Here is a 60,948-nt window from a genome sequence, read left to right as displayed (position 1 = left end):
CTTAAAAATAAAAAATAAATAAAGCTTGGACGGGTTTTCCTGTGTAATAATAGAAATAGAAGCTGTCATGGTTTGACAGGAAGGTGATGAGGGAGCCTCGCCTCATGTCCTTCACGCTACACTTCTTAGAGGAACAATAGGGTGGGGCAGGGTTCGCAAAGTGGCTCACGGGTCAAAAATAGAAGGGAAACTTTGACACACTTCCAGTTTTAAGTGGGTGCAAGTCTTATTCCTAGTTCTGCTTTCCTTACACCCAACAAATAATCTTTGATTTTGGCAGCGGTATCTACATCATCAACATCATTATTTTAGGGATGCTTTTAATATTTGTTTAGGGAAGCTTTTAATATTTGATGAATGATTGTATTTTAATATTTTGTTGGAAGCCGCCCAGAGTGGCTGGGGAAACCCAGCCAGATGGGCGGGGTAGAAATAATAAATTATTATTATTATTATTATTATTATTATTATTATTATTATTATTATTTGTATGCCACCCTATACCCGAAGGTATCAGGGTGATTCACAACACAATATAAAAGCACAAAATACATAATTAAAATAATTAACGATACTAATGTATACAAACTAATTAAAAATACACTCCCCAATAAAGGCCCCTAAACAGCCCACAGATACAAATGCAAACATCCAAATTAACATTTAACATTGAAAAACAATTTAAGGCAACCGCACCCCCAAATTTATATAGGCACTTCAGAAATACAGTCTGTGCAGGTACACTGTCCAATACTGGGATGAGGAGAAATGCTACCTGTTGCTCTTATGTAGTGGGAAGATGGTTTTAAAAGACAAAGCTGTCAGGGGTGGCAGGCCATTTCTAGCTGCTTGGTGGGCTGGAACTTTCCTGGGGGCCACAGGCCATCGACTCTTTTTGTACAGAAAATAAACATTTACTCATTTCCATTCCCTCTCTCTCTCTTTCTCTCTCTGCCCCAGCCACTCTGGGTAGATTTCAACATACAGTGGTACCTCGGGTTACATACGCTTCAGGTTACAGACTCTGCTAACTCAGAAATAGTACCTCGGGTTAAAAACTTTGTTTCAGGATGAGAACAGAAATCATGTAGCGGCGCCGCGGCAGCAACAGGAGGCCCCATTAGCTAAAATGGTGCTTCAGGTTAAGAACAGTTTCAGGTTAAGAAGGGACCTACAGAATGAATTAAGTTCTTAACCCGAGGTACCACTGTATATAAAAACATAATAAAACATTAAACATTAAACATCTTCCCTATACAGGGCTGCCTTCAGAGGTCTTCTGAATGTTGTTTAGTTACTTATCTCCTTAGCTTGGGGATCACATAAAGCAGATAGATAGTAAGAAGTAAAATGTTCCAGTTGTCACAGATCGCGCAGTATCCAAGTTGAGACACAGCAGGAGAAAGAATAAGGAAAGCCTAGAAAATGAGGATGTATGCAGGTAAATACATACTTGCATCAATACAAATTTCATACAGAGCTTTTCTATAGTTAATATTTTCTGTATTATCTACTTCGGGTTTTGTTTTTTTTAATGAACAGACAGTAGAAGAGGAAAATGGGTTGTAATGAGAAAAGGGGATAGAGAAGGTGTATTTAGTGGTCCAAGCGGGCCAGATCAATGGGACTTTTTGCTCCTCTTTTCCTATCAGTGGTACTGTATAGACTTTTGTTTACAGAATCTTATGCTTCAAGTAGCCAGTTCTTGTCTTACCAGCAGAGGGAGCCACAACCCTTCTTTCCTTTGCAAAGGCAGGAGGAGCAGGCTAGAAAATGGCTACTTTTGGCACAGAACTCCTTTGGAAGAACTCCTTTGAAATGGCTCCAGGAATCAATTTAAGTGTGAGAAGTGGAAAAGAATAAGGCAGCCCTTCCCCGCCAGAGCTTCACTTGCCCGGAAAGAGGAGGAGGGAACAGAACGGGGAGACGAGAGTACAAGTAGATGCGGAGCCGGGTGGACCCACAATACGGGGTCACTCTTGGCCTGCGTCTACATTCCTTGGCTGCTGCAGCTGAAGTTCTTGACAGGAAATCCATGACAAAACAGAGCAAGAGTCGCTGTTTCCACCCTTTCTCATATCCCGCTCACTGCTCCCTTTGGGTCATCGGTGCAGTGATGGGGGATGGGGGGGGAGGAGGATGATTTCGCTGAGCTTTCTTGGAGCAAGGAGCCAAGTGGGAAGAAGCAAATTGGAACCAGGCAGTTGTGTGAAGGAGGAGTGTGCAGGAGTGCAAGACCGAGACCCACAGCCTGGCTCCACTTAGGAGGCGTTTTGAACTCCATTTAGACTCGCAGGCTCCAGTTTCGGGAAACGGGGCTCGCTTCCCGCTGCACGCCTCTTATTAAGCATTTCAGGCTGCAGTCCTCTTTGCCCTGATTTCACAGCCCTCCTTCATCATCACAGATCAAGTTGGAGATCAGACCCCCACCTGAACTCCACTCAATTTCCAAGTGATGCTTGGTTTCCTTCCAGTGGCTGTTCCATAAAATACAGCTTAGCTCAGTAGAAACAGATGGAAACCTGCTGTCAAGAAAATATAAGTGCCTTGCACGGCATTCCTATGTATAGCCAGAGGTGCTAACTAGAATAAAATATTGGGGTGGTGGTGGTTGGAGGTAAGCCCTGCTCCACGTAATCGCTCACATGACATGGCACCCCCCCCCACTTGAATGGCAATGCCCATTAAGTTGGTGTGTGTGTGCTCCTTTCTGATTTCTCCTTTCTTCCATTGCTTATACAGAGGTACCTCGGGTTACATACGCTTCAGGTTACAGACTCCGCTAATCCAGAAATATTACCTCAGGTTAAGAACTTTGCTTCAGGATGATGACAGTTTCAGGTTAAGAACAGACCTCCAGAAGGAATTAAGTTCTTAACCTGAGGTACCACTGTACATTCATTTCTTACATCTCAGCTCATCTGTAAGCTGCTTATGTGGCCACTCTGGTTTCTTTAGATGCCTCCCACTTTAATTTCTTGTCAGGTGTGTCTGCCTTTGTGCCCTCTACATTCCACCCTTAAGAAACTTCCATCCATCTTGGACTCCCTTCTCTTTGAGTATTTTAGACCATGGGATCTCACCCAGTAGTTCCTTAAGCTTTTTGAAATCAGCCTCCTGAATGTCCAGTGTGCATGTCAGACTACACTCAGCTTTTCCTTGCCTCTGTGTGATGAAACCCAAGAGGACATGATCACTTCCTCCCAGGTTTCCCAGTACTTCCAGTTTGTTGATCAGTTCCTCCCTGTTGGTGAGAACCAGGTCCAAGATAGTTCATCCCCTTGTCACTTCTTCCACCTTCTGGGAAATGAAATCCTCAGCGAGGCAATGGAGGTATTTGTTGGACCTTGCATTATTGGCAGAGTTTCAGTTCCAGCACACATCCAGATAGTTGAAGTCTCCCATCACTACTATATCTCTCCTTTTTGAATGTTTGGTAATTGCTCTAGGAAGGCATCGTTCAGGCCTTCAGTCTGACTTTGAGGTCTATAACAGACACCCACAGTACGGTTCCTGTTGCTTCCCTCTCTTACCATTTTTACCCCCTTACAACCCCTGGTGGCCTTTTGGGGGAGTGTGATGGTAATCCTGTCTACATATGCAAGGCAGGCATGCCCAGATGTTCTCTGCAATAATTTCCCTCCTCCAATCACTGGAGGGATCGAATCGTGGCATATTCTTGAATAGCAGACAAGCTTTAGAATGTGGTCTGTCAGTATATCCCCAGTGAGTTGAAACAGCTGCAAGGATCAAAGGCAGCCTCAGGATGGAGCCTCTTACTCAAGCAAGGCCAATTGAAGAAGCAGGAGGAGGAGGAGGAGGAAACAGTGGTGGAACATTTCACTTGACTTATTTTGAATCTTATGCTGTTTTCTGGGAAGAGCTATAATGTACATGTTTAAAGGATGGGGAACCTGTGCTTCGTCAATATAGTAGGAGATCACTCAGCCAGTAGAGCATGAGACTCTTAATTTCAGGGCTGGGGGTTTGAGTCCCTTGTTGGACAAAAGATTCCTGCATCGCAGGGGGTTGGATTAGATTACCCCTGTGGTCCCTTCCAACTTTGCAGTTCTGTGCTTCTGTGAAATGTTCTAGTCCTAGCTACCAGGACTAGTGTTCAAGGATGATGGGAACTGCACTGCAAGAACACCTCCTCCCATGATATATTCATTATTGCCCAGCTGCCTAAGTATTTAGCCCTTGCCTTTTAGGAAGGGGCTGTAAGTTAGTGGTAAAGCACCTGCCTTGTTTTCAGGAGGTCCCAGGGTGCATGCCTAGCAACTCCTCTCAGCCTCAAGCAAGCATAGCCAATGCTCAGGAGTGAAAGGAGTTGTAGTTTAACAACCTCTGGAGGGCCCTGTGGAGGGCCACAGATTACACACACAGAGAGAGACACACAATGTAGACAATCTTGAGCTCAATGGGCTTATAGTGTGGCATTGGATAAGGCAGCTTCCTAAGGCTGCACAACTTCTGGATTATGCCAGATTGGTGTGGTCATTGCTTTCTGTTTGGCATTAGGTTTCAAAGTTGCTAGCAGCATTTCTCATCAATGACACATCCTTTGGCTGAAGAAATCCAGCATCTCCTCTGCAGGCAGCAACCCGGCAAAAGGGATTGTGTACATTTTTTTGTAAAAGAGCAAGGTGGTGGTTCTTCTCCAGCAGCCAGCCCTCCTCTCTTTCTGTTTGGGGAACCACAAAAGCCACACAAAAGCCCTTCTAGCCATGTGAACTCTCTGGCATTCCAGATGTAAACAGAGCTGATCAGCTATCTCCGACCTTCCACATGTGTTTTGCAGCCATTTCCTATGAATGGCGCACTTACGAGGACAGCCGGGTCTCAAGAGCCACATAACTCTAGTGGTGCTTTTTACACATGCGAACCTTCCAGCGGATTCCTTTTCGCCTACATCTCTTTGCAGATGAATGTCAAATCTACACTGGCCGGAATGTTCATCTGAATGACCAGTGTCTTCCAGTCTGACAGCACAACCCTACATAAGGAATGTGTGAGAGAAGTTCGATGGCTATTTTAAAGTCCATGCATGGAAACTTTGAGGGCTGAATATTAGATTCCTGGGACTTCTGTCTTGTTTCAGTGCCCTAACGAAACCAGTGACACCATCTCTGTGTCAATACATTCAATTCAAGAAGAGGTACCACCCAGCAGTTGCCTTGAGGCCCTGAAGAGCAGAGAATTGCAACTTGGAAACTGCTCAGCAAAAGATCTGGACAAGCGAAAGAGATGCTTGACTGCTGCTCCTTGGCTAGCCATGGTGGTGCTTGGAGATGGCTAAGGAGGAAGGTATTTTTATACCAGCCATTATTTATCAAGATAAACTCTTTAAATACATTTCCACTGCAGAGGTGAATCATGCTTCCTGGAGATGAGCTTATCTCATCCTCTCCAGGAACAAAAATCCTGGAGGCCTTGCAAAGTGCGAACTTTGCCTTTCCCAGAGAGCACATACCAGTCCTTCTGGTTTCCTCACTGAGTTTCCTGATTCTCAGACTCTGTCACACAAATCCTAGGCGCACACATGGGGACACAGCTAGCTGCTGTCATCATATGTGATGGAAGTCCAGCAAGTCCTCCCAGCCTTGAACACTCATTTGGAAACAGTGTTGTCAAGAGAATTCTTTTCATAAACAAACAGAAATTGGAAAAGCTTCAGGAATGAAATCATGCGATCATCATGCTAGTGCTTAAACTGGACCAACATGGGTCCCAAAGATGACACAGGGAGAATGATCCCAAAGCTTAACAGCTCTGCTGCCTGCTCTCTAAATCCCCTTTGTCTGACTCTGTGTATATTATCTCCCAAGCCCCAGTGCCAATGTCTAGCAGAGAGGGCACCCAGCACCAAAAGGAAAGGATTCTCTCTCCATTCTTTGGTTCTTGACTAGATGGTTTCCAAAGCTAAAACTGTTTTTATATGTAATCTGCCCAAGTTGTGAGTGGTTATTTCAATTCATGCCATGCCAAATTGTTTTGCCGGTGAACAGTTTTGGTGCAAAAAGGGGACCTGGAGAGCAAAATACGTTTCCTTTTATTTTGGTGCCAGCTTACGCCCTTTTTACTTCCACAGGTAGCATATGCTTTGGGGGCATATCTTTAAAAAGAATTCATCCTGATGCCCACATGATCCTAGCCAACCAGTGCTACCTTCTGGAACCATCCCTGGAGTTATGACCAGAACCACTTCAGAACTCTACTAGCTGACATTGGGCCTACCTAGTGAGCAGGGCTATTCAATCACTTCCTGGCAAATCCAGGCTGTGCAATTAGGTTTGACCCACTTCTCAAGAGGATCAGACCTTTTATGATAAGGAAACTGATGGGGAAATGTGCTGGAAAGTGTGGGATAACATTGGTTCTGAAGCAATGTCATCTAACCTCTTTGAAAACAAATCAGGATGAATGCTCCAAAACCAGGTCATCTTGAAGAGCTCAACTATTCATTTGAAGAAGAAAAATGCTCATCTAGTTTAGCCCTCAGCTGAGGGAAGCAATAAAGTGGGTTGAGCCTGCAAAGAAGAAACTGTTAACTAACATTGCTGGGGAACTTTGCTGAATGGAGTTTGCTGAGTAAGCATTATATGAGGATATTTTACTATGGGAAAGGGTCATTGCTGGATAATATGGCTATAAGTTAAGGCTGCATATTCTGCTCCTGTTTTCCTGAGAGGAAGCACCATTGAATTCAATAGGACATATTTCTGAGTCTTCTTACATAGGCGAGTCTGTGTGACCTCTTTTAATTTTGCTTCATCCAGGTAAGAAGAAGGACTCTAGCATGGAAACAGCCCAACTCTCCATGCAGCTAGACCTCTTGCTGCTAAATTCATCATATGATTCTCCTTTATAACTTGTAGCGATATGTGTGTTGCTTGATCCAGCTCCCTTTGAGAGACAAACTATTAACTGAATAATCTGGGTTAAACTGCTCACTGTGTTTGCACATCAAACAGCATGTCCAAAATTTAGTAGGTTTCTCCATCTTCCACCCCATTCCATCTGAGCTATTACGCTTTTCTTTTGCTCTGTTACTCAACTGGTGTTGTATTGTTCTATATTTATTTAAGCAAGCAAATTCTCTTCTTTCTCTTAAGTCACCCCCTGGCTGCATTAAGTAACAGGGGGCTGACCAGTTCCCTGACTGCTGCAGTATTTCAGAGCACCACTTGGATGGCTGAAGGTTGCATTCATTCACACTCAGGTGGCAAGCGCAGCTAGTTAGAAAGACATGTCCCTGCTCTGCTGGCCTCCAGTGTTGATTGGCAAGCTAGCTGAGCAGGAAATACTATTCCTGCCCTGCTCCAACCTTGCCTTCCTCGTCCACCACCTTTCAGCATCAGTCAATGAAAAAGAGCCCCCTTCTGCCTGATTGTACTGAACATTGCATTAGGGGAAGGGTGTGTGAAAATGCTTATAGTGTGAGCTCATGGAAAGAGAAGCGCTGGCAAGAATCTAGATTGCAGAGCAAATGCCAGAGGAATCTCAGAGCCCCAGCATAAAGTGCATCATTGCTTTTAGTGAGTGCTGACTTGCTGCTAATGCTGATGTGCTGGTTGGAGTGAGGGATTATCAGGGAATGCAATAAAATTGACATCATGCTTCGGAGCTGAGGCAAGGTTGCATCTGTCAACAGCACGACCCTCTTCTTTGCTCACAATTCTAAAAATATATCTGTATTGAATGAAGGACTTCATCGACTTCATCTGTGGCCGAGAGAGAGGCTTCCTACAAATGCAGACAGGAATTGTGCATCCCTAGAGTAGCTTTCCAGACATCATTGATACTCACGGGAGACATGGTGGCCCAGCTTTTCATAGTGGGAGAGGTTGTTTTTTTAAAAAAAATGCAATTATCCCATTAATTTTTAAACTTACATATACACAGAATATTATTCCCTTCCCTCAAAATAAGCAGCTTTTCCTTTTTACGTAATGTGGACACTCTGTGTGTACCAATCGGGCCTAGAGTCAGTGGGTGGGGGAATCTGTTTTTGCAGACCCTGTACCCATTTTTCCTACTGGAAGGTCCGCAACACGGCCACACAATATATTTAAAGCACATGGTTTCTCTCAAAGAATCCTGGGAACAGAACTGGGAACAGAACTACAATTCCCAGCCACCTTAACAAACTACAGCCAGTTGGGTAGGGTATAAATAATAAAATTATCATCATCAACATCACCACCAGGAGTCTGGTGTTTTTTTTTGGGGGGGGGGAGGTGAAGATGTGACCATAGTCCTTACTTCCTGTCTGACACCTAGACTCTTTCGCAGAAGCTTCTTACACATCCTGAAAAAACAGGGAGGGTGGTCCTTCTGTACCAAGCGTGAGTGATCCCAAATTGAGAAAAACTAACATTTAGGGCTGGGTGATATATCATCCAAAATTGGTTTGAAGTCCACATCATGGTAACAGTTTCATAATATTTGGCATGGCGATATATTGCAAATCACGATGTATGTGTGTGTGTGCTATGTAAAAAATCATGACGTGGGGGGGGAATCATGATTCTCTCATGATTCCTGCCATCTCTGTTGCTCTATACTATAAAATAACAGTTGGAACAATATGTTAAATGTAAGTAAAAATATCTCTGTTTTAGACTCCTGAGTAGTAGCAGTTGTCAGGACATTGCCCCATTCGCTTCCACACAGTTCCATCCTGATTTCAGACATTGTCATATATTGGTATATTGTGATGTTTAGCTGGTGATATATCATGATGTTGAAAACCGGACATCACTTAGCCCTAACACCCTTATGGATCGCAGGATCTAGAATCAGTGGTGGAGCAAGCTGATTGGGCACCTGGGGATGTGTGCATAGCCTGTGCCCAGGGGTGGGGCCAACCACCCACAGGATGGGGCAAGCCAGGGCAGGATGCTCTGGGGGCCTCTGAAGAGTCTGCCCTACAGCTGAGGGGGAGGCAGTGGGCGGACCGTTTGGGGCAGTGTGGACCCTGTGGGCGCCAAGCCACCGCTTCACTCCCAGGAGAAACACGTGGCTCGGGCACGCAGCAGGCCCCATGGTGAATGCCGCCCAGCATTTTATCACCCCCCTCAGTAGTGACACCCAGGGTGGCCCGCCCCCACCACACCCCCTTCCTCCACCCCTGTCTAGAATCAATCTAGATGGAAAACAGCATGTTCAGCATGAATGATTCCTGACTGAGGAAAAACTACATTTTCCGTGCAACCAACAGGTTTGTGCATAACCAACCTTAGTGTCATGATGTCGGAATCAACCCAACTGCAACATGTTGTCTTCTTACCTTGTCACAGAGGAAATTGCAGAAACCTGAGGTTGCCCTGTTAACAGTTGGGTTCAATTCATATGATGGCTCTTTGGCTTAGGTTGGCTGTTCCTTTCCTGAAAGTGTAAAGTTCAATTTTCAAATATCCAGGATGGAGCTTAGATCATGAGTACAAATCTTCACCGGGAATTCAAACGATGGCCTTCTCCTCTGTTGACAGAGTATCACATTACTGCCTAAGCTTGATGCCTTATTCCAAAACTTCAGCCACAGCGACAATTCCTTATGGAGCCTTTGGTGGGAGGGATGACTAAAACACACCAGGTAAGCAGTCACGGTCTAGTTGCTTATGTCTCCTATCAAGCCAAAGCTTTCCCCAGTGGGATTATACAAAGCTGTTTATACTGGATTCAGTTATGACTGAGCTTGCATTCCACTGGAGTTCACGTATGTTCAGGGAATAACATGTCAACTCATCGTTTTGTAGTTGCATTTGCTGTTTACTTTCAAGCTACCTGTTTTTGGCAATTGGCATTGCCACTCCATTGTGTAAGTGCATGTATATTTGCAAGTATACACATGTATGTATCGAATCTTCATCTTCACAGATATCCTCAGAGGTCAGTGGCTACATAGCAGATAATAGTTATGGCCGTACAATCTGCATCACAAACACATTATGGAGATTAAATGGCTATTCAGGGTTGTATATTGCCAGTGGATTCTACTCTGTCCACATTTCCCACCAACAAATTGGACTACAGCTGAACTGGGGTGGGGAGGGTCAAATGGGATGAGCTCCCAGTTTTGAAAATTCAGATTCTGATGGTGTGTGGATTCAAAAGGTCTTTGTAAGACAAAAATCTGATGCTTTGATAGAACTAGAGACCTTCTTAATTACTTATGCCATTTATGTCTCACCACCAAGAAGCTCAAGATAGCATAAATGGTTCTCCACCCCGATTTAATCCTCACAGCATCCCTGTGAGGTAGGCTTGGCTATTTATACCCTGACTGACTGACCTTCTGTGTATCAGAGTAGGCACCATCAATGGCAAAGACCTCTGTATAGATATCCAAAACAATCAAAGTGGAATGTGGAAAGAAACAAGCCTCAGATGTCCCTATTGGTATGGTATAAAAAAATATTTTCCTAAGTACGTAGATTAAATTATTTTTTTGGCACAGCCAAGACTACCACAAACCTGATTCCCACAAACTCTGATTACCATGATACCCAAAGCAACAAAGACACCTTCCTCTTCCACACACCCACAAACACGCCTCCTCCTCTATTTTGGAACTGACTGCGGGCAGAGCCTCAAAATGCTCTTCTGCCTCTTGTATTTTTGGCCCAGTCTCCACTTTGAAATGTGACCAAGGTGACATTTGGATGATTAGCGTAACCAGTGGTTATCAGCTTTCCTGGCTGCTTAGGACCTTCTCACAGCCTTGCCATTCCTCAAACGCTGTAGATGCTTCGTGTGAAAAAGAACACCCCTTTTCTGGTTAGTCGCAAGAAGATGACTGTGAGAGAACCGGGACTATCCCTCAAATTAGCACCTGCACATCAGAGCCAGTCCCAGATGCTGAACAATAATTATGGCGAAAACAGTTCATTGTGCAGCAAATACCTTCTTTGGGCAACTTTCAATAGTCACTGGGAGGAACTCAGCATTGCATTAAGTTGCTCGTTCTGACAGCTCAAGCATTTCACCTTACAGGGAAATCTTCTCTAAGCTTTAACACTTTGTTTTGGGGGTTCTCCTGACCTGCCCAGAGCCAATATCAGTGGGTACATGGGGTGTAGAAAAGGGTACAAGTCTCATTGCATGAGAAGGAGTCAGGTGAACCCCACATACTGATTCCTACTGTGACAGAAAAAGATAATAAACTTTCAGAAATTTTAGCCAGATTTTAATTGCTGGCTTACATGTGTGCACATTTGTACAACTAGTTTTACATATTGGACAGTATTACATATTTTAAAATACTGATTAAGATTATATGGTGAATCCATTTGTTCTATTTTCACCTTTTTAATGGAGGGGTGGTGGTGGGGAATCTCAGATATTTAGGGCATGTCCGGTAGGCCACTTTCCAAGTTTCTACTCTGGCCAAAGCACTCAAGAATGCAGGAAGCATCTTAAGGTAGTCTGACATCCTTGATCCTGGGAAATCCGGGTCTTTAATGGTCCTTGTCAACTAATAGCCTGCAGTCTCCAACCACCTCAAGATATCTGCAATCACCTTAAAGAAAATTCTCATTTTTATATCCACATTTACTCCAGTCTTTTCCCATCCTCATGTATGTAACTGGATCAAAATTCTGCAAAACTTGAAATCCTGCTTCCCTAATGCAAGCTGGTCTTCAAGCAGAGGCTGGACAGTCATCTGTTGGAGAGGATCCAGTTCTGTATCAAGCAGGGAGATGAACTTGGTGGCCTACAAGGCCCCCTTCTGACTCTATGGTCACCTCCACATCATACTTTTAACTCATGGTTCTGTGTTCTTTTGCGAACCGGGGACCAATTTGTGGGACGGTGCTGCTAGCTCCAATTGCAAGGGGCCCTCCTGGTCTTTTGTGTGATCTCACAAGGCCTTGCCCTGCACTTGTGTGGCCTTGTGGGTAGAATGCTGGCCTTTTCAAAAGGGCTCGTCATGGTCTTTCCCTTCATCAAGCTTCCCCAGCTCACCCTCTCTCAGTTTAGAGTCTCTTCACTGAAGCTTCAAATGGCGGCTGGTTTTCTGGGCCAAAGGAGAATTTTACTCTCAGTCACCATTGTCTATTGGTTGTGAGGTGGGGTTTCTTTTGTGGCTTTTTTCTCAGTAAAAAAAGAAGAAGCCATTTTTGTTAGGTGTTTGTCATAACTTGGGTGAAAATAGGATTGGCTTAACATGGCAGGTGCTCTGGGATACTTTCCCATAGTCCATTCCAAACCCCACAGGATCACCCTGAGTCAGACATCCCCCCTGTGCTCCACATTGAGGAATTTCCTTTGGAAGAGCTCAAGGTCTGAACATGGGGGTGTCTGATTCATGAGGTAACTGCTGCTTGTCAATGACATACAGCCTGGAGGCATTTGGGTTGAGAGGAAGGGAGACTGCCCAGGGAAGGAAGGAAGAAGAGGCAAGGCTCCAGGGCTGTACGGCCAACCAGTCACGCCTGTGTGTACAGACAGAAATCCTGGCTGTGTAGGTGGTGATCTCAGAACAAATCATTTACTAGCATATCCTTCAAAGATACAAACGGGGCTTTGCCAAATATCCCTTCCTTGGAACAGTAGTCAAACGCACATGTACTGGTTGTATCTCCGCCCAGTGGTTCATAGCAACGTGCTGTTGCATTGTCTCCTGCTAGTTCCCCCCCTTAACCCAGAACAAAGGAAAGAACAAATGTCTTTGCGGCTCACAATGGCAGTAAAGAGAAGGAAAAACTTATTCACTTCCAGGAATGCTGGAAGTCAAGGGAGCACTTGGCAGCACTTCAGTTGATGACACTGCCTCTCTCTATGAGACCATGCGCTTCACATCCCAACGAATAGATGGGGGAGCAATGTTGCTTTATTTACAGCGGGCGGATGCTTCAGATGGTTCTGTTCCCAGAAATAATCAGTACCCTTTGACTAAGTTAATCCCTGATACAAAATCCTCTAAATGAGGGGTGGGGAGACTTCTTCAGCCTGAGGACTGCATTCCTGCCATACGTTACCTTCCAGAGTTGACATGCCAACAGAGGGTGGGGCCAAAGCTCCATATACCTTCCATTCACACATATATATACCTTTCATTCACACTCATCCCTTCATCCATCCACATGCTCCTGACCCACCCTCACTCTGTGCTCATCCTCATCTATGCATCAGCAGCACATGGTTCCTCTTGGGTTTTTCCCCGAAGATGAAAGTTACAGCTTGCCTGATGTTAAATAGAGAATTGTGAAATTGCTAGTTGTAGCCTGATTAAATAATGGTCATTATGATCTGAGCCAAGGCTGGTCCAATACATTTGGGCACCTGAGGTGAGACACAAAATGACACCCCCTTTCCCTGCCAGGAACGGGGGGGGGGGAGAGATAAAGACATCAGGTTCTGCTGCCCCTGTGGGTCCTGCCACCTGAGGTGGTCATCGTGACTAGTGTCACCTGCAAACCCCATAGTCTTTCACTGCGTGGTTGGATTTCATGCCATATAAGCAAAGCTAAACACTTTACTTGACATGGTGACATTAAGTGATTGACATGTGGTGGCCCCGCCCACCTGTCAAAATAGCCCACGGGACTTGCGGGAGGTTGAGCTCTGGCTCACCAGCTAGATCCAATTCCCACCCCTGCCTTAAAGCAGCATCTGGACACCTAGGATCGGAATGTTAATAGCTCAGGGTATTCAGGTGGTGTGTCTCCATGGGAGATAATTGTTAGATGATTGCTTCTTAATACAAGACCACCTTGCATTGTTCTGAAAGGGAAATACCTGGAAGGTCATGAAAAGTGACATTTATTTCTTTTCCTGACAGAAGCTGTGGTTGGAGTCGGGAAGAAGAAAGGCTGAGAGAACCAAGAGGGCAGAGAGGTGAGTTTGGGTTCTGTAAGCAGCTTTGGGACGTACCTCTTTGGAGATCTGAAATGGACAACGGTTTGGCTATCTGCTGTCATGTGCAAACTGGGGCTCCAACTCTACTCAATCTATGTATCTGCAAATAAATTATACAAAGTGCTAGCAAGACTCCAGTGACCACCTTCCAAAGGGAACCAAACTTGCATAACTGCTTTGCCTCAGGAGCTTCCTACCATGTGGAGAAGTCACAATACTTCAACAATATTAGTAGCAGTGGTGCAGGTAATGGCTAGCAGGTAACAAAGAACCAGTGCCTGTGTCTCTGGGTTGCACCATGCCCATGAAACGGATGCAGAGAGGAAATGGAAGTGAGGAAGAGGCTGCAGGAAAACAAAGGAGAGAGGATGTTGTTACAGAGTGTCCAGCCACTTGGAGTGGCAGCCTTCCAATGGACTCCTGACACAAGGAGGGATGTTGACTTGGAGCCTTGGATTTCAAGCCAATCCAAGTAGTCCTGGCCTTTGTGGTTTCTTGCATTGTCTTTTCCCTAGTTGACTCCCTGCCAGTTGTTTGTGACTCCCACACTGTACAGCGTCACATGCACAGTTCTGGTGTGAGCTGTGAGCCTGCCAAGAGGATGACTTAATCTAGATCTACAAGAGGCATCTCTCTCTCTCTCTCTCTCTCTCTTCTCTCTCTCTCTCTCTCTCTCTCTTTCTTCTGAGGATGCCAGAAAAGTGCATCATTGTTTGCTTTGACAGCCTTGATTTCACCTCAGGGAAGCTTCCCACACAGTGACTCTTCCAGTATTCCTGTTAGAAAACCATTTATCTCGGATTGCTTCCAACCTGGCAGCAACAGGAACAGAAATATCTCCTGCAGAAACATACCATTTACAATGCTCAGTCCAACAGGGGTTTGAGGAGGATTTATAGTAGCATTGAAATGTTAGTGAGGTTAGAGTACTGTCATGGGCATCTGTGGGTTAGGAGATAAAGTGGGCAGGTGCTCCTTGCCCATGACCCATAATCCCCAGATTCCTATCATTTTACCAAAAAGAAGTAAGTTTCTAACATTTTTAGAACCTCAGATATGAAGCAAAATGTACAGGCCGTATTCTCCTATCTTTTTGTGTGTGTGAAACTAACCTGCTTCTGCCCTTTCAGTGTTTTACCTCTCTGGGATAATTCCTGCAGAGGCTCATGGGTACCACCACCTTGATAGGGAGTAGCACTTTGGGACTACCCACTTCACAATGTCCCCTGTGGGCTATAACAACACTCTAAGGCCAGGTTACCAATTCAACAAATAAGTTTGCTGGAATTTGTGGTACAGTTGGGCTACACTCTTCTATAAGCCCCTGTTGGACAACCCCAACACTAGGTATAAATCTTTCTTGGTCAAGGCCTCTGGTGGGCCCCACAGAACCTCTTGCCATATAGGTTGCCATGCTTAGTCACAGACTGCCTTCTTGTTCCATCATCCTGGCCACCTGGGAACTTACTTCTCTGTTCCTGCTTCCTTCCGTTCTTTTAGCTCTCAACCTTTTGTCCTTTGCCTCCCCCACCTTTTCATAGAGCTTTGTCCATTTTCTTCAGGGAGAGGGCCATAACTCTGCGGTGTGCCATAAAAAAACATATCCTCTGTATGAAAAAGGTCCCAAGTTGAATGCTCAGGATCTCCAGATAAAGCTGGGAGAGGCCCCTGTCTGAAACCCTGGAGAGCCACTGACTGCCGGAATAGAGTCAATATTGAACTGGATGGACTAGTGGCTTGACTGGGTATGCACCAGCTTTCTCCCACTGTCCTCTTGCCTGTTTTTGGCACTCTCTCTTCACCTGCTTTTGCCTGCTCCTCTGGCGCTCTTCATCAGCAATTTCCCACCACACCATCTGTTTAATTCTTATCCACCTAATCTCCCTTTCACTGCTCTGTGCCTCCTGCCCATCTCTGTTCCTCTCCTGTTCCTCCTCATCTTCACTTTCTGCCAATGCCAACCAAACTTGGAAGAAATTGTCAGCTGTTTTACATAAATCATAGTGTTATTGAGTTTTTGTTGAGCTCATAGGGCTGGACCCCCCCACCACCTCAATCTGCAAAACAACAGGGCTGATTCCCATTCATCAACCCGAGTGAAAGGGGACATTTGCAGCATCTGCATTGATGGAATTCTGCTAAATCTTCTCAACAGGGTATGATTGTTCAAATGATGCTTTGTACACTTTAACTTACCACAGACTGACAGTGCAGGAAGCTTCCATGCAGGCACATCCTTAGAAAGCATAATCAAACTCTCACTTAGGCTCCTATGTGCCCAACTCTTCCATGTATCTGCCCTGCAGTTGCCTGGTAGCTGACACAACATGTTCTCAGTTGTAAATCTTTTAATTCCACCAAGGCTTGAAGGCAACTTAGCTAGCAGAGCTGCAGGATGCAAGATCCCTAAAATGGAGGAATAATATAACTGGATTACTGTGCCAACTATGTCATAATCCCAGCTCCTAGCAATAATCTACAATGCTATGTTGGAGAGTGGTATGAGGATGCCACAATGATTTACACCAAGGGAGCCTCAAGGAGCAGGGCAGAACAACAGCTGCATGAGTATTGATTCCTAATTCTATTTGCAGGAGAAAACCACTCCTACTAGCACGATAACACATGAGAGGGTTTCTTCCAGAGGGACTTGAACTTCCCATTGCACCTGATAGTCAGGAAAGAAGAGAGAGCCTTCCTTAGGTACCATATATTCATGACACCAGGAAGGGTTGTAGCTCAGTGGTAGAACACATGATTTGCATGCAGAAGGTTCCAGGTTCAAGCCTTGAAATATCTAAGCAGGGCTGGGAAAGGCCTCTGCCTCAAACTTTGGAAATCCAGTGTCAGTCCATGTAGACCAGGGTTTCCCAAACTTGGATCTCCAGTTGTTGTTGGACTACAACTCCCATCATCCCTAGCTATCAGGATGATGGGAATTATAGTCCAAAAAACAGCTGGAGACCCAAGTTTGGGAAACCCTGGTGTTGACAGTACTGAGCCAGATGACACTAGCAGTCGATGATGATGATGATGATAATTTATTATTTATACCCCACCCACCTGGCTGGGTTTCCCCAGCCACTCTGGGCGGCTCCCAACAGAACATTAAAAACATGATAAAACATCAGGCATTAAAAACTTCCCTAAACAGGGCTGCCTGTCTTCTAAACGTCAGATAGTTGTTTATTTCCTTGACATCTGATGGGAGGGCATTCCACAGGGCGGGCGCCACTACCAAGAAGGCTCTCTGCCTGGCCAAGGGCTTCATGCTATATTGCTCTGTTTTGCTCAGTCTTAATATGCATTGCTCCATTAGCCAACATGGGAACTGAACTGAAAAGAGGTGGTAAATGGCATGGAAAAAGAGACACGGGGAAGGTAAAGAACAGTCTGTTTAGTACTGGTCCATGAGTAACGCCGAAAAAGCATTGGTCCTCAAAGGGCAGCTTGATTAATTATGGCAAAGTGCATAAACTTTCATTCTGGAATCATAGTTTTGCATGAGGCATTGTCTACAACTGTTAATAGAAAAGACGCTCAAGGTTATCGCACTGCCTTGTGTTGTGTGAAATGAACTTTTGCACCAAAGTGCCTCATAACTATGGAAGTGAATGATAAAACGCCTCTTCATTTTAGATGGTCTGTGAACCTAGCAATGTCCCTCGTGAGCCTTTATTTCCTTGAGCAGGACTTCAATATAGCAGCTCTATGGCAACCGCCCTGTTTACTGGCAGGCATTTGCAACTTTCTAAACTGCACCTAGCTTCTGGGAGAGCAAAAGAAACAGAAATGCATCCTGTTTGCTGTGTGCCAACCTGTATCTTATTAAGCCTGACAAATGGATATTTTCTTAAAGGATCTCTTAGAGCCTTCTCAGAGGGACATCTTCAATCACTTGACACGGACAAAAACAACCATGGCAGTCCCTTTTAAGAGCGCACTGAAAGGTAAGGCATTCTGGGTTGACTTGCTACATCACCATCAGAGAGCCAATCATCTGTTGTGGCCAAATCCCAATCTGAACAAAATTACTGAAGGGTTGGGATATTGTCCTCTATTTTGTTAGGAAAGCTTAAAAGGGACCCCTAACCATTAGGTCTAGTTGTGGACAACTCTGGGGTTGCAGCGCTCCTCTCGCTTTACTGGCCAAGGGAGCTGGCGTACAGCTTCCGGGTCATGTGGCCAGCATGACTAAGCTGCTTCTGGTGAACCAGAGCAGTGCACGGAAACGCCATTTACCTTCCCACCGGAGCGTACCTATTTATTACTTGCACTTTGTGCTTTTGAACTGCTAGGTTGGCAGGAACAGGGACTGAACAACGGGAGCTCACCCCATCGCGGGGATTTGAACCACCGACCTTCTGATCAGCAAGCCCTAGGCTCTGTGGTTTAACCCACAGCGCCACTGCTTAATCAAAAAACATCCAAGTGGTGTTATATTACTAGTATTGATGATACATCTTCATTGAATTACATGTTTAAAGTTTTCTTGGTACATGCTGAATTTGCACAGTTGCAGCCCTGAATATTCAAATATATTGGATGAAGTGTTGCTATTATTTTTTAAAGGTGGGTTTGGGGAAGAGAGTGATCTTTGAAATGGGACTATATAGCACCTGTGTTTAGCTTATGCCAAAATAAATTAATAGAAGTTACCATATTGTTGGAGGCAGGGGGGCGGTCATGGATGCAAAGGCATAAATTCACTTTCATTGAAAGACTTTCATACTGAAGAAGGAATAGAACTACGGCCAGGAAGATGGCTCCTATCCAAACTAAACAAAAATGTTTTGCACCTATTTTTTATGGAGTTCAAGAAAACAAGAAAGTGGAGAATGACCACTGAATGACCATAGAATGTATAGTGCATGCAACCCCACTTCCTTGCATGATTACACTCAGCAGATCACATGAGAAATTGCCATAGACATTTGTCCCAATTCAGCAGTAAATAGCAGGTTTTCCCAGGGGAAAGTGGTGGGACATGTGGACGTGTGGGTGAGCCACAGGTGGAAATATGCATTGTGAAATATGGAGAGCACAAATTTTGAAGCGCTGCTGTGTTTCAGTTCATGTATTGTTTTGGAAAGTGCAGATTATGTTGGTTCCTCTTCAAATGCAAACTGAATTTAATTTTCTCCCAGTTCCTTGGCCCCACCACTGGGCATGAGAATTTTGAAGCAAAATCCAATAATTTGCAGGCTCTGTGTTGACAGTTCCAACCTGATAATCTGGCAACCCTGGTTTGTATTCCTTAATCAACCACTATCCTTGCAGCCAGAATTAATTTCCGTCTTTCTTTACATATTGGAAAGCACAATGGTTTGTTTTAGAAGAGAAAGTTCACTGTTATTACTGCAAAAGTTGCTGAAGCACAAAAGCAAACCCTTCCACATGTTAGAGCAATGTTTTCCTTTTCACTGAGGTCTGAAGGACAAAACCAGAAGAAAGCTCAGTGTGTTTTTTGGATAAGGTTTCTGGCAATGCTTTCACTTGAAGTAGAGGTTTGGGGTAACTCATATTACTTTTGATGTTTATTTATTTCTGTCTCAGTGGTTTCTAAGTGTTACATTTTGGTTCAAGTAGGCAATGAAAATGTTCAGAATTTCAGCCCAATTGATAGTTAAAAAGGTAAAGGGACCCCTGACCATTAGGCCCAGTGACCGACTCCGGGGTTGCGGCACTCATCTCGCTTTATTGGCCGAGGGAGCCGGTGTACAGCTTCCGGGTCATGTGGCCAGCATGACTAAGCTGCTTCTGGCAAACCAGAGCAGCGCACGGAAACGCCGTTTACCTTCCCGCCGGAACAGTACCTATTTATCTACTTGCACTTTGATGTGCTTTCGAACTGTTAGGTTGGCAGGAGCAGGGACCGAGCAACGGGAGCTCACCCCATTGCGGGGATTCGAACCTCCGAACTTCTGATCGCCAAGTCCTAGGCTCTGTGGTTTAGACCACAGTGCCACCCACATCCCAGTGATTGATTGTTACCTGGGTGCCAGATAGGAGAGTCCACCCCACTGGCAGAGGAAGAGGGGAGCGGGGGGAGCACACTACCCCCAGCACCACGATCCTGGTGGGGTGCCATCGTGACTGCCCCCCGCCTGTGTGGGTGCCACGCTTCTGCCGGTGGCACGCCATGCCCCTACCTGCTCTCTGCCCCCCAGTGCTGGAGCATGAAGCTCCACCACTGGTCCACCCCATCCTCAGCAGGCTTGCTTCTTAGGGATGTGTAGCTCTCTTTGAGTGGCTTCAGAAGCCTCCTGTGGAAACTGCCCAGAGAAATTGGTGTTATGGGACCAGAGTCATCCAAGCCTCCTCCTCCAAAAACATGAAATAAACCCATGGTTCTTCATGACTTAACCAGGTCTGTGGCTCCATAATGTTAACTCTCTCCATTAGCCTCCTTACCCAGCACAGTGAGTGATGGCTAACGTGCAAGGGCCATGGGGAGGGAATGTAACCAGGATTCACTGATATTCTTCTCACCTTTGTCTGCCTTAACATAAGAGAGTTCTGCTGGATCAGACCAAAGGCTTACCTACTCCAGCATCCTGTTCTCACAGTGGCCAGCCAGATGTCTTACTGAGGGACTTAAAGGATCCATTAGAGGTGCATCACTTCTGCCACTCTCCTCTTTCGCACAAGCAACCTTTAAGTTTCTCTGCTTTCACTTGGCTTCTGCATTATTTGCTTCCCCAAAAAATACCTAGGCTTGGGCCTTAGTGTGTTGTAGTAATGAAGGTTGCCATTGTATGTGACCTAGCTACCCTGGATTGGTTCACTGATAGCAGCTTCAGAAAGGAAGCTGTTCCCAGTCATGGAGAGAAAGCCACTAGAACAGTCATGAGGAACCTGTGGCCCTCTCAGGTGTTGTTGGACTCCAGCTCCCTATCGTCCCTGACATTTTCCCATGCTGAATGGCACTGATCAAACTTTTGAGTCCAATTATATGTGGCAGGCCATTGGTTCTGCATATCTGCACTAGACCCACCAGCCGAGATGGGTAAGGGTGGAGCTGATGACAGGCTGCAAGCTCTCAGATTCCTCCTGATGGTATATAAGCATCAGACAGAACCATGGAAAAGAGGGAGAGAACCATCCTGAAATGGCCTTCTGAGGGAGGAACTGGTGGGGACTGGCAAACTGTGCTATCTATTCCCCACTTCCCAGGATGAACCCAGCTTCTCTGATCTGAAGCAAGTGAGGTGCTTCAAACAGGCTTCAAACAGGTGCTTCAAACAGTCCTGAGTCCCAAGGGATTTGGGACCCAGAAAATGTGACACCTGCCTTTAAAACAGGGCTGGGGAACCTGTGCCCCACATCATCCCTGATCATTGACCATGCTGCTGTGAGTCGTAGTCCACAACCTCTAGAGGGTGCCACATTGGCCGGAAGAACTTCTAGGCCAGGGCTAGGACCAGAAATCTGTGTCTAGCTGCCCCACATTGTAACCTATGAGAAGTACACTTCCTGGCAGCAAAGTAGGCTATGGATTGGGCTCCACCCCATTGGGTCATCTTGGATTGGCTCCACCCCATTGTGTCATCTTGGACAGGAAGACCTATAAAAGGCTTGCCATTTGGGCTGGGATCCTGCCTGAGTAGCAAAGCCTTCCTGGCTTGATTCCTCAGCTCTGACTCAACTCCTGGCTCACCTTGCTCAGCTGCCGACAGCTGTCAGACAGCATCCGGATGAAGGGAGCTGATTCCAGAGCCTGTGCCTAGTGGAATGAAAGAGACTACTTCTTCCATGACTGACATAGCTGTGGGTGCGCGAACTTCTTTCGAGGTGAAACCTGGAACTTCTTTAAAGTTCTAGGAGCAGATAGCTAGGAAATCTGAATTGCATTTTCAGTTCTTCTCTCCCTCCTCCTCTTAGCAGCTGACTGAGCTGGAGAACAGGAGGGTCAAGCTCTGCTTTAGTTCATCCAGGCAGCAGATGTGCTGGTTGCCACCCAGGTGGTGGGGGTTACGAAAACACTGTCTGCAGCAATTGGGCTTGGCGGCTGTGGGCTGCGGAAGCACCGCCTCTGCCTCGGGGAGAGAATGCTCTTCGAGCCAGAAAGATCATTAGCTTTCGCTCAGAGCAGCCTCCTTTTCATGAGCCTTCTTGCGAGGGGCTCCTTCGAAAGCGGGCAGGGCAGGATGGCGCTGGTGGCAGATGCTGCTGCTTGCAGGGTCCCCACATGGAGCTGTTGCCATCTGAGAGCTTCAGCGGGCCAATAAGACATCCCGGGCACAGATGGGTCTATGAGGCTGCATATTGTTAGAAGCTTGGCGCCCTGCCCAAGAAGACACAGAAAACAGATGTTGCTCCGATGGCGATCCAATGGATAAGCTGTATGCACGCATGCTGCCAGCTCTGATGTCAGCTTCCTTCTCACTCCTCAAGGTCTGAGGCATTTGGCTCTCAGCCTGCAGTGGAGGCTGCGAAAGCTAAGCAGCTCCCACTTGCTCTGGGAAGGACTGTGTTGGAGCATCTGCTTTGCATGCAGAAGGTCCCAGATTCCATCATCCATCCATCCCCAGCATCTCCAGTTTGGACTGGGAACGGCTCCTGTTGGAAACCCCCAAAGAGCCACTTTCAGTCAGCATAGATTTCAGACCAGGCAAAAGTGTGTATGGCAGAGTATGCTCAGCAAAACCCTGTTTGTTTGTTTGTTTGTTTGTTTGTTTGTTTGTTTGTTTGGAGCAAGACAAACCATGAGACCAGGTTTGCACATAATGCTAAGCCAAACCTAATAATAATAATAATAATAATAATAATAATAATAATAATAATAATAATTCCCCACCCATCTGGCTGGGTTTCCCCAGCCACTCTGGGTGACTTACAGATTATATAAAACATAGTTTTGCTCAGTGCTTTTTTCTAAAAAAATGTTTAGGGGTACTCTCATTTTGACTCAGGAACATCACCATTTTATAGTCCAAATAAGGAAAAATAAATACAGTAAATGGACAAAAGTACAAAGATTCACAAAATGTTTAGGGGTGTGCATCCCCCCAGAAAAAAGCACTGGTTTTGCTGTTGGTAATGTGGTAGCAGCAAGGCCAGGTTTTTGCTCTGCATTGCCACATGCTTGCTCATTCACACTAATCCATAGGTTGTCTTAGCATTATGTCTGAATCAGGCCACTATTTCAGACATCAGTCTTCTCCTCCCAATATGCTTCAGGCAGCAAATCGCCCTCATATATCTTTAATAGAGTCTCACACAAAAGTTTGTGCACTTATCCATTCATTGCCAATTAAAAGAAGGAAACTTGCTTTTAAAAACTGCAGAATTGTATGAGCGGGAGGTTTCTGGGTGATATCATGGGAAACTGGGGCAGGGTGGAATTCTCCTTTGAACTCAGTACCTGGGCTCCTGCTTTGAACTGACAGGCACATTTCTCTCCAAGGGCTTGAGAAAGGCGCATTTGGACTGGATTCGGCGAGAGTGCCTCTAGAGCTGCCCTACTGCTCTCACAATATTTAATAATGATGATAATGGCATGTGTTCCTTCACCATAATGTAAAGTACAAGCCAGGCGCTCAATAAACAGGTTATTTGGCATAGCTCACAGCTAAGGGTGTGAGCCCATAGAACCGGTTGCTGTCATTCCCAGTAAACAAGCACCTGTTTCTAATTAGCCTGGAAGGGAGAGAAAATCTTACAAAAGCCACCCCTCAAGCATGCTGGCTGGAGGCTGCTGGTCCTTTGCCTCAGAGGAAACACAGATAGGAACAATCTTGGAGGAAAGAGTGTCCCTCTGTCATGGCAAGCAGACAGCTTTTCTGTATGATAGAGTGGCAGTGGTGAAACAAACTCTGAAACATGGTCCCTCCATTTAGTCATCCCTGATGCAGGCCTGAAGAGGAATCTGGGCCACACACACCCATCTCAGCAAGAGTTGCTGAGTTCAAGGCCATGCTGGATTAGCATTCCTGGGTGATGAATGAGGGGTTGAAGTGTTTACTTTGAACACTGTGATCTGTGTCTGAATCTACTAGGCATTAAAATCTTTCGGATTTCTGAATCCGTGCTGCAGTTGCAGAAGGGGGAGGTGGCAGCCCTTGTATTTCGTAAATTAGACTGTAATCCAATATCCACTTACCTGGGAATAAGCCCTGTTGAACTGGGTGGAATTGACTAGGAAACAGGTGTAGGATTGCGCTGTTGTGGTAGGCATTTTAAGCCCTACTCGCTGATATTAATTGGCGCTTAAAGTGGCACGAGAGACTGCTGAGAGACTGTGACTGGTTCAATGCCACCCAGTGAACTTTGTGGCCGAGTGGGGATTTGAACCCTGGTCTCCCAAGTCTTAGTCCAACACTCTAACCGCTACGCTACACACTGCTGTAGTATGGGAGAGCTCTGCCTGAAAACCCAGATATGTGCTGCCAGTCAGAATAAATAAAAATGCACTTGACTTGACTGATAATACCTTCACTTGGTGTAAGACAACCTCTCTCTGTTCCTAAAAGTAGATTAGATAAATTTACGGCAGATAAAGCTAACTATCAGGCATGGTGGCTGGGTGGCACTCCTATGTTCAGAAGTAGCATGCCCTTGATTACCACTTGCTGGGTGGCAAATAGCAGGGTGGGGCTATTGCCTTGGTGTCTTGTGGGCTTTCTGTAGGCAACTCCAACAATGGTTGGCCATTGTGGGAAGCAGCAAGATGGGTTTGTCTTGCTTTCTTAATTGTTGTAGCCCAGCAGACCAGGTTTTTCCCAAGGCAGAGTGATGTTCTGAGCAAAGCAGGAGGAGGAAGGGGGAGGGCATCCCATTTCACTTGTAAGCCAGCTGACAGTCCTCTTGCCAAAAGGCCTTACAGGACACTTCCAGGCTCTAGAAACATCTGTAATTATTTCACTTCATCTTGCCCCTGTTTATCTGGTTCACCCACTGGAATAGTTCTCACGGGGAAGTGAATAACATATCTAGAAAGGGCTGTGGAACCTATGGCTCTCCAGATGTTGTTGGACTCCAGCATGGCCAATGGTCAAGGGGGGGTGGGAGGTGCAGGTTATCAACATCTGGAGGGAGAATTAGTACTGCAGCAGTTTCCCCATTTGTTGCTTTTATAGAAGATGAGCATCTCTCTCTTGTGTTGCGGACAAGGAAGAGGATGACAGATAAGGAAAGGGGGCACATCATGAAGGGATAATGAAGACTAGGCATCCTCTAATATATGTCATAGGGAACCAGGAGATTCACCCCGGTGTAGACAGATACAATCTTGTTTGAATGATAATTAGTGGATCCTATTTGGGGGGGAAAAGCTATTTCTGGAAGAAGAAAATTGGTTCTTTAAAAACAAAGCTACTGGATTCAATTCTCCACTATTATCTTAAGGTCAAAACAAATCAAAGTAACCTCTAAATTCAGCTGTGGCTTTTTTTTTCTACCAAGAAGTGAAAGGAAGGTAGAAATGTCATCCAAATATGAGATCAGGACATTTCACATTTTAAACACTCCCATGAACTTTGGATTGGAAATTCTATATTGTCTTCCTGGAAACAAATTCAATATATCCTCAAATTGACATGGAAGCATGAGCTCATTTGGACTTCTATAAGAGAGGAGCAATATAAAGAACAGGGTTAGTCATTACTGTCAAAAACAAATGGATGATCATTCAGCAGTTGTCTATTAGAAATGAGCAGCAGAGTGCACTAAGCTTTGAAAATCTGGCATATTCAGAGGATGAATGGGTAGCTCAAATCCTCAGTTAAAACAACAGTTTTGTATGTGCCTTCTACATCCTAGAGTGTGCAGTTCCTTGCTGTAAGTCAGGGATAGGGGAGCTCTGGCCCTCCAGATGTTTTATTCTTTTTATTCTTTAATTTTTATACTGCTTAACACCAAAATAGTCATTCGACTCCAACTCCCAACATCCCTGACCTTTTGCCATACTGGCTGGGGCTGATGGAAGCTGAAGTGCAACTTAATTTGTAAGGCAATTCTTAAGGTATCCTGGACCCAAGTTATTGTTGTTGTTGTTTAGTCATTTAGTCGTGTCCGACTCTTCGTCACCTCATGGATCAGAGCACGCCGGGCACTCCTGTCTTCTACCTACCAGCTTGGCATTCCATCCTGTGTTCACAGTATTTACAAAAATCACATTGCTATAATTTTTTAACTGAAAACATTTAACAGCTGATGAAACAGAGAAGTTATAGGCTGGTGATTAAGGAACAGAGCACTCAGCATTTCTGGCTTCCATAGCAGAATTCCAAGGATCTCTTTGGGGGGGAGGTCTCCCCCACCCCCAAAGATGACGAGAATTTAGCACATATTATGTGAGCCTGAATTGTAGCTGAAGGCAATCTCCCTATGGAAAGGCTCACTGTTTTTTGCTCCAGCTACAGGCCTTCACTGGGATTGAGGGAGAGCTGCAGAATAATTTAACACAAGGTTTTTAAGAGCTTTTTTTGGGGAATCCACAAGAAAAGAGCCTTTAGATAGGGATGCTGGCATAAGCATAATATCGGAAGTGTCGTAGAAACATAGAATTGTAGAGTTGGAAGGGACCCTGAGGGTCATCTAGTCCAACCCCCTGCAATGCAAGAACCTTCTGCCCAACGTGGGGCTCGAACGCATGACCTTGAGATAAAGGGTCTCATGCTCCTGGGACTGAGTTCTATCCCATTACATCTGCAGAAGAAGAGCACTTCAATATTTGCAGCTATGTTTACTTGAACTTCATCATCTAGGGAACGGTTCAGACATGCTAGATCACATTTTGCAGGCATCTGCTTTGCCTCTGTATTCATAGTAGCAATAGAGTGGTTCTTAAGTAGCCACATGGTGACAATTTCAAAAATGGCTCATGTTTTTACTCATGCTGACCTGGCCACATGAAGGCTCAAGAGCAACATGCAGCCCTAAGATGACCCACATATGTTACATCCTTGAGACAGTGAGTGAAGCATGATACTCCAAAACATGAGTTTTATGGGGCCTAAGTGCAATGGAGGCAGCAAGGAGGGAGGAGCATAAGAACCCTTCACTCCCAGTTCATGTTTATCTGTCGATACCTGTTTCTATTTTTTTAAAAAAATAGAGCAGTTTTGTGCAAGAGCCATCTTGTGCAAAGCCTCCCTATTAAAAATAATTTTAAAAGGTTGGTTTATCTTCTAAATAAATGAACCTGCCTTCAGTGTGCAGCAATTTGAAATAGGCACACTTAATCACTCACATTACAGTGGTACCTTGGGTTAAGTACTTAATTCGTTCCGGAGGTCTGTTCTTAATCTGAAACTGTTCTTAACCTGAAGCATCACTTTAGCTAATGAGGCCTCCTGCTGCTGCCGTGCCGCTGGAACACGATTTCTGTTCTCATCCTGAAGCAAAGTTCTTAACCCAAGGTACTATTTCTGGGTTAGCGGAATCTGTAACCTGAAGCGTATGTAACTTGAAGCATATGTAACCCAAGCTACCACTGTAATGTAGTCAGCCCCAAATTCTTTTGTGTGTGTTCACACACACACACACACACTTTCACCCTGTATGTCGTGGTGGGCAACCCTCAACCCTCTCTAACATTGCCAGGGTTGAGTGGGGTGGCCTTCGACAGCAAGGGCAAGATGAATTTGAATAGCAGTCAATGCAACAGATTCCTCACACTTGGCAAAATTTGAATTCTCATCAAAGCAGGAACTTTGATGCTACGTTGATCGTCAATTTTTTTATTGTCATTGTTATTCATCATTTACAACTAGCTTAGTAAATTGTTGGCAATTTTGAATTGAATTAGCCAACAAACAACAAACAGTATATATATATTTTCTAAATTATTCCAAAATCCAAGAGCCAGGCACTTAGAATTTTGAGACATTTCAAACTAAGCAATTTCCCCCATCAAAGCTAGTCAAGGTTCGCTGGGGCAGGATTTGAAGAGGGCAGTTTTAAATTGGAAAAGTCAAAGGAATTGAAAGGGCTATTCTGTTCTTGAATCTGGGCCTCTGAAAGACCCACTTGTTCCAATCGGTCTCTCCCAGTTTGCAGACCTGAAAGAAACAAGTTGAGCTTTGCTGGGACAGTTTTTCAGGAGGCACTGAAGCATTCAGCACATGTTGGGATTTGAGCTCGTGTAAGCAGGTTCTATTTGAATGTAGTCAGCCAGAACAGGAAGCTTTGACAACCTTATCAAGCCAAGCTGGACTTTGGGCTGAAGCCACTGCTGTATTAACACTGGGAACACTGGACCAGCCTGGCCAATCCCATTCATTGATGGCTCCAAAACTTTGTGCTGTGTTTATTACGAGTTCCAGGGAGAAGCTGATTTAAACCAAAGCTTCCAGCTCGCTCAGTGGGAGGCAGGGTTGTGATTGCTGGCGTCTGAGGCTATCAAGCCGAGCAAGCGAGAGAGACAGAGAAGGGGAGCCCAGAGCCACTAGCCTGGTTCTTGTGGGGAGTCCAGGCAGGAAGGAAAAGCTGCTGTGTTTATTTATATGGTTTTCACCATGAAGGATAACAAATTTACACAAAACCTCAGTGCATAAGACAGCTGCCAATGCTTAAAACAGAATTATTGTTTCATTAAACAGTGAAAACAAGCAGAGCGCCAAAGACAGCAGTGGGCTTTCGTAGTAGAGGAGCCAGTGTGATCAGGGCTGCCCAGTGAAACTATTTCGCAGGGTGCAGCCATTTATTTGTGTGTTTGTTTCCTTCTGGCTAAATTCTCCTTTCTCACATCAGAACTTGCAGGTTTCGCAGGCGTCTTCTTACTAATTCTTTTAAAAACGGAACCCTCTTTATTAAAAAGACAGGGAGGCCCACACTTCTGGTTTGGAATGGAGTCAGTGTGAATCTGGAAGAACTTCTTGGTATGAAAAGCAGCTGTGTGTTTGTGTGTTTGTGTGCGTGCATATTGTAGTTTGAAGGGAGAGTTTTCAGTGGAAACACTAATGAAGGAAGGGTTAAGCACACCCACCCCATGCCACTTTTCTGCTTCAAATTGCCCTCTCATGAACCTGCATTACCTGTCCTGGAGTGGCCATTGGGGGTTTGGTACACAGTTCCGCTTTTATACTGTAACTGAGCCAGAGAGTGACCTATTGGTGATGCATAGCATGAGCCCAATCATGGATGGCATCGTGTCCTGCTTGTAAAGCTCTGTTATTTTAAGATGATGGTAGATATGAAATAAGCCTGAGGCTTCTTTGGAGAGGAAGTGATGCCTGGCTTTTGTTTTTGTTTTTCTAAGGACCAGGGAAATATGCTTTCAGTTTATTCAAGGACTTAATGCATGGATACTGAGTTGGGGGGGGTGCAGGAATGCATGATCCATTGAGAGCTCAGTTGGAAAATGCAGCCATATTATCAATCCATTGTAGCAAAAAATTTTTAAAAAAAATACAAGGAGCCCAGTGACTCCTTATATACCTTATTGTGTGCACACCTCTTTATACCAAACACCTTATTTTCACCAGATTTTAAAGTTGTCCCTTGGAGTAGGAAAAGTGATTTTAATGGTTATATTGTAACTGCTATCCCATTATGTAATGTTGTCAGGAATGGGGGGCTGTAGGCTAGCTAGGAAGCAGCAAAAAATACTGTGTATGCAGCAGGTCCCAAGTTCAATCTGTGAGATCTCATGTAAAATCATAGCATTGTAGAGTTTGAAGAGACATCATGGGTCATCTAGTCCAACCCCCTGCAATGCAGGAATCTCAGGATATAATAATAACATTTAATCAGGTATCAAATGAGGCTTGAGAACCAATGCTGGAAATCTGCCAGCAGGCAAGAGTAGAAAATGCTGTCCTAGGAGGACAAATAGTCTGGCCTCCGGATACCAGGCACCTGGTATCCCATTCCTTTCCTAATAATTTCAGGAAAAATAGGATCTGGGATGTATTAAGCATTCTTCTTCAGAACTTCAGTTCTTTGGTAGCATTTTTGCATAGTCTGCAATGGTCCTGAGTTGATCAGCTTAGAGAGCTCCAAGGATAGTCCCCTTGAGGTGTGAAATCTTAACAACTGAGTGCTGTGCAAGTGGGTAAGTAGCTTAGGAAATGTCAACATCCACTTCTTTATAAGCATGTCTTATATTTCATGGTTTCATATGTGATGTGCTGCACACCTCTAATCACTTTTGCTCAAAAGCACATTCCTTGAGAATTAGGCCCAAGTAAATGGTATTGCGGGACGCGGGTGGCGCTGTGGGTTAAACTGCAGAGCCTAGGACTTGCCAATCAGAAGGTCGGCGGTTTGAATCCCCGCGACAGGGTGAGCTCCCATTGCTCGGTCCCTGCTCCTGCCAACCTAGCAGTTCGAAAGCATGTCAAAGTGCAAGTAGATAAATAGGTACCGCTCCGGCGGGAAGGTAAACGGCGTTTTCGTGCACTGCTCTGGTTCACCAGAAGTGGCTCAGACATGCTGGCCACATGACCCGGAAGCTGTCTGCAGACAAACGCTTGCTCCCTTGGCCTATAGAGTGAGATGAGTGCGCAACCCCAGAGTTGTCCACGACTGGATCTAATGGTCAGGGGTACCTTTACCTTTAGGAAAAAGAGAGGGAGAAAAAATGAGCTAGTTCAAATCACCTGAGGACTGTCAGGCCTTTTTCTGGAGAATGAGTGCCTGAATGAGTGCCTGTTCTTTCCCCCTCAACTCGTACTCAACAGTCGTACCTTGGAAGTCAAACAGAATCCGTTCCGGAAGTCTATTCGACTTCCAAAACATTCGGAAACCAAAGTGTGTCTTCTGATTGGCTGCAGGAAGCCCCGGAAGCCCTGTCGGACGTTCAGTTTCTAAAAATAGCTCGAAAACCAGAACACTCACTTCTAGGTTTTGATCGTTTGGGATCCGATTTGTTTGGGAGCCAAGGCATTTGAGTTCCAGGGTATGACTGGCAAAGGCCCAGGGGAGTAAGCAGCTGGGAGGGGCAGTTTGGAGGTTTAAAATCAGTGGTGTGGAAAGGTCCAATTCCTGCAGTATGCATCAATCTTTCAGTGAGCTTTGTAGCCTGGATACCCAATTTAGTTTTTTAAAAAGAAAAGGTATCTGATGGGGTTGGTGGTTATTACCTACCTTGAATGAAGGTGGAATCTAAACTGCAATAATGAAGAAAGGCTTTAACCTATGTTGTGAGTATTCATCCTGATTTTCTTGTACAAAGATCACACAGTTTGATTATACAGAATCTTTACAGTGCTACCTTGGGTTAAGTACTTAATTCGTTCCGGAGGTCTGTTCTTAACCTGAAACTGCTCTTAACCTGAGGTACCACTTTAGCTAATGGGGCCTCCTGCTGACACTGCACCGCTGCACGATTTCTGTTCTCATCCTGAAGCAAAGTTCTTAACCCGAGGTACTATTTCTGGGTTAGCGGAGTCTGTAACCTGAACCGTGTGTAACATGAAGCGTCTGTAACCTGAGGTAACACTGTACTGAGCATACATTCTGATTTGCTTGCAAGGAGGTTATACGATGATGAACATTCCTTTTGCATTCCTCCTAATTTGCTTGCGGGTTGTTGGCATGTATTCCCATGAATGATTCACTCATTTATTCCACGTTTTCTGTCCATTTCCCCATCACTTTCTTAACTGCAAAGAAATCTGTTTCTTTTGTAAAAGTGGATTTGTTGCACTAGGCGACATAGCGCTTTAATCCACTTTAATTGTGCAAACCTCAATTTTCTGGCATGCTCTTGAATCCCAATACTCACTGTCCAGTGGCGCCCTAAATCAATGCACATGGTCAACTTCCTGGGTCAAATGAGCCTTAAAAGGCAAGTTTCACAACAGTGCCACCTAGTGATATCTGCCACCACATGGAATTGGCATTTGCTGGCGGGTAATTTCAGGGCAAATAAAATTAGCAGTCGCCTAATTTTTGTAGCAGGAGGACCGTTGGGTCTTTCACTCCTGTGCCCTTTGCAGGCTCACCATTCACTCCTCCTCAATAACATCAGCAGAGAGTTAATGACAACCAGATTCCATGGACTTTTCAAACCTGGCATGTATTATTAGGACACGCAAGCTGGGAGTGACAGCTGTGTGTCCGCTCCAGAATTTGTGGCGCTTTTCTTAGAACAGTTTGAGAAGAACTCAAATGTCTTCAGACTTAGCTCTGCTCTGAAACGGCGGTGCCGGAATTTCTCACTGGAGTCCTGGGGAAACGTCGTCTGGATTGGTTGATCCCCTTCTGAACGATCCTGCCAGCCTAGCATGTAATTTTTAATGCCGTGTTGTGTTTTCCTGGCTTGTTCTCCAAGCTCACAAAGGCAGCCTTTGTTTGGGCTGCTACAGCACTTCCTCTCCCTCTCTCCCTCTCTTTCTCTGACTGTTTGGAAATTGGGCAGTCACTTATATCCAAGGTTTCACTGTCTGATGGGCATGGAGGAGTGTCTGTGCAGCAACAGCAACAGAATAGCACTTCAGAGGGAAATGAGCAAAACAGCTGTTGAATGATGCTTTAGGGGCAGATCACTGCTGAAAGTGGCAAGGATTTGCTCTGTGAAAGGCGGGGCTCTTTGGCAGGGCTGGTTTGAGCATCGAAGCACAGAGCAGCTCAGCCTTTGTGTCCATCACTGTTGTCCGTGTTGTCTGCTCTAACTAGCAGCTGTAGTAATCAAAGGTCTCAAATGGAAATGATATTTACTTTTAAAATGTCTGCATCGTGCAGGTGTTAAAGGTGAAAAAGCACAGGGTGTCGGTGGTGGTCAACTGGCTACGTTACCACCCTCTGGAATATGTTCATGCTGTTATGTGCCTCCTTCATCTCTATCCACAATGCCCAGGATTGTTTGCACTATCTACAGTCCCACTGTGGGTCATGCTCAAGCTGCATTGCTAACTCCCTTGGCGCCAGAGTGATGTGCCATGCATCCCATTCAATTGCACGGCCTTGTCTTAAACGACCCTGATATTATCTCCCAGTATGTATGTATTTGCCATGGAAATGGTGGCAATGTTCAAAGGGGCTTTAAAAGCAATGTCTTCAATTCCTCCTACACAAAGTGGTAGGGGGCAGAACTCCTTGTTGGTGGTCTAAACCCAGCTGCCCATATTGTGTAATTCCAGATTTTGAAGTTGCACATGGTACAGGGTTCACAAGTTGCATCTAATGAATCAGAACAGTGTGCCCGCCCCCCCCCTGAATGCAATGTACTCCTGTTCAAGTAATTGGCTATTGACTAACCTTAGGACTCAGCTGTACAGCTGCAAATATAATGTTTTAAGGGCATTATACAAATGTGACACTAGAGGGCTATGGTGAGCTTATGGCAAATTTACTATATTTTTCAAAACGCTTTTTCACAGCATTTTTTATATGTTTCTAGATTCCAGTTTAGATTTCATTCTGGGAATTAGGACGCTTTGGGATCCTAGTAGCTAGGGAAACAATGAAGTTGTAAGGTCTGGCTTGATGAATCTTAGGTGTTAGGATTGTTCCTTTGGCTGGCAGTGCCACAAACAGCCAACGTTTAGCATGGTTCATTCGCTGTGCAACAATGCTTCCTTTTCCACCATTAGCTATAGATTGAATGCTAAACTGCTGAGGCATTTTGCATGGTGTCTGTCTGAGGCCTTTCTAGCTGCCTTTTTGAAAAGAAAAGAAAAAAAGTCTTCTTCCTGCTTTGCGCTGCTTTCGTGCTCATCTGTACTCTGCACAAGCATTGAGCTATATTTCCTCCCAAGTTCTTGGAAAATGCTCTATCCCTGCCACAGAAGGAAACCATCTGGATCCCCCCAAAATGAGCAACAACTGTGCATCTATTAACATCCAAGAAGTCCTTTAGAGTAGAACCACACTTTATTTATCCAAGTTAACTTTCCAAACTTTGGGCAGTGCTTCTTCACTGTGACAGAACTATGGGTCTGGAACTGTAGGTTGGGGCAAAATGGAAGGAGGAAGCAGGCACAGACAATGCTACAACTATGTGACCTCCTCCAACTGCTCCTTTTATAAATATCGCTCACTGGATTCTGCTTTGCAGCAAAGAAGCAACACCTGAAGTCTGCAAACCTGACTTGGACACCACATGTGTAGCTTCAGACCTAAGCTTGTCTGGGCTGGCACCTGTCAACAGTTCTGAACAACTCCTTCCTTGGAGGTTTTTAAGCAGAGGTTGGATGGTCAGGGCCGTCTTTACCTAGGGGTGCAAGGGGTTCAGGGCACCCGGGCACCAAATTCTGGAGGGCACCAGGTACCCACCGCTGAAGCCGCCTAAGCTCTTAACTATCTACCTGTTACGAAATAATAAATAATTTTGATCAAGCTAAAAAAAACCAAAATACATATATACCTAGGTATTACCGAAATGTATACCTACTAAAAAAAATTTCATTCCAGTAGCACCTTAGAGACCAATTAAGTTTGTTATTGGTATGAGCTTTCGTGTGCATGCACACTTCAGATGCATGCGCATGAAAGCTCGTACCAATAACAAATTTAGTTGTCTCTAAGGTGCTACTGAAATGATTTTTATTTATTTATTTTGTTTCGACTATGGCAGACCAACACAGCTACCTACCTATAACTAGATGTATACCTACTGTTTGCACTCTCATTTACCAAAGACACACCACGCCAGCGGTGGTGCTTGTCATTCACAATGGTGCCGCTTGTCAGACTCAACAACAGTGCTTACTTACAACAGTGATGCAAAAGTTAATTGGGGGGCTAAACTAAATTTGGGGACACTGGGCAGATCTTTGCACCCCGGTGGTGCATATTCTAAAGACTTGCCTGTGGATGGCCATGTGCCATGGCTGCTTTAGCTGACATTCCTGCATTGCAGGGGGCTGGGACTGGATGACACTTTGCGGTCACTTCCAACTCTACAATTCTATGAATCTTTGGTTCTATGAATCAGTAGAAGGCAATCTAGGCTGCCATGCTGTGCACAGTCACAGACCCTGCAAATGTCCCTTTTTTCCAGGGACAGTCCCGGATTTACAGAAGCTGAAATATACTCAGAGTCGCAAAGTGATTTCATGCTCTTTATTCAGCTCATAGTGGTGAGGAGGAATGAATGAAAGTCCCCTCAAGGTATCTGCTTTATATACATTATTTACACAATGGGCTGCACATGATTGGCTAATTCCGGAATTCTACTGTAAGCCAATCAGGTTGTGGATTCACTTCTATCTGCAGCATGATTGGGTGGTTCCTGCCAACCAATCATACTGCTGCATTGTTCTAGGACCAATCAGACTGCTGCCTTTTGGATCCTATTGAACTCAGTACATAACAGAAGCCATCTTGGTTTCTGATTTGATCCCGAAATGTCCCGCTTTTCCTTAAGACATCCCTATTTTCATCAGAGAAATGTATGGAAGGTATGGAGTTATGTAACCTCCAAGCCAAGGAGCTAAGTAACTATACAACCTTTAGAAAATATCTGAAGACAGCCCTGTATGGGGAAGCATTAATGTTTAATGTTTTATTATGTTTTTATATATGTTGGAAGCTGCCCAGAGTGTCTGGGGCAACCCAGTCAAATGGGTGGGGTATCAATAATAAAATGATGATGATGATGGAATAGGGCATCCCTACTTTCACTGGAGAAATGCTGGAGGATATGCAGCCAGGCTGCCTAAATGTGTGGCAGGATTGTTACTGTAGATGTTGGAGAGCAGCAAGAACTCTCACCAAGTTCTGAGTGAGGGGGAATCGGCCGGGGTAGGCGGGGAAGGCAAATCCATGGTCACGTGAGACCCCGGTGGCCTTTTGCGTCCTACGTGGTCTGTGCATTTCAAAGCACAGGCCATTGTGCTTTTGGGATAGCAAACCCTCCCCAGAAATTCCACAGGCCTTTCCCCTAGCTATCAATATCGTTTCTGTATTTCTCGTTCTGTTGCTTGTCTTTAGCAGCGAGACAAAAAAGGGGCCCTTTGTGTGAGCGCCTGAAAGGAATAGCCTAGTCCCACAGCCTGCATGCAATTCTAATGTCAACTATTTGTTGCCTTGGCATTTCACATTAGCAAGCTCTCTCCTCCACCCCCAAATATCTGTGAGCTGTGCCTTCCTGCCAAGGGGCCATATTTAACTTTGCTCCTCCATAACGTGGTGCAGTCGGCACCAGGCAGAAGAGTCCATTCATATAGAGAAGCTTTCTCACCCGCACAGGGGAAAAGGCATATGTGAAAACACTGGAATTGAGGCCAGGGTCACTGACCTGGATAGGTCTTCCCAGTAAAAACAAAAAAAAAAACTGGTTCAGGAAAAGTTTCCCAGCTCTCTTACACGATGCATTCCTGGGCTTGCCTTAAGAGTTTGCAGAATCACTCCCACCCACCCTGCTCCACCCCAGCCATTTTACTGTTAGTGCAACAGTGGCAGCCGAGTCATTCCTGCAATATGAGCACGATCATTGTACAAACACAACGGAAAATATAGCCTCACTGCAGGAGGCGCAGGGGGCTTTTTTTGTATACAGCAACGGCAGCCAAAACTCAGTGTATTCCTTTGCAGGGGGGAAAAGGGGGGGGGAGTCTTCAAAGAAAAAAAGATTGAAAATTGTGATGGAGATGGCACTTTCTCCCAAGAAAATCCATCTCTAGGAACTGTTCTAGCTTTCTAGCTAGATTAACTTAAGGTCTAGTTCTTTGGAATTAGACTTCCGATAGATAGATAGATATAGATAGATAGATAGATAGATAGATAGATAGATAGATAGATAGATAGATGATAGATAGATGATAGATAGATAGATAGATAGATAGATAGATAGATAGACAGACAGACAGATAGATGGGTGATCAAGTGTTAAAGCGTTATTCAGTGCAGCCAGTCATGTAAGCTACACCTGTTGAAACTACCTCTTCCATATAGCTATTAAAGGAAAGGATGAGAAACCAATCTATAAGACAATAACATCATAAGGGGAAAAAAAGGGAATTCTTTAAGTTAAATGTAATAGGAGGTCTATGGCTGATTCTCTGTTACCTCCTGCTACCTATACAGTGGTACCTTAGTTTTTGAAAGTAATCCATTCCGGAAGACCATTCGACTTCTGAAACTTTCAAAAACCAAAACGTTTACTTCCAGAAAGCGCTCAAAAACTGAAGCAGTTACTTCCAGGTTTTCGGTGTTCAAAAGCCGAAACGTTCGACTTCCAAGACTCTCGAAAACTGAGGTAGCACTGAATATGGTTTTGTAGCAACTCCACCTCCTGAACAGAGCAGCTGTATTTAGATGGCTCACTGGTTCCCTCCAGTTTCCTTCGTATTCCTCCCTCATTCTAGCCTGTCTTTCTTTCTTTCTTTCTTTCTTTCTTTCTTTCTTTCTTTCTTTCTTGGAGGGGGGAGGGGACTCTGCCTGGCTAAATCCCTTCCCATGAGTTGGATTCTAGGCTGCACTTAATGTGTGACTGCTGGTAATGTATGCTAGTTTTTGTGGACCTGAATCTACAGTGACACCAAAGCTGAAATTCCAATGCAAACGCTCTTTAGGGATTCTTCTCAATGGCTCAGATTGCACTGGTTGTGTTTGTATGAAGGAGCACATGAATGAGAACTTCACCATGCTTGGCAGGGGGTTGGACTCGATGGCCCTTGTGGTCTCTTCCAACTCTATGATTCTAACTATTCAGTCTGGGCTGGCAAACAGAAGCAAGGGTTGAAAATAAATGGTCCTGAGGACTCCTGAGAAGGTAGGCTCCAAAGTAAGTAGCATCTAAAATTCTGAAATGAAAATGGAATATGAGGCACCTCTTGGGTTCTGTGCATTCTGATGTTCTGAAATTACAACAGAAAGTATTATAAAATTGAAAATACTTGACAACTTTAATGCAACTCTACTGGAAGATATAATTCTGTATTATTTAATGGGGCTTATCATGATATCTGGAAGCTGGAACATTGCTAAGCTTGTTTTCACATGTCTTTCAAAGTAATGTACTGGAAATCCTAATAATGAGGTACATCTCCCTTCAGAAAAAAAATAACTTCTTCTAAAAAAAACCTTTAGCAAGGACTACTAAAAAATCCCTCTTTTCATCTTTTCCTGCCTATGTCCTCAACAGCATCCCCTGGAGATGAGTTTCAGTATGTATGCATTTATATTTGTATGTATGTATTTGCATTTTAAAAACTTATTATCCTCATTTCTAAAAACAAAAAAACCCCTGCAAAAGTGGCTACTCCCACCCCAAAAATATCAAGCAGTATTTCAAAAAGGACATGCCAGTCATAAAACTCCAATAATAACATCATAAGCTGACAACGATGACAATTTCTGGGCACAGCAAGCCATGAATATTATGAGAATGAGCCTAGCATCCCTGAACTGCCTGACTTTGTGTATCTGAACCTCTGCTAATTCTAGTGAGAACATGAACTCCTACTTTCTGTTTTCTTACAGAGTCTTTATTATACCCCCCCCCCTTGTGGACTGCTTTATCTCTCCCCCTCCCTCATTTAAGGGATGATGATGACAACCAGTTGAGCTACAACATACTCACTTGCTTTAGGCCAGACTGTACTTAGCCAAAGACTGAAATTCAAATACGTTTGTGTAGGGGGAGCTATTATGCCCACTCCAAGACAAGTGTTTTGCATTAGTTTGGCTCTCCATTACAAAGCGAACAAAAGCATTTGCCACACCTCTCCCTACCCTTGCTAGTGTCTTGAGGTAGGAGCGCCTTCTGATTGGAGGCCCCAGAGTGAGTGTATATGGAAACCACATGGCAAAATAAATAGGAGACAAGCTCGGGGGCCCTACAACCTTTATGCGTGTGTGGCGAGGAAGGGCTCAAAACACACAGCTTTGAAACAAGAAAAAGCAAAAGACATTGTAACTCTGCAGCCCCCTTCTCAAATAAAAAGCCCACCCATTTGCGAAGTTCCCATCTTCAGTGTATAATTTCATTTCCCCTCGTTTGCTTTTGCTAATCATTCTATACACTGTCAGAACATGCTGAGTTACAGCCAGCAGGGTTTAACTTTATTTCCCATCTCCTTCTCCCTACCACAGGCAAATGGTCTTTAAATAGAAGAGTGTGGAAATTGCCTCCATGCCAGTTTCTCGTCAGAACTAGAAGCAATTATCCATTTTAACATGTACTGCTGGATAAGTTGCATTATAGTAATATGTCCCCTGCCCTCTTTCATAAAAAGCAATGTTCTTCAGTTGGGGGAATCTGGAAACACCACCCCCCCCCCTTATCCAGTGTTGGGTCACAAAATCTCTTGGCATGTCATAGGAAAGCTACAAGTGGACCTATTTGTGCTGACTCCTCTGTGGCAAACCCCTTGACAAAGGCTGCCCAGTGCTAGGGAAAACTCTTCCAAGAGGAACATTTTTATCTGTTGAGTTTTGCTTCGTGGAATTTATATTCCCATCAAATGGTTTCCTGCCGTCCCCTGTAAACTCAACCAGCCTAATGGAAGTGACACAAAAACAAAGTGTTTCTTGGCTGGGGTAACCATGGAGAAGAGAAAAGGCATGCAGAGAACTAGCCAAGTGTTAGGATTTTATAGGCACAGTGTTAAAGGTCTCAAGGCAGGATGGGACTTTGTTCAGCGAAATATCAGCAGAGGCAAAAGAAAAGCAACCGGAAAGGGAAGGGGAAATATGGAAACGACAGAGCCACATGGGTACAAAAGCTGACTGATGCTTTGCCATCAAAGATGGAGGCAGGTTATGGGGCAGAAAGGTGTTCTCTGCAGAAAGGCACTGGCAACTTCACTGGGTTTCCTTCTATGGTCATGTCTTTCTTGCCTGGAGAGGAGGTGGTGAAGATCCTGCATTTTGAATGCTGTCATTCAGAAGGATTGAGTAGAACACAGAAATGCTTCTTCTACTTCAACATGCAGCCCTCCATCTTGAGATCAAGGGGAGGGTTAGCTATTACTTTCACTCAGCACAAGATTCCATGAGCTTCTGTGGATGTTGCAATACAGTGGTTGGGAACCTGTGGCCCTCCAGATGTTTCTGGACTCAAACTCCTATCACCCTTAGCATTGACCATGTTGGCTGGGGGTGACGGAAGTTGGCTTCCAACAACATCCAGTGAGGCTTAGTTTCCCCAACCCGGATGTCATTTATGTCAAATCGTGATTCTTAAACATCCATGAACTGCTCACTGAATATAGGATAATTTTGACCCATCCCTTCCCACTCAAATCTACAGGGAATTTTTCAGTCATGTAAAAATTACCCACTTTCACCCATTTGAAAGCTCATATTTTTATTTCTTAGTTTTATCCTGAATTGAAATTCCCCAAATATCAGACCAAAGTAGAATATCCTAGATCAAATGGAACCAGGTTTGTGCTGGAATTCAAGTACTCATCTTCTGCTCAGACACCAATTTCCATCTCAGACACCAGTTTCCATCTTTCGATTCTCTCCATCCATTTGTTTTGTGCATTTACCATTCACCTACTGTAAGCCAATACCTTTTATTTTATTTCCCTCATTTGAATCTCTTGCACAGTCACCTGGAGGGGATTGTTGTTCTCTTTCCACTAAGTGTAGTATAGCTTGGGTGGCTTAATGTGTCAGGTGGTGCAAGAAACAAAAACAAAAAACCATGGCTGCACCTTTTTGCATTGTAACTAAAGCTCCTTCTAGATTTTGATCCAATAATGTGAATGAGGGCCAATTTGGTTTCTTGCCAGAGTCAGAGTGGGACTGTCAGCCAGTTCTGAGAGGTCCAATGCAGGGGAAAGAAGGAGAAAAGAAATTACAAAAGGACTACAAAATAGCTCATCCAAGAACATTGGGGTGGGGCGTTGCACTTCCACATGTTCTTTCAGGGAAGGTGCATGTGCAATTTACAACGGAGAGAAATCCAAGAGGGTTTTGCACCCCATGTGAAGCAAGATGGCAGTGGTAGTTTCACAGCAGCTGAGTCAAGGAGTCCAAAGGCAGCAGGCATAATTGTTAGGCTGTTACAGTGAGGTGTCATGCAAAACACAAAACTGCCTGGCCAGTTTTCTCCAATGTCTGCCAAAGTGGATTCAGGCACAGTTTGAGGTTGTGAAATGCAGCTACTGGTGCATGAATTTTTCTTGGCCTTGCAGTGTGCCTTTTATGGACCACTGAATTGAGAGCATTTTTGCCCTGTAGATACTTAACTGCCAGTGTGTGATGATAGCAGTAGTTTTATTTATTGAGGGCTTCCAACAAAACAATGTCATGCAGGTTGGGAAAGAGCCTTCTGAAATAAATGTTTGTATGTCTTGGTCAAGAAGCTACTGGTTTATGATTTATTTATTTTTTAGATCCAGCACTACAAAGGTGCTCCAGGATTTCCAAGGACCTTCTTTGTGGTTCTTTAACTTTGTGTCTTATTTCTGTGAACTTCTCTGTCCTCTTCCTGTTTGCAGGCTAGGCTAAAGGGAATTTCTCTTTCCTTGGGATTTCCTTGGAGAAACCTATTCTGCACATGATGCTAAACCATGGCTTATTAAACAATATTTTGTTAAACCATGACATAGAGCTATATGTTAACCCTTTCCAGCAGCTTAACTATGGATTGTTTACTGTCAACAAACCACAGTCAGAAGCCATAGTTTGTTGTTGGTATACAAATCTTGGTTTGTTTCAGCTATGGCTTAGCTTTACATGTGAACCCAGCACTCATCTTTAATTATAGTTTGTTTGACTATCCCACTCCAGAAAGGCACTCATCAAACTACAAAGGCCACAGGGCAAGAACAGCTAGAAAGCAAAGCAAGCTTTAGAGAAACAAGATGTGGTTTGGTCAGTCATCTGTGAGACAACTTGTGCTTAAACAAACTATGGCTTAAACAAAACACAGCTTAGCATTATGCACAAGCCGGTATAGATAGGCAAGGATTTGTTTTCTGGAATCAAAACCCTTGAAACCGAAAATCCGAAAACTAATATATATTCTCTATCTTTTGGGTTTTAGATCGGGCTTTGGTATCAAGCAATATTGGCATCCCACCGCATCTGATCCACCGCATCCAGTATCCAGCCTACACTAGTCACACATCTCCCGTGGTCAAGAAGCTTGCGGAGCAAGACAAATTAAGAATTTCCAAGTTGCTGTCAGCACCTCGGATAAGCTATCAAGGACTGAGCAGCAGGGAGAACAGCCTTGCTCACATCCCCCAGCAGAAGCGCAGCCGCGGGTCTCAAGACGTAGGTGTGGCTGCTGAACCAAGTCCAGCAGTGTCACGATTCAGCATAGCAACTAGTCCCCTTTATGTTAGCAGGGAATTCTTTGATGGTGGCCTGGTCCCCATAAGCAGCTTTTTACCAGAGGGAGCCTCAGCTCCAGGTAACTTTGTCATTTTTGCCAAAAAAAGAGTCCCTTTCCGTGTGTTACCAATGAAGCCACTAGATGCCTCCAGTATCAGAAAAGGCAAGAAGATGCAAATAGCCTCCTCAGATTGGTCCACATTAAAATCCTTCGGCAACTAATATTTATATTTGGGCCGTTTTCTTTAGAAATCCAGACAGGAGGATTCATTTATGTGGGATATCTTGTGCAGAAGAAAAGACTGGCCAGAAGGAGAGCATATGAAACCAGATGTCAAACATTAGAGGCATTTTCACACACTCACAGAAGTGGCTGAGCACAATAGGCTATGGGGCCACAGGTCTGTGCCTGATCATGCCAGCTCCTGCCTGCCCACCCTTGCCCCAGAAATGCTTTGCCTTCAAGTGTTTGACACAATTTCTAAGTGACGTATCTCGCTGATATAAAAAATGGTTAAGGATATTGTCACACTGCAGTTTGCTTGGCTGCAGACAGTTGGCGCTGTAAATTACAGTTTGGCAAGCTGGTGGGCAGGTAGGCGGCCCAGGTGAGGAGAGGAGGAGCGATCCAGAGGGTAGAGATGCAGGCCTAGGTGAGGTGAGGAGGAGGAGGGAACTGGAGAAGGGAGACATTAAAACGCTGGAATAGCTCAGTCAGTAGAGCATGAGACTCTTAATAGGGTCATAAGTTCAAGCCCCGCATGGGGCAAAATATTCCTGCATTGCACTGCAGAGTTGGACTAGATGAACCTCGGGGTCACTTCCAACTCTACATTCTATGATAAGCAGGAGGCCCAGGCAAGAGAACCAAGTGAGGTGAGGAGGTGGGAACCCAAGGACAGAGATGCAGGCAGGTGGGTGGCCCAGGAGAGTAGTCCAGGAGACCCTCAGAGGTAAGGCAAGATCTGAGACATTCTTTGGGTGAGCTGTAAAGGCAGGGGGAGAGGGTTGGTGAGGTTGGCGACTGAAGTAAGTAGGGACACAGCCCCTATTATGTACATAGAATTCTACTGCCTATACTGAGTGCATGCAATTGCCTGCACCCTTGATTTTGAGAAGGTTCACGTGTTATTAAGCATATGAATGTAAGATGCTATAAGCAGAGTTGCACATTTATTGTGAGGGCAAATAAGAATGCACAAACAACCCTGTAAGATCAGTTCAAGGCCCATCTGGTCCAGCATTCTGTTCATTTGGTGCCCACTTGCGATTCCCAGCATACTGCTTCTGACTGTGGAGGTGGAATATAGCCAAAGTGGCTCGTAGCGGTTGTTAGCCATTGTTACTTTACTGAGTGAAAAACAGGGTATAACTTGAGGGAAAATGAACACAGAGGTTCGTCTTCCTTAGGCCAGGTCTACACAGAGGAATAACTCCTCCAGAACCGCTTTTCCCTCCAGCTCCTCAAATGGCCAAATCTCAGCAGTCTTCCTCACTGCCAGCCAACTTCCAACTGACTTGAGTCTCCACTTTATCAGTCTGCTGTCACACTTGCCAGTTACAAAAGTACCCACACACACACACACAAAGTTGCAAACTGAACATTTGCTGTGCTTCCAACAGTTCCCTCATAACCCAGTTTCCTCTTTCTCTTTTATGGACTCGCCTGAGGACAGCAGGGTGGGAGGGGTTGTGCCCAGATCAATTGAAATGACCACGCTTATACTGACGATGTTTTCAGTCTTGTGTGCTGGTTACTTAATTCATTCTTTGTATTATGATAACAGCCCTTGAGCTGGCTATGTTTAATGCATGTTGCCATTTCCCAAAACTGAATAAAGATAATGTTTCGAAACAAAGGACAAACCTGATAAAGAAGGGAAGACTTCACAATAAGTCTTTTCCTGTTTTCTGCCATTTCTTATATTAGAAATATCTTCCTAAGCTTCCTAAATAATGTCTGAATACAATCGCTTTGATAAATTATTATTATTTAAAAGACATCTGGAGGCAGCCCTGTTTAGGGAAGTTTTTAATATTTAATGCTGTATTGTTTTTAACACTCGGTTGGGAGCCGCCCAGAGTGGCTGGGGAAACTCAGCCAGATGGGTGGGGTATAAATAATAATAATAATAATAATAATAATAATAATAATAATAATAATTGTTATTATTGTTATTATTATTCCCCACCTCACCCCCAGATCCCAGTATTTTGGGGGTGGCTTTTGATTGATCTGCCACTGGCCAAGAGAAAGACAGAATGTAGCACTTTCATTGTTGTCCAACCGTGTCTGGTGGTTATGCTAAATGAACAGTGAAAGGTGAGCAAAGGGTTACTAAGGAAAGACCAAAAAAAGTAAGTCAGCACTCCTGACTGACACTATGTACAAAAGTAGCAGACCCCACTGATTACTATAACATGAAACACTGACTCCCCACCCCCGTCCGGTCCTGTCCTGCCCCTGCTCTGCTCTAAAGGGGCTTTGTTGTGCTATGTCTGGGTAGATTGAATCCAGGTGTTCCTGTTGGTGTACCAACAGAATCCAGGTGCTGCCTGCCTTGTATAAGTGATATATCGACTAACCTCACACCAATGACAACGTGGTCAGATTTACACATACACACATACAGAGGCAAACGAAAACGGCCTGCAGGAAAGGGCAAAAAGTCTGTATTTTTAAGCAGCCAATTTGAGAATTTAATATTGTGGAGTTAGAGCAGATGGATATTGTACATGAGAGCCAAATTAGCATGGTTTATAACTTCCTTGCTCAGAACAGCAATAACTTTGGTGGTAATTAAGGGCCAAGGGTTTGCTTTGCCAAGTAATTTATGGATGAATCTGGTCTAGTTATGGATGGATCTGGTCCAACATTAAGCCCTGCATGGTGTTGGAAGGTTCACGGGTAACACTTATTGAACAGGGATGGGCACATTTGTCCTGGATAAAGAAACAGCCAAGAAGAGAGAGGAGGGATTTTTCTAAGGACATCGTATTGATGTAGTGGTTTACGGTGGACAGAGCCAGGTTTATAGCATTTCATGGGTAGGCCTGGATCAGTCAAACACCTGGCCACATAGTGCTGTTGAGATAATGAGACTGGTCCAGGGGATGGATGCTGCCCTGAACTCTTTGGATGAAGGGCAGAGTCAGTGCAGAATGTAAATGTCTGGTAATAGAGAGTCTCTGAGCATGTGCACATTCCCTTTCTGGAGGGCTTGTCCCTACCAGGGCTGGATTTAGGTTTGATGAGGCCCAAAGCTACTGAAGATAATGGGGCACTTTATATGTCCAGCTGTCCTTTGTCAGCAACAAATTGTCACTGTTTTTTGTGTTGAATATATGCTATATGGTAATTTATGGACCTAATAGGCATCTAAAGCCATTTGCACATGCAGAATGTAGGCGCCCTATACAGTGGTACCTTGGGTTAAGTACTGAATTCATTCCAGGGGTCCATTCTTAACCTGAAACAGTTCTTAACCTGAAGCACCACTTTAGCTAATGGGGCCTCCTGCTGCTGCCGTGCATGATTTCTGTTCTCATCCTGAAGCAAAGTTCTTAACCCGAGGTACTATTTCTGGGTTAGCGGAGTCTGTAACCTGAAGCGTATGTAACCTGAAGTGTACGTAACCCGAGGTACCACTGTATAGAGAAATGAGGAAACCAGTGATATTTTAGGGAGCAGGCTAGCAAGCGGGGCCCATTACTTACATCATAGGAGCCTACACAACACAAAACACTGTTTCTGTATGTAGGTTTTATTTTATTTGTTTTTTTATCCTATATTTTGGAAATGTACATCCAGGTTTTTTCCCCTTTAAATTTTTTGGGGGCCCCCAAGAGAGTAGAGCCCTAAGCTATAGCTTGTTTAGCTTATATGTAAATCCGGCACTGGTCCCTACGCCTATGGGAATGGATTCCAAACACATTCCAAGCACAACAGTTTTTATTTATAGAAAAATGATCCATAGCTGCTGTTTCTCCTACTTTGATTGCTCTGGGGATCCCAACTTCAAGTGCATGTGAAGCCATCTTTGCTGTAGGCTTTGTTGTTACTCAGGTATTGCAGACTTGAAATGTTACCCAGATATTCCATCCTTTTCTGGTGCTGCCCAGAAGCCCAAGTGGCAGTCAGAGAAGTCACCATTTCTAGTTTTTGTGCCTCACTGAATGCCAGTGGCTCTCCCCTTTTCCAGGCTGGCAGCAATTTCAGACATTAATTTTTAGGAGTATAAAAAGTTCTAAGATCCATTCCAATTGCCACTTTGTAATGCTTCCACGCTTGCCAGTCTCATGTACCTCTGAGAGGAGACACCCTTTCAGAAACAAAAGGGAGTCTGTCTTTGCGGAGCAAACCTCACATGCAGCGGCCATGCATCTAATTCTAATTCTCAGCAGTGACAGTGTTGTTAAGGGGGGGCTTTAGATCCATATTGTTGCACGCCACCCCAATCTCCGAGCAGTGCAAGATTCCAGGGGTTCCAGGTGCTTAAAATGAAAAAGCACACACTCGCACATACAAATCACAAATGGCTGCAACAAGGCCATGTCCATTCTTTTCCTCACACTCCCTACTGGTCTGCCACGGTTCCACATTTCAGGGGCAGCGTTGCCTCTGTAGGAGATTGGTATGATGTCAATGCTTGGAGTGGGCGAGGTGGAGGAGGCAGAAATAAGTCTTTTATACATTTCCCCAGCTCTGCAAGTGTGAAAGGGAGTGTTTATGGCTCTTTGCATACACACAAGTGCTTTGTGTATGCCCAGCGCTGATGGCATTGTGTGTGTGTGTGTGTGTGTGTGTTTCAGCAATAGCACTCAAAGCAGCCTGTTTCTGGACATGCCCATCACTCTGAGAACTGACTTGGGAGATAACACAGCCATGAGTCTAAGCAGGTTGAATCAAAAGTTCAGTCCCAGTGAGTTGAACAGGTTGTGCGCTCAGGATGGCAAGTTCTACTCCCATATGAGGAAAAGGAAACACTGAGGACCTCTTTGGGCAAGGAGGGGGTCTGGTGTGGAAGCTTAACAACAACCACAAATATTTATTATGGTCGTAGACCAGCATAAAGAGGGAGGGATGCAATCATTTTAAAAACTCAAAAAAGAGAGAAAAGTTAAAATAGAAAGTATATATAAAAGTCAATAAAAATGCAAAAGAAGCTAAGAAAGTCTAAAAGAAGGGTTAGGAACATTAGACAAGAGTGAAAGAGCATAAAAAGGTTAGTATATATAAGACTATAGCCATCAGTCTACAGAGCACTCTAATACGAGTGCTCATTATATCTAGTTTGTGGCACAGGTCATCTTCGGACAAATTTTGAGTGCTGCTGTGCAGAATCTAGCAACGTTGTATGTTGTAGCAGGATTGGTATCTGAAAGCATTAGGGAGGTATAGAATTGTCCTGTGGACTTATGCAGTGATGGTAAGATGAGGCTAGTATGAATGTCTCTATAATAAAGACGCTGGAGAAGCACATGCCCTGTTGTTTCTGGAAGCTTAACAAAATGTGGGTGCAAGCCTACAGACAGGGTGCATGTCAAATGATTTCTGATGCAAACCTGGATCCATGAGATCTCCACTACACCCACTGGTTGTGTCAGAATTAAGGATGTGATGATGGGTCATGCATCTGCAGGAGCAGCTCTAGGGCATTGTAGTTCATGATGTGACTGCTAAAATAGGAAGGATTTCTCATACTGCTGCTGTGGTTGAATAGTTTGCAGCGCCATGGCTTCCTCAAAGTGAAAATCAGCTGCAAGGGTAATGAAGCCGAGACCCCGAACATAGCTTGATATCAGAGGATACTGAGGGAATGCATTCCACTGATGGGGAGAGATACCTCCATTCACACCATACATTCAACGCACCCTTATGCCACACAGTCTTGGCTTGTCCCAAAGAATCATGGGAAGTGTAGTTTGCTAAGGATGCTGAGTGTTGTTAGGAAACCCCTTGCCGAGCTACAGCTCCCAGCACCCTTAATGAACAATAGTTCCCAGGATTCTGTGGGAAAAGGCAAGACCGTGTCAAAGTGGCCTAAGAGTGCTTTAAATGTGCAATGGTCACATTCAAACATGCCAAAAAAAAAAAGCATCCTGTTCAGGATCAGAATAGTGTAGCTCACAATAGCAGATTTCCTTCCATGGGAGGGATTGTAATCTGGACTGTGATATGGGGTGGGGGGAGACCTCTTCCCACTCATCTTCCACATTTCCATTCTTCAACCAACACCCTCCCACCCCCAGCATTGCTTCTTTGCAAAAAATGTATGTTAAACACATGACAATATTTAATACACTATGTAGTTCAGTGGTCAATTTTTTTCCAGGAGCTGGATGCCAGTGGTAGATGGGAACAGGGGGGAAGTGGGCAGAGTAACAGATATGATTCTTAGGGCCCATCCACCCTTGCCTCATCCCACGTGAAAGTTTTGCCTTCAGTCCTACTGCCTTCCCTGGGAAATCCCGTGGTTTATCACTGAATCAGGACAAATGCCGATTGGGTTTCCTGCGGGGAAAGTGGCGGATGAAAAAGGTAAACCTCTCATGCCCATGCCTGGAAATCACGGGACAAATGGAAATGCATATGAGCTCTGGCTTTTGTGCAGCAGGCTACATTCCAGCCATGCCAAAGTGGGAGGTTTCTACCTGCACATCTCTCCCTCCAGACAGGCAAGAGGCATTGCCACAGTTCAAAGACACATTCCAGCCAGGCAAAAGCACTCAAGGAAGGGTGCAGAGTAGGGCTGGTTAGAAGCAGGGCTTCTTTTCAGCAGGAATGCACCGGAAAGCAGTTCCGGCACCTCTTAGGTGGGTGCCCTTGCAGGCCCCATAGCAGGGAGGAGGAGAGGATGGGGCCAGAGAAGAAGGAGTGGGGCCTGGGGATAGGCAATTGCCTGGGGGGTCTTGAGGCCTGGAGGTCCGCATCCAGCCCCCAGGTCTGAGGCTCCCCACCCCTGGTGTAGTTTGGCCTTAAGGTTGAAAATGAGAAGAGAAGAAAAGGTTATTGTGCTCAGTCTGCCTGTAGTTTGCCACCTGTGCCAATCTGCACATGCCCCCCTGCATTTCCAAAATGCAAACGCAGATGTTGCAAACTAAAGTAGAAAGCCAGTACAGGAGAACTTAACTGTCCCCCACAGGCTGTTTCTCCACTAAAATCACCCCCTCCCAAGCACACACATAAACTTTGTTGAGCTCAGATCTGTCCTTGCTTAAATGGGGCTTCCCTTGCTCTTACTCACTGCTGTAAGTTCCCATGTCTTTGCTGCCTACCTCTCAGGCTTTTTACACATGATTAGCGCAAAATAGAATTTCCTGTGTTTCCACCGTGAGTCAGCCGCATATTTTCTGCAATATGGTATCTGAAGGGCTTTTGGTGTCTCAGAACTGTGTGACCAGCACATGCCCAGAGAGAGTCATGCTCAAGGATGGTTGCATAGCCTCAAAATATTGCCAAGCAGGTTTAATTGACCCATGAAGCAGAACTGCTGTTGACACCTACTACCCTGCCTACTTTTGATCTGGAAAGGCTTGTGCAAATGAATGGCCGGGAGCCCAAAGAAAGTGATTTGGGTTAATCCAAAGTCTGAATTTGCTGACCAAGGTTATATTTCTGTCAGTAATTTACGCAAGAGCAAGCACTATTGTCTGAAGAGCCTCAACCCTTGTGACTTCAGTCTAACCAGGAAGGGCAAGCTGCAGAGTTTATTAATATGACCACAAGGCATGTCTCTCAGCCGCAGTTGTGGAAGCTGTTGCTCCTTTTCTCCAGGATACAGCAACTGCGTGTGACTTTGAGTCAGAAAGAGGATTTCACTGCTGGAGAGGAAAGGATGCATAATGGCCACTTGGTTAGAAATACTGCTATTAAACAGACAGTCAGAAAGACAAATTTTGGGGTAGAGTGTTCAGTGTCATATCAAGTCATTTGCTCCTTGATCATTCTGTTGAAGATGATGGTCTTTGTGACTTGTCCTGATCAGAGAACAGTCCTTAGGAAGTGGAGTCAATGTTCATTTAGGACAAGGGTAGCCAATGTGGTGCCCTCCAGATGTTGAATGACAACTCCCATCAGCCCCAGCCAGCATTCAGGGATGTTGGGAATTGTAGCTGAACAACATCTTTTGTCTACCCCGTTTTAGAATGTTAGCCTGTCAAATGGTGCTGACTTCAAACAACTATACTTTTAATGCAGGGTTGTTATTTTAATGTTGCTCCCTATCTCAAACAAACCTCAAAGCACTCTGAATTTTCAGCCCAGGAAAAACTGGGGCTTCAAAGAACAACACATTTCTCTTACACCATACACTTAGGCTGCCCAAGCTATTGCTAGTACTTTATCCCTCACATTAGGAAGCAGTCTGTTCAAGAGCTGTAGCCATTGCCATATGCAGTTTGTGGTTACCATTTTGGTGCACTTCACTTTCTGTAGTAAAGCATCTCCACCAACCTTCTTCCCACCTTGGGGGGGGGGCATACATCTGGAAATTCCTGGACATCACCGGGATTCGGCCATCGGAAAAATTGTTCGGGCAGAAAATGTTGAAATGTCCAGAAAAAACAAGACATATGGCAACCCATGTTGGAAGTGTAGCTTTTTTTGCTTCTTCTTTTTTGCAAATTCCCTTAAAAAAACTCAAAAATTTCACTTTTTTTCCTAGATTTTACAAAAAGCTCAACAACTTTTGTGTCTGGATTTTCACTTTTTGAAACCTGGCAACCCTACTGCCACCCAAACAAAAATCTTAGACTGTAGATTATGAGATCCCAAATGGGACATTCCGTGGCACTTGCACTCCATGGGCTTGCATTTGCTGTCAACTGAACGAGGAAAGAGCTTGTTCTCCATCATTTGTAACCATTCTTGTGAATTGTTCAAGAAGGCTCTCAAAACGAGCCCAAGAGCACACCACAGGCCAACAAGTGGATCATTCACTGTATTTCTTCCTCTGAAACATTTACTACTCTTGTCACAGGAACCAAGAGATTAATTATTTCTTCCATAGTCATGTGCATGTTCTGCTACCATGACTTTAAACACCACTCTGGCCTCCGAGAGCTTTGTCACTTGTCCTAAAAACTAATGAAACCAGGTCCCCATTGCTGCATAAGATTGGAACACTGGGAAACCCAACTCCCAAGTTCAATTCAAAATGGATAAAGGGGAGGAACTTCTTTTATTACAAAGTACCAATCGACCTGGGACACGGGTGGCGCTGTGGTCTAAACCACAGAGCCTAGGGCTTGCTGATCAGAAAGTTGGCGGTTCGAATCCCCATGACAGGGTGCGCTCCCGTTGCTCAGTCCCTGCTCCTGCCAACCTAGCAGTTCGAAAGCACATCAAAGTGCAAGTAGATAAATAAGTACCACTCCAGCATGAAGGTAAACGGCGTTTCCGTGCGCTGCTCTGGTTTCTCCAGAAGCGACTTAGTCATGCTGGCCACATGACCCGGAAGCTGTCTGTGGACAAACGCCGGCTCCCTCAGCCAGTAACGAGAGATGAGTGCTGCAACCCCAGAGTCATTCGCTACTGGACTTAATGGTCAGGGGTCCCTTTACCTGCCAATATACCAATGACTACAAACAGGCTACTGTGATAGTCTGGTATTTGCACAAACATGTACAAGGGACCAATCCTGGGAAAAGTCATTTGGCCTTTACACTATGCTTTGTTTTTTATGACATTATGTCCACAACACACCATGATAATTCTGATGCGGTAGAACTTCCCTTAGCTTTGATGTTTCATGGCTTAGCTTCATGTTTCACATTCAGGCTGTGTGCACACTCCCAGTTTACTCGGCATCCAGGGTGCTCCCACCACTGGTTTGCAAAGCAGTGCACACACAACATCCCACACAATTCGTATCTATTCTTGTGAAATACTGCCGTTCGATGTGTTTTCCCCCCAAACCAGATTCAATCTGAACCGAGAAAAAGAACAACCTAGCCACGTTTTAGGCTGGAGTGGGACTTCTCCTTTTACTGTTTTCCCATCTGGCTGGTGACAATTCTTTTACCAGGGCAATTGACAATACTGCACACAACTCCATCGTTAAACCTCAAGACTTTGTATCGTATCCCTGGAAAAAGCTGCCTGCCCGTTTCTGAAATATGAGCTCATGGAGAGGGGCCCCAGAAGTGCACTGACGTGCTGAGGAGATCCATGCAGCAGACACAGAAGTCATTGTGCAGGCCTGGATTTGCCTGCAGGAGAATTTTGCTGCTGGTGCTCTGAGAAGGCAACAAGTCCCACTGAGCAACCTCCGGGCAGAGTTCAGAGACAAACCTGCAAGATCTGAGTGGCCTACAGGGGAAGTGGGCTGCAGATCCCTGGGCGGGCTTGGCCAGCACCGGGAGGTAAGCCTTGCCTTGTTTGGATGAGTCCATTCGATGCCGCTTCCCAAGGCACAGCTAAAAAAGGGCCGGCTGGCCTGCTCCCTCCTCCCTCCCTCTCCTCTGTTTACTATGGTTGTATCATCTGATCCACCCGGAGGATCCTCTGTAGTGGCAAAGCTGGAATGACAAGACTGTTTTGGTCAAAAGATGTGTGTCGCTCTGAGGTCAAAGCGCTGCACGCCCAAATAAAGGCGGCTGCGGCTGCCCGGCCAGGGCTTCTGCAGATTGCCTGAATGTCAAAGCTTCCATTACAGCAGACACAGTAGCAGGGGGAAAGGGGAGGGGGGAAGAAGAAGAAGAGGCAGACAGGGAGATGCCTGTCATGCCTTGGCCTCCTGAACAGGGGAGAGAGAGGAGAAGCCGCACGTGCTGTCCTGTCCTGCAGCCGAACTCTCTTCTCGGGCTGCAGGAATTTGGGATTGGCAGCATCCCACAGAGGGAGAGGAATAGAGGCGAGCTGCATGGAATCAGGGCTGTGGCTGGGAGCTGTGCAAAACAATAGCAGGAGCCCAGCAAAGTGGCAGCTCCTGAAAGTTAAGAGGTGCCGTGGAATTTTGCAGAGTTTGCGGTCTTGAGGGTTTCTCCAGCCTGCCAGCAGTGAGGTGCTTTGCGAACTGACTTAAGGTTCATGGTTTTCACACTGCGTCTGCCTCTTTGGTGCTCTTGTGTTCTGTTTCTTTCTCTACAGATTCTAGCAGGGCCATCTCCCAGGTGTCTGGTTTTTCTCCCTTCACTTCAAGTGCTGTGGCAATACAGCACACAGAGATGCAGCTGGTCTCTGGAAGCAGGGCCATCCCTATCATTGGGTAAAGCGAGGCAACTGGCCTGCTGCCTCAGGTGCAACAGAGGATCCTATCATCTCACCAGTGTTGAAGGGTGATTAAACAGCCGGTCCAGTTGGCTTCTGTGCATGGAACCAGACAGGAAAATGTTTTGGGCCAGCTTGCTGGCCATGGTATGGCGATGCATGGCTTGCTTACAGCTCCCCCCCCCCCCCCCGCTCTATTTCTTTAAGAAATTTGTATGCTGCTGTTCAGGGCAAAACCCTTCCAAGGGGTATACAAACATAATTATAAACAATTTAATAAAAAAGACATACCAAAACATTTACTTACAGACCTGAAAACAGCAGCTGCTTAAAAGTGCAGCACAAGACTGCACAGACCGAAATTAAAAGGTTTTTAAGGCCCTAGTCAAGTTAACAAAGAGGAAGTCATACATGCTTCCTGCAGGGAAGAGTTCCCAAGATAAGGGCCAACCACTAACAAGGCCCTGTCCACCAGCTGTACAACTAAAGTGCAGAACTCAAACCCCACCTCAACCCAACCTCTTGTGTGATTGTAGCCTGTCAGGGCCAGCCCAGGACATTTTCTGCCCTTAGCAATACTGAAAATGCCACAGACACACATGCATGAACTCTGCCTGAGGCAGCCTGGAGAGTAAGAGGAGGTGGCTGGTGGCAGCAGGTGGCCATTCTGGCAGTCAGCAGTAGCACTGAGGAGGAGCACTGAGGAGGGATAAATCAGGATGGGCTCATTGTTGGGGTCCCAGCCTCCTAAAGCTCAGATGAGATGATCCTAGTACAGCTGAACTCACAGCTATCTTACTCTGTCTCTTCCCAGATTCATAACTCTCTTTCAGCGTCACACACGCCACTTGCAGAGTACTGCTGCAAGGACCCTTCTGCAAACGAACTGATCCAAAACATTTCCTGACCATCACCCCCCCCATTGAGGAATTGCACAGGAGCACCCCACACTGGCAATGTACCATGGCTCACGTGGACAGCATCCTCTCCCCCATGTATTGTGCAAATTGGCAGGGGACTGCTGTGGCCCCCCTTTTAGCAGATATGTGTCTTAGGGACTTAGTTGTGCTAATTGTGAGCAATCTGCATGACCACCATCTGCACAACAAACCACACCAAGTGGAAGTTCCCTTAGGTGCCTCTCAGTACCAGTATATATAGGGAAGAGTCAGAGGAAGCAGACCAATGGAGCTAGGATTGCAAACAAAGAGTTGCCTTCATGCACAAAATCCGGCAACTGTGCAATGTGCAACCAACCAAGCATGCAGATGTCCTTAGGTCACCCACATCAAATCTTCTACAACTTGCTTAGTTGGATGTATTATTATTATTATTATTATTATTATTATTATTATTGCTAGAATTTATATACCGTCCTATACCCGGAGGTCTCAGGGCGGTTCACAGAACAAAATCAAAATATAAAACCACAAAATATATAATCGAAATAAAAACAACCCAATAACCTGCCTCCCCCCAAACCCACATTTTAAAAGACCATAGGATGTCAATCAAATAAACCAAAGACCTGGTTAAAAAGGAACAGTTTTGCCTGGCACATTCCGCAGATGGAGAGCCACTGCAGAGAAGGCCTGTTCTCATGTTGCCACCCCCCTGACCTCTCGAGGAGGAGGTACACAAAGAAGAGCCTCAGAGGATGATCTTAGGGTCTGGGTAGGTCCATATGGAAAGAGGCGGTCCTTGGGGTATTGCAGTCCTGAGCCGTTAAAGGCTTTATAGGTCAAAACCAGCACTTTGAATTGGGCCTGGAAACTAACTGGTAGCCAGTGCAGTTGAATGAGGATTGGTGTAATATGCTCAAACCATCTTGCTCCAGTGAGCAACCTGGCCACTGAATTCTGCACCAGCTGAAGTTTCCGAACCGTCTTCAGAGGCAGCCCTATGTATAACGCATTGCAGTAATCTAACCTTGAGGTTACCAGAGCATAGAAAAGAGTAGTTAGGCTATCCCTGTCCAGATAGGGGTGTAGCTGGGCCACCAGCCGAAGCTGATGGAAGGCACTCCGGGCCACTGAGGCCACCTGAGCCTCGGGCTAAGGCCACCTGAACCTTGAAATATAAATATTTCAAACAAATATTTTGAAAGCCACCATCATTTGGGAGAGGCGAGAAGGCTCCTTAGAAATCATATCAGTTTCATTCTGCCTTTTCACCACCATCTTGGAGAAAAGAAAGAAAGGCATGAGTACAGAGATCAAAAGAATCTGTTTCTCTATGCAACTGCGGCAGCCTGAATGGTACTATGCACAGAAATGGAGGGAGGGAACAGTACCAACAAAGGAGGAGCGACAGATGAAAATGATGGAATACGCAGAACTGGCGAGCCTAACCAGCAGAAGAAGAGATCAAGAAGAAAGGGCATTTAAGGAAGATTGGGAAATGTTTGTAGAACATCTAAAGAATCATTGCAAACAGGTAAAAACGTTAGCGATTAGAGGGATTAGAGTAAATTCAGCAGTAAAAATTATGTTGAGAAAAAATGAGAAAGGGAAATATGGAGTAATTAGTATATGCAGCAGTAAGGGGTAATACATGGAAGAGGGGAAGGGAAGTCGATGTTCAACGTAATGCTTTATTTTGTTTATATGATTATGAAAAATATATAAATAAAATTTATTTTGAAAAGGAAAGAAAGAAAGGCATGAGTGCAAGCTACACTTGTGAGAATCGTTTCATGTCTTCACATATCCTGGGTCTCCCTCCACCCATGATCTGTCATGGAACAGATACCAGTTCCCTATTTCCGGTGCTTCTCCTATGGTATCTAGTCAAAGAAGGAAACCACATGTACTTCAATCTAGCCATAATCTGCATCTGGAACTGGAAAAGAGAGTTTGATGATGGACATCATTGCCCATTTGGGACATGCTTGTTTCTCCTGCCCTGTTGTTAGGTGTAGCCAGACCAGGCACGCAGGTTTTTGAAGCGCTGCAAATTTCCACAAAACCTGTCTACCAGCTAAGACAATTGAGACAAGCAACCCACATTAGGTATGCTGTGTGCATACTATACCTTTAACATACATTTGAAGCCTGCTCTTCCTCTCAAAGATTTCTGGGCCGTGTAATTTGCTAAGGGTTGCTGGGAACTGTAACCCTGAGAGGGGCGTGTATGTGTTTGTATAGCATGCAGGGGAGAAGGCTTGAGTGGTACCCAGTTCTGTCACCCAAAAGCTCATGCTGGTCTCTTAAGCAAAGGGAATGGAATGCCAAGCTGATCTAAGCTTCTACTGCCATCCAAAGAATGCCACCCTCTAGGCTGGAAACCTGGGTTGGATTTTAGCAATGTCAGGAGATGGATGGCATACCAGCATCCCACATTTAGCTAATCCACCAGCTAAAAACAGCTTGGGCAGTGAATAAATAAATTCTATACTAGATGCTATTGCATCCTACACTCTCAGCCATAAAATGCTGCATGTTACATTGGTGCATATGGCTCTGTCTTGTAGAACAATCCACCAGAAGCGCTGGCATATTTTTTTTTTATCAAGTCAGATGAGCTGCCCTAACCCACAGTTAACAGAAAATGAACACAACTATTGGATTCTGAAGACAATCCAAGTGGATGGAGAAATGGTCTTCCTTCTGTTGGACATTCGTTTTTCAGTCTCTGTAAAAAAAGCAGAACCTTATTTGTTCTCTGTCATTTCCAAGGAATGAAAGCAAATGCTTGTTGTTTGTTTCTATTTGTTTTCTGCTTAGTTAAGGAGATTGTATTAGGCCCCAGATTCAATTTATTGATGACTCGGTTTTAAAGCTCAAGGCTGATATCATGGGAATGCACTGTTGCTTGTGTGGAGCTGCCCTCATGCTCAAATTGTCCTCAGGTTGTGGAGAAATTTTGCAGGATTGTTAAAAAAAAGAAGAAGAAGAAAAGAGAGGAAATCTCTGTGTGTGGAATGAATATGCATGAAAAAGAAGCTCTCGATCTTGGCTCTCCTCTTCCTTAGTCTGTTCCCCAAATGTGCAAGTTTTCCAGATGGAGAGTTTTATATGAAGGAGCAGTCAAACAAGGAGTCCCTTGTGTACCTTCTTAGGCAACACAATTGGGCAAAAAGGCTGTATATCACGCGAGGATCTCCCAGTAGTGGAGCGGGGGAGGGATGCAGGGCAATGGACCTCGGGGGTTCCTTTTCAGAGCAGGAGCTATGGACTGAGCACCAGGGCAATTGATGGACCCAACTTGCTCTGGCAAATGAATGAGGTGATAATGAGACTTCTGAGTTTGTTTGTGACATATTCACATAGAGGTGCTCAAAGAATGAGGAAAATAATCAAGCAGATACTGCTCTTTTCTTCTTTGTTGGAGTTTCTAATTTACACTTGCCATTTAAATGGGAAAACTTCTTTGCATTTCTCATGGAAAGCTAAGGGTTGCATTTGAGCTGTCTGCTTTTAAAAAATTATTTTTATAATAATTATTATATAATTTTACCAATTGAGCCCATGCACTCAGAAGTAAGCACCACCAAACTCAGTAGTGTTTACATCCTGCGGGTGCTGATATTGTGCCATGCACTGAAGCTCTTTGGTGTTTATGTGTGTAGAAGTAACACAGCTGCCTGCATTTTTCGAGTCTCCTTGGGTGTGTAGCTGTGAAGTCTATCATGATTCAAGGCTGCGCTTCAACATTTCCCATGATACCGCTGAAGACTCCCCATATGAACTGGATCTGAAGAGGGTGTTTTGATTGAAGTTCTTTCTGAATGTTTATTTTTTTCCTATGAGGATGTAAAAGGTTTCAGACCAAGCTTGCTAGTTTCACCAGAATCCAGATTCTGACCTCTGTGAAACTGACAAAGTTTGTACCTAAATATGTCAATTTTAACAGGAGCTCTCTCTCTCTCTCTCTCTCTCTCTCTCTCTCTCTCTCTCTCTCTCTCTCTCTGTGTGTGTGTGTGTGTGTGTGAGAGAGAGAGAGAGAGAGAGAGAGAGAGAGAGAGAGAGAGAAACAGCCTACCCACTGATGTACATGCCCATGAGAAACAAGGAGGTGTCAAAGAATTGAAGAATTCTGGAATTGAAAGGGAACACGGGGGTCATTTAGTCCAACCCCCCTGCAATGCAGGAATCATTTGCTCAACCTGGGACTTGAACACACAACCCTGAGATTAAGAGTCTCATGTCAATTAAGAATGATTAAAGAGGAGACATTAAATATGTTGGGGGTGGTTCTTAAATGTTTACAACATTATGGAAGTAGTAATGGGTGGAGGACTAAACGTTTATTTCAGATAGAATACATCTGAGATGCAACGTGACACAAGAAATGTAGGAAGGATGGATGCATTTATTTTCTGGGAAACAGCAAAGGGCTATTTCATGCCACTTTGTACTCCAGCCCCCCCCCCCGGGAACTAGTTCAGGAGTGGCTGAAGCTGCTGTGCAGATGCATGTGCCCCTTCCTGGCACTTTAATGAATCCAATTACTATTGATTGCCTGAAAAGGATGCTTCCTCCACGCCTCTGTTGATGCACATATCACCATTGTAAGTTAGCTGGCCGGGCAGAAAACACACACCCGAAAGGTCCAACCTTTCTGTGGCTGGAAAGAGCTGTCCAAACAGCCTTCCTTGGCCCTTTGCTGTTTCCCACCCTGACAACACACAGTGAGCGTAATTGTAGACTTTGGTTTTCAAAAGGAAGCCGATACATCATAAGTGAGTTGGGCATTTGCTGAGTCACTCGCTAATGGATACATAAGGAATGGGTACCATAGACATCCATAGCCAAATCAACTCCTGGAGAAGATATCACCATTTGCATCCCCAAAAGGTATATGCATTTTGGCAGTACAAATGTGTGCTGGCGGTTGCAAGAAGACTAGAATGTAATCACAATATTCTATTGATGCTCTCCTGTAGCACTTTATATTGAATGAGGAATAGATAGGCCTGTGGAGTTATTGCTTCCTACCATTTTCTCTGATTAAGGGATAGAAAAGCTTAAAAAAAAATGTCATCTGCTGCAGAGAGCAGCTAGAGCAGCCATCGCCAAGGGTTGGGGGTGTCCCTTTCTCCCATGAGACATAGCTCCTGTTTAAGGAATTTGCTGCTGTGGGTCCCAGGGCTGCTGTTGTTGCTAGAGGAAGTGCACAGGCAGATTCACTTTGGAGATGCTATGTCTGTATCCAGGGCCAGATTTAGGTTTGATGAGGCCCTAAGCTACTGAAGGTTATGGGGCCCCTTATATGTCCAGCTGTCCTTTGTCAACAACAAATTGTCACTGGTTTTTGTGTTGAATATATGCTATATGGTAATTTATGGACCTAATGGGTATCTAAAGCCATTTGTACATAACAAAATATGCGATATTTTAGGGAGCAGGCTAGCAGGCGGGGGCCATTACTTACATCATAGGAGCCTACACAACGCAAAACACTGTTGCTGTATGTAGGTTTTATTTTATTTTTTATCTTATATTTTGGAAATGTACATCCAGGTTTTTTTCCTTTAATTTTTTGGGGGCCCCTAAGAGAGTGGGGCCCTAAGCTATAGTTTGTTTAGCTTATACGTAAATCTGGCACTGTCTGTATCTAACAAAGGAATGAGAAGACTTGAGAAAAGGTTTGAGCATGGGAATTAGCCTTTTACGTACTCCAGGGGAAAGAGAAGGCAAGGTGAAGCTCCAGGGCCTACATTGACCCTAGTGGTAGCAGTTGGTGGCCAGAGTCTGAAAGAAAAGCAGAAGACTATATCCTGCTTCAGAGTTTTGGGTAGGGAGACGAGGGAGAGGTGGCCCAAGCATCCTAAGGTTTGCCCATTTTGTTGACTTCTCTGGGGAGATGTGTAGGGGACAGAAATATCACGAGACATCATGGGATATGAATTACCCCACAGTTCCTTGGCACCAGATTGGCAGCATCTCTCAACAAAGTGTGAGTCAGCACAACTGCTTCTTGAAGCCACATGTGGGTGACTCAGAAACAAATGTCGCAAAATGGTTGTCAGGTGTGGTCCCACTTTGTATTGAATGTATTTCGGTGCTCCGCCTTCATTCTCACACCGGATTGCTAGCTTATGGATAGCCTGAAGCAGGGCTTTTAATTTTCAAGGGCTGGGCACTGTGATTGTTGCTGAGGTTCGGGTTCACCCTTGTTCCCTGCCAGCACTAAAGGGAGGCCAAGCAAGGAAATGGAAGCACTGGATTCACCATTTTTGAACCCAGCCCCAGTGTAGGAATATCTAGCAGCTTGCATGGGCACAAACATCATTTGCTTGCATGGACACAGCCTCCTTGGGTGCCTGTTTTCTCTAGGAAGAAGAGAGGTGTTGGACTTTCACCTAATATTGCCATTATATTCTTTATGTCAATGACCCTGATCCAGCAGGAGAGAATTCTGGGCCACTTCTGTGAATGTTGTGGGTACAGATCTTCATTCCAAGGCACATCCACACCTGTCCTGTGGTTCTCATTTGAAGCCTATGGAACTGGTTTGAGTGCCAATGGGGATATGCTGTGCATTGGCATCTCAGCCCGATGGTCGTTATGTGTTACTATGTGAAGCTGGATCAGGACTGCAGGCCTAAACTAAAAACCTTAAATTCCACAACAGGAGCACATTATAACAGTCAGACAACTGTGATAAACTTGCTCATGCATTAAATCTAATGCGATTGTAAGCAGCATGGTTCCACTGTCCAGGACTGCCCTGGCCATCTGGAAACCTCTGTTTAGTTTATTTCATCTCAACTTCTACTCCACCCTTATCCCATT

The 60,948-nt window shown here is 44.9% G+C and overlaps 1 protein-coding gene across 4 annotated transcripts; it reads left to right on the top strand.

Moving 5' to 3' along the window:
* Window positions 1-13,344: 13,344 nt before the first annotated feature.
* Window positions 13,345-42,706, top strand: LOC128409589 (uncharacterized). Of its 4 annotated transcripts, XR_008329262.1 has the most exons (4): window positions 13,345-13,663; window positions 13,790-13,845; window positions 17,726-17,816; window positions 41,705-42,219. XR_008329262.1 is itself a non-coding variant. In XM_053380170.1 (3 exons), exons 2-3 carry the CDS (start codon window positions 17,786-17,788, stop codon window positions 42,217-42,219), a joined length of 546 nt encoding a protein of 181 aa, XP_053236145.1. In that variant the 5' UTR covers window positions 16,372-16,434; window positions 17,726-17,785; the 3' UTR covers window positions 42,220-42,706. The 4 variants fall into 4 exon arrangements, 3 of the variants coding, with proteins under 3 accessions (XP_053236145.1, XP_053236144.1, XP_053236143.1); XM_053380170.1 differs by lacking the exons at window positions 13,345-13,663; window positions 13,790-13,845 and adding an exon at window positions 16,372-16,434 and having other exon boundaries at window positions 41,705-42,706; XM_053380169.1 differs by lacking the exons at window positions 13,345-13,663; window positions 13,790-13,845 and adding an exon at window positions 16,524-16,569 and having other exon boundaries at window positions 41,705-42,706.
* Window positions 42,707-60,948: the final 18,242 nt, after the last annotated feature.

This window comes from Podarcis raffonei, chromosome 2, assembly GCF_027172205.1.
Source record: "Podarcis raffonei isolate rPodRaf1 chromosome 2, rPodRaf1.pri, whole genome shotgun sequence".
NCBI classification, from domain to species: domain Eukaryota; kingdom Metazoa; phylum Chordata; class Lepidosauria; order Squamata; family Lacertidae; genus Podarcis; species Podarcis raffonei.
The sequence above is the reverse complement of the archived record's forward strand: the minus strand, read 5'-3'. Positions and strand labels throughout refer to the sequence as shown.

What these genes read in the sequence shown, in the direction of transcription:
- LOC128409589 (XM_053380168.1), top strand. Translation starts at nt 17,708, where the DNA reads ATGGATATTTTCTTAAAGGATCTCTTAGAGCCTTCTCAGAGGGACATC. An exon ending in TTTTAAGAGCGCACTGAAAG is followed by an intron (nt 17,817 to 41,704) that starts GTAAGGCATTCT and finishes TTTGGGTTTTAG; the next exon opens with ATCGGGCTTTGGTATCAAGC.